This window comes from Pecten maximus, chromosome 11 (assembly GCF_902652985.1).
Source record: "Pecten maximus chromosome 11, xPecMax1.1, whole genome shotgun sequence".
Lineage (NCBI taxonomy): Eukaryota > Metazoa > Mollusca > Bivalvia > Pectinida > Pectinidae > Pecten > Pecten maximus.
In genome coordinates this window covers 1,896,756-1,968,844 of record NC_047025.1, presented here as the reverse complement: position 1 = coordinate 1,968,844, position 72,089 = coordinate 1,896,756, and the positions used below count along the sequence as shown (strand labels likewise).

The 72,089-nt window shown below is 37.1% G+C and overlaps 1 protein-coding gene across 1 annotated transcript; it reads right to left on the bottom strand.

Annotated features, from left to right (window-relative positions):
• Window positions 1-22,774: 22,774 nt before the first annotated feature.
• LOC117338387 (aquaporin-4-like) lies at window positions 22,775-53,201 on the bottom strand. The gene is made up of 3 exons (XM_033899728.1): window positions 51,491-53,201; window positions 26,428-26,508; window positions 22,775-23,941 (listed from the first exon to the last, which is right to left on the bottom strand). Exons 1-3 carry the CDS (start codon window positions 52,076-52,078, stop codon window positions 23,729-23,731), a joined length of 882 nt encoding a protein of 293 aa, XP_033755619.1. The 5' UTR covers window positions 52,079-53,201; the 3' UTR covers window positions 22,775-23,728.
• Between the last annotated feature and the right edge of the window lie 18,888 nt (window positions 53,202-72,089).

Here is a 72,089-nt window from a genome sequence, read left to right as displayed (position 1 = left end):
AAGAGTCGGTTCTTACAAACCAGGAAATATATAAGCATGGAGGAAATGGATCATACACGTGGCGCAAATGGAACCCTGGACGATTTTGGACAAACTGATTAAATTGTATGTTGATAACCTTGTAATATTTGGGCAAAAGTGTTGAATGACATCGGCAAACTCCTTGATTGTTGTACTTTGTTCTCATATTTGGCTTTAGGAAAAAACAGACCTTTATGAAGAAAAAAAACCCCAAAAACACCCAACTTTTTGGACTTTGACTTTTTATGCCAAATCAATTATTTTCTTGAGTCAAATATGTTTCATAATAATGATAATTTCAATGCTTACTATAATTAAAAAACGTAATCGGATATCCCTAGGAAGACATATGGTAACCAGCGATCGCTAGGAAATCACCTGGTTACCAGATATCTCTAGGGAGGTACGTGGTAACCAGATGTCCCTAGGGATAACAAGAGATCGCTAGGCAAGAACGTGGTAACCATATATCACTAAGGAGACACGTGGTAACCAGTTATCACTAAAGAGACACGTAGTAACCAGTTATTACTAAAGAGACACGTGGTAACCAGTTATCACTAAGGAGACACGTAGTAACCAGTTATCACTAAAGAGACACGTAGTAACCAGTTATCACTAAGGAGACACGTAGTAACCAGTTATCACTAAGGAGACACGTAGTAACCAGTTATCACTAAAGAGACACGTAGTAACCAGTTATCACTAAGGAGACACGCAGTAACCAGCTATCACTAAGGAGACACGTAGTAACCAGAAATCAATAAAGAGACACGTGGTAACCAGTTATCACTAAGGAGACACGTGGTAGCTAGTTATCACTAAAGAGACAGGTGGTAACCAGTTGTCACTAAGGAGATTCCTTTGGAGACGCATAATAACCAGAGATCGCTAGGAAAGCATGTGGTAACTAGAGATTCCTAGAGAGACGCGTGGTAACCATATATACATAAGGAGACGCATGATAATAATACATATCTATGTAGACACGTACTTATTAGAGATACATGGAAAATACGTGGTAACCAGAGTTACGAAGGAAGACACGCGCGAAAATAAGATACATAGGAAGATACATGATAACCACATATACCTAGGGAGACACATGGTAACCAAAATATCTAGGGAGATACTTGTTAACCATAGATACCTTGGGAAACACATGGTAACCACATATACTTAGGGAGACACATGGTAACCACATATACTTAGGGAGACACATGGTAACCACATATACTTAGGGAGATACATGGTAACCACAAAAACCTTGGGAGAAACGTGGTAACCATAAATGTCTTGGGAAACAGATGGTAACCATAGAAACCTAGGGAGACACATGGTAACCACATATACCTAGGGTGACACGTGATTACTACAGATACTAAGGGAGACACATGGTAACCACAAATATCTAGGGAGATACTTGGTAACTATAGATACCTTGGGAGACACATGGTTAGCAGAGTACCATATACTCAGGGAGCTCGTGGTTACCACATATACCTAGGGAGTCACATGGTAACCACATATACCTAGGGAGATACATGGTACCCACAAATATCTAGGGAGATACTTGGTAACCATAGATACCTTAGAAGACACATGGTTACCAGAGTACCATACTCAGGGAGCTCGTGGTTACCACATATACCTAGGGAGACATGATAACCACATATACATGTACCTTGGGGGACACATGGTTACCATAAACACCTTTGGGGACACATGGTTACCACATATACCTTGGGGACACGGGGTTACCACAAATATCTAGGGAGACATTTGGTAACCATATATACTAAGTGAGACACAGGGTTACCACATATACATAGGGAGACACGTGGTTATCAAAGATACCCAAGGATACACATGGTTACCACATATACCTAGGGAGACACATGATAATAACAAATATTTAGGGAGACACTTTGTAACCATAGCTACCTTTGAAGACACATGTACCTAGAGAGACACGTGGTAACCATAGATACCTAGGGAGACACGTGTTAACCACATATACCTAGGGAGACACATGGTTACCATATATACCTATGGAGACACGTGGTAACCACATATACCTAGGGACATCCATGGTAACCATAGATACCTTTTGAGACACATGGTTACCACATATACCTAAGGAGACACATGGCTACCACATATACCTAGGGAGACACATGTTTACCACATATACTTAGGGAGACATGTGGTTACCAGAGGTACCTTCAACCCTAAAAAAGTGCGGTGAGTAAAGAACGAAAAGAAACTTTCCCTAAACGTTGCAACGGAATAAACATTTGTTCTATTATAAACAATTGATTTTATGAAAATGACCAACTTTTGATGTTACATGACCCGTTTGGTGTATCAGGCGTCATTCAATCGATAACACCGTTTATTATTGTCTAAAGATTCCACAAAGGAGACTTTCTGAAAGATAACTCGGTATTTACGAGCTATTTGGCGCTGGGCGATTTATCGAGCTCACGCTCTCTAAGCATACACACTCTAATACCCTGTGAACATTTGGTCTGTAGTACACTGTTTATCGTGTTAAAGCTTAAGTTAACACATTGATTTTATATCCAACTGCATTGAGCTTAATGCATAACATAAATATTCGTTTGGGTAGATGGATTCATTTAGAGATTTGTTCTTTCGGTTTCCTGTTTCTTGCTTTGTGCAGATTTTGAAACCTTATGTAATGATGAGAGCAAAAAAAAAGGGTGGGTTACCATAAATCATTTTTGTAAGACTTTTCTGCACAAACGTTTTCTGTATGAGATACGTCTCAGATTTATGGTTTTGGAAACATAGACAAAAAACGAAAATAAAGATGATTAAAAATCTCAATACTTAACTAGTCATATATCTACCTGTTGTCACCGAGGAACTAAGAAAGTACGTCCTTAATGAAAATGAACAATGAATATTTTCACATTTACTGCATATTATGATAACTGAAGCTTACAGTTCACTTTCTCTGTGTAAGGGGCCGCAGTTGCCAGGTACTGACCGTAGGCCAGTGGTTTTTCTCCGGGTACTCCGGCTTTCCAGGTACTGACCGTAGGCCGGTGGTTTTTCTCCGGGTACTCCGGCTTTCCAGGTACTGACCGTAGGCCGGTGGTTTTTCTCCGGGTACTCCGGCTTTCCTCCACCTCAGAAACTTAGAACATTTAAGGCACGTCCTTAAATGACCCTGGCTGTTAATAGGACGTAAAACAAAAACAAACAAGTTCTCTGAGAATGCTTAATTTCCCTGATTAAATATAGCTGGCTCCATGTATATCGCCTCAGCACGCGACGACTCTTGTATACCTGGTGACACGTGCTTTAATGATAGTTTCATTGTGCGTCCACGCGCGGAAATTCCACAGTCCTGGTGGCTGATGTGTTGGAGGAATCAAAGGTGATGTCCCTACTAAGAGGAAAACATTACATCACCGAGACAAATTTAATTTCTGTAAAAGGTATTTTTGATGGTATACAGTCAGGACTGTTTGAAGTAACTCGTATATAAGTCTATATATCTTTTTTATTTTGAAATATCTGTTATTTCAGATTTTATTCTTTTTTCCGAAAATTGCGAGCCATGTGATAAAAACAAGCTTTATACAGCAATTCAATTCATGAAAAACACTCTATTGATGTATTTAAGAATTTTGAAACAATATGTATGTACTTATGTACTTTTTTGAAACGGAACATAAGTTGTTTTTTTTTTTTTTTTTTTTTTGCTTTCAAGGTATCTATTGTTTCAGATTTAATTCTTTTCCTTGGAATTGCGAGTCATATGATAAAAACGACCTTTGCAGTATTTTGAAAGAAGAACGATTCCATTCAAGTAAAACTATCTATTGATCTATTTAATTGTTTATTCATAAATTCAACAGTCATTTTAAAGTCCGATTTATCTGTTGCGTTGACATCTCAAAGGCTAATAATTGAGGATGAATAATTCATCATTTTGAGAGAGTTAAATGGTTTCACACGAAACAATAAATACGGCGAGGAAACACATATTTATCCGCTAGTCGTGTGCCTTACGTGACGGCTTACAGCCATACAATTACGTACTGGATAAAACAACTACCAATGTCATTGAATTGAAGGCACATTCCGTGTTAAAGTGCTGTCACACTGCCATAGCCTGGACAAGAAAACTCGACAATCTACCCGGTAAAATCATTCTAAAAACAAGTTTTTTTGTTTTTTTTTTCACTTTTGACATTTTTATTCCAATTTTCCACATAAAATAATCACGTGATAACTTATATAACGGGAGATATTTGATAACTATGACAAAAATTATAATAAGGCTTTAGGAAAGACAATAGTTCAAAAGTAGACATTTCTAAAATGTTGCAACCGACACAAAATATATCTTTTTTTCAGCTGTGTCCATAGGTTGGGGGCACAAAAAGAAAACTAAATTTTACTTTGGTTCCATCATAGGTTACCCTTTATCCAAATGTAATAGTAAACGGTATGTCGTCCCCTGATCTGCAGAAGTGTTTTTATTAGGTAGCTGTTGATATGTCCTAGTATCTGTGAACAAAGTCACCATAACTTAAGACCTTGGCAATCGTGAGGTACACCGTCAACACAAAAGTTTTGGTCGCACGGGAGGCCGTCCTTAAATGACCTTAGCTGTTGATAGGATGTAAAACAATTAAAACCAAACAAAACTAAAGCCGCATGCGCCGAAACGAATATGTAGGGGAGAAAAGCAATGACAACAAGAAAAAATCTTTAAAAAAGATAAACGGCATAGCTTTGAAGCTGGTGGGTATAATGTAAAACTGCTGGTGAAATGCATTAACGAACTAATGCGTTTCAGCACGGATAACAAAATTATATCGGTTTTAATCATTTTTGGTGATAATAAGACTGCACTTGAATCCGGAATATAGTTTTATTGATGTGTCATTTGAAAAGATACAACTACTTATTTAGCTTGCATTCAATATTAACTTTGTCTGAACTGTTTCGTTTTTAACTGCATATCTGCATTTTGCATTTTCCGCTACATTGACCAATCAAATACTTAATCTTGACAAGTAACGCCACCTGGCGCGTCATATTCGGGGCCAAAAGAATATTATACGGCTATGCCGAACAAATATGTACCGAACTTTGAAGAAGCGAACATTTTTTTTATTTTTAAATAAACCTCATACACAAGAGAAGACAGTTCAGTTCTAATTCTACTGCATGCGCATCACGGCTATCGCAGCTGGTCACTGGAATTGTCTAGTCTTGGTCTTAAGCATTGGCAAAATCAATTGGTTTGTATGGAAAACAAGGTTTTAGCTTCTTAAAATTCTCACGAAAGGTTCGAATTTCCTCACTTTCAGGAAAACAGGCGAGATTCTTGGTCTGTGTAATTTACAGATAAAACCGTCATGCAGACACTCTAGAATCGCCGGCTCTCAAAAACTGCCAATTTGTCTGCGGATGAGATGTTACTGGACCACAGGTGTTACAGGTCGACAAACAATTCCCCGCGACAACGAGACCTTTTGGGATCAATACTGAAGTAACAGTGACTTTCCGTATTTATTTACGTCCGGATCAGTCAATTACATCTTACCAAGTAAGTCTTGTGACGTCAGCAGGTTTTATGTCGCTACCAATCAGAGGCGACGATTAGACTTGTGTTGATTGGACACCAGATGTGAGGATTCAATTGTTATTGCGCGAGATTCGCTGTCTATATTCTAGCGATAATGATACTTAAATTTTTACAGCATACTCATTGCTGGCGTCTGTTTAATTAAAAGTTGTAAAATTGTACAGTAAAGCATTATTATGTGTTGGAAGCATGTATAAAATCTCGAGTTACCATCTCATTCGGAGCACAGGGGCTTGGCACGATTTTCCAAATGATGGTCCATATATATGGACCATCATTTGGAAAATCGTGCCAAGCCCCTGTGACTCGGAGAATTCACTGTGAGCCGTATTCACATTTACGGCTTATTCAACCCGCCTTCTAAGTTAGATTTTGTGCCAAAATCTGTATTTTTTTTTTTTTTCATTTGGCAATCTCGAGCTCGTTATTTTTGCTTTGTTGTTTAAATAGATGTTACACAACTTTAGGGTATTTCTTTCACTCTCGTTAGTTATTTTTCTAAACAAAATCACTCATTTTTGTGTAACCTGTTTCTACCGCGATAGAGAGGCTATTCTGGGGATGAATTGACCTGCTTTGTTTCAGCGTGTGTTATTTCCACAATAGCAGGGGGTGTAATGATATAAACTGACGATAATTAATATGCAAAGCTGATTTCGGAAAATAAGTGCGGACATTACAATTAAGGATTGATTGTCAATTTTGTTGCTTGCATGAACTGATGAAGGGAAGTGAACCTCGTGCAAATGGTACATGAACTGCGACAGTTCAGTTCATGTACCATTTGCACGAGGTTCACTTCCCTTCATCAGTCCATGCAAGCAACAAAATTGACAATCAATCCTTATATAAATTTACTTTAACCAAATTTAAAACTTCGCCACCAGATTGCAAAATGCGGTCGCAACATTGTGACGTAAGTGCGTCACTTTGTAACATTGTTATACTTATCGTACATGTGTGCACAGTAGTGGAACAGCACACAGTCAGCTATTCTTGTCGCCAAGGCAACACAAAATATAGTGCCATACACGTTTTGATTATTACGATGTTGATACACATAGATACGATATTTTCAAGGTAAAATATTCATTTATAACAAATATTTATGATATTGTATAATAAAAACTTAGCAATACCCATATAAATACGAATTTAAAGTGCAGTGTTGACAGAATAGTACGTGTGTGATTTGGTCACTCGAGACACAGGGACTCGGTTAAAAAAATGATGTAATGAAGTCTAATAGCCGGGATATTCAGAGCTCGAGAAAAAGTGTAACAATGTGGATTTTAGTCGCAGGTTAGCTGGTGATATACATGGTGTTCTTGAAATATTGGATTTCATTGTCGCACTGGCGTTTTGGGATGTAAATTCTGATAATAGTAAGTAAAGAAACATTGATTTGAAAATTGGCGGTATGTCCTCCATATGTCCTCCATATGTTTAGATTGAGTCAAATTACGACAATAATGTGTCCCTGTTCTCGATATAGCATACTTCTGCTACCGGTCTGTTTTGTGTTGTTAAATAGTGTTTAAATTGAGGTTTATTTTCTGTGACCACTGAAATGGTATTAAGCATGGCATTCGAGATACAGCTAACGTTAGACCTACTGCGCTACGTAGGTCATGAGCTCGGTGCTATCGAGAGTGTCAGTGTTCTTTCAGATCCTGTTTTCTAAACTGTCTGCATTATACTGGCTTTTTTATTAGCACATAAAGCGGCTATTCCACTTGTGTTCATATACGTTTATAACAATGTTACACAATTCACAAAGTAAAAGTGCATTCAAGTCTGAGGCGGTACAGAACTCGATCGCCATTGTAAACTCAGTGAATGTATTCACACGCTGGCAAGAAAGTGATTCGTCTCTCAGAACAGAAGCACGCGACCCAAAATCTTCAACGGGAAATGAAGTGATCTGAGTTTACTATGTTCATTGAGGCGGAGCGAAGTGAAAATGTAAATATTTTATTGTGAATGATGATAAATAATTAGCAAGTTTATCATTTTTCAAAGCAATTGCTCGATAGAAATCTATATAAAAATGAATTATCACAAAAACAATTGCGAACTACATTTTGCGTGTCATCATTTCCGCGACCACGTGAATCGGCACTCAAGTGTTAGCCAATACTAACATAGAAATATTATTTTGAAACCTATGCAGAAGTTATCGAGAGGAAAACATTTCGAAAAAAATAAATATGAATGTGATATTGTCAGCACATCAGGAAGGGGAAAGCACCGCTAGAATCCAGTGAACGTTTATGTATGGGTATGTGTGTGCGCGTGCGTGCGTGCGTATGTATGCATGCACGGCGATAAACGATTATATTTACCTATACATATTATATATGTAACTGGTGACTATAGTTTTAAGAGAAACGGTACGATACGCGTTGAGTTCCGGAAGTGGGGAATCCGGACAAGAAATATCCTGAGATCCGGAAGGGAAATTTCGGACAAAAGTGAAATAAGCGTGATGTCAATTTGAGACATCAGACATTATTAAGTCTGTTTATATCCGTATAGGCCGAGAGCTTTCCCCCTACCCGCGTTCGTTAATACCCAAGCACCATACACAAACCGCAAGGTTCGCTAGCCTCGCGTCGCTGGCATAGTTCTGTAGGAATCGAAAATGTGATTACAGATTCGCTCCGTGACATGTCTATCGAGCTTTTCTCTTGTCTAAATTTGCTCGCTGCGGCTTTAATTACGTCATTAAACAGAAGAAAAGCCAGCTTTAATACTTTACTAAAATCCAAATCTTGGAGGGAAAGATCGACACGACTTCATTTGATAGAGAACCGAGGAGTTCTGGACGAGAAGAATCCCCAAAGGCGAGTCAGAATCCCAAAAGTCTGTCTGCGGAAGCCAAGCAAAATCAGATTTATGACTGTTTCGAATGCGAGCAACATTGGGTAGTCTTGTTCGTGTATTTGGCTATCGCTGAACGTCGATGTGTTTAGAAGATAATACTTTGAAAGATGTTCATCTTGTAGCCAAATAAGTCAATTCAAATAACAAAAGTGCGTTTTCGTTCAGTGCCAAAAAGCGGATCGATAACGTAGTGAAATGCAATTGTAACGATTCTGCCGAACTCTTACCTACGAAAATGTCTATATTAAATTCAGTTACAGTTTCAAGGTTATGAACAATGAGATCAAGATCAATTCTGACCTAACAACGGTTTAGAGTCATATCCAGAGTGTCAATGTTACGACTAGGGTAATGTCAATGTTACGACTTGGGTAATGTAAATATTACGGCTAAAGATAATGTCAATGTTACGACTAAAGATAATGTCAATGTTACGACTAGGGTAATGTCAATGTTACGACTAAAGATAATGTCAATGTTACGACTAAAGATAATGTCAATGTTACGACTAAAGATAATGTCAATGTTACGACTTAAGATAGTGTCAATGTTACGACTAATGATAATGTCAGTGTTACGACTAAAGATAATGTCAATGTTACGACTAAGGATAATGTCAATGTTAGGACTAAGGATGATGTCAATGTTACGACTAAAGATAATGTCAATGTTACGAATAAGGATAATGTCAATGTTACGATTTGGGTAATGTCAATGTTACGACTAAAGATAATGTCAATGTTACGACTAAAGATAATGTCAGTGTTACGACTAAGGATAATGTCAATGTTACGACTTAAGATAATGTCAATTTTACGACTAAGGATAATGTCAATGTTACGACTAAAGATAATGTCTATGTTACGACTTAAGATAATGTCAATGTTACGACTAAGGATAATGTCAATGTTACGACTTAAGATAATGTCAATGTTACGACTAAGGATAATGTCAATGTTAGGACTAAGGATGATGTCAATGTTACGACTAAAGATAATGTCAATGTTACGACTAAGGATAATGTCAATGTTACGACTAAAGATAATGTCAATGTTACGACTAAAGATAATGTCAATGCTACGACTAAAGATAATGTCAATGTTACGACTAAAGATAATGTCAATGTTACGACTGAAGATAATGTCAGTGTTACGACTGAAGATAATGTCAGTGTTACGACTGAAGATAATGTCAATGTTACGACTTAAGATAATGTCAATGTTACGACTAAAGATAACGTCAATGTTAGGACTAATGATAATGTCAATGTTACGACTAAAGATAATGTCAATGTTACGACTGAAGATAATGTCAATGTTACGACTTGGGTAATGTCAATGTTACGACTAAAGATAATGTCAGTGTTACGACTAAAGATAATGTCAATGTTACGACTTGGGTAATGTCAATGTTACGACTAAAGATAATGTAAATATTACGACTTAAGATAATGTCAATGTTAGACTTAAGATAATGTTAATGTTACGACTAAAGATAATGTCAATGTTACGACTAAAGATAATGTCAATGTTACGACTGAAGATAATGTCAATGTTACGACTAAAGATAATGTCAATGTTACGACTGAGGATAATGTCAGTGTTACGACTTGGGTAATGTCAATGTTACGACTTAAGATAATGTCAATGTTACGACTAAATATAATGTCAATGTTACGACTGAGGATAATGTCAGTGTTACGACTTGGGTAATGTCAATGTTACGACTTAAGATAATGTCAATGTTACGACTTAAGATAATGTCAATGTTACGACTAAGGATAATGTCAATGTTACGACTAAGGATGATGTCAATGTTACGACTAAAGATAATGTCAATGTTACGACTTAAGATAATGTCAATGTTACGACTAAAGATAATGTCAGTGTTACGACTGAAGATAATGTCAGTGTTACGACTTAAGATAATGTCAATGTTACGACTAATGATGATGTCAATGTTACGACTAAAGATAATGTCAATGTTACGACTTGGGTAATGTCAATGTTACGACTTAAGATAATGTCAATGTTACGACTAAAGATAATGTCAATGTTACGACTTGGGTAATGTCAATGTTACGACTGAGGATAATGTCAGTGTTACGACTTGGGTAATGTCAATGTTACGACTAAAGATAATGTCAATGTTACGACTTAAGATAATGTCAATGTTACGACTTAAGATAATGTCAATGTTACGACTTAATATAATGTCAGTATTACGACTTGGGTAATGTCAATGTTACGACTAAAGATAATGTCAATGTTACGACTTAAGATAATGTCAATGTTACGACTAAAGATAATGTCAATGTTACGACTGAAGATAATGTCAATGTTACGACTTGGGTAATGTCAATGTTACGACTGAGGATAATGTCAGTGTTACGACTTGGGTAATGTCAATGTTACGACTAAAGATAATGTCAATGTTACGACTAATGATAATGTCAATGTTACGACTGAAGATAATGTCAATGTTACGACTGAAGATAATGTCAATGTTACGACTTAAGATAATGTCAATGTTACGACTAAGGATAATGTTAATGTTACGACTAAAGATAATGTCAATGTTACGACTAAAGATAATGTCAATGTTACGACTAAGGATAATGTTAATGTTACGACTTAAGATAATGTTAATGTTACGACTTAAGATAATGTCAATGTTACGACTAAAGATAATGTCAATGTTACCACTGAAGATAATGTCAATGTTACGACTGAAGATAATGTCAATGTTACGACTAAAGATAATGTCAATGTTACGACTAAGGATAATGTTAATGTTACGACTAAAGATAATGTCAATGTTACGACTAAAGATAATGTCAATGTTACGACTAATGATAATGTTAATGTTACGACTAAAGATAATGTCAATGTTACGACTGAAGATAATGTCAATGTTACGACTAAGGATAATGTCAATGTTACGACTGAAGATAATGTCAATGTTACGACTAAGGATAATGTCAATGTTACGACTTAAGATAATGTCAATGTTACGACTAAGGATAATGTCAATGTTACCACTGAAGATAATGTCAATGTTACGACTGAAGATAATGTCAATGTTACGACTGAAGATAATGTCAATGTTACGACTAAAGATAATGTCAATGTTACGACTGAAGATAATGTCAATGTTACGACCAAAGATAATGTCAATGTTACGACTAAGGATAATGTCAATGTTACGACTGAAGATAATGTCAATGTTACGACTTAAGATAATGTCAGTGTTACGACTAAGGATAATGTCAATGTTACGACTAAAGATAATGTCAATGTTACGACTTAAGATAATGTCAATGTTACGACTAAAGATAATGTCAATGTTACGACTTAAGATAATGTCAATGTTACGACTGAGGATAATGTCAATGTTACGACTAAAGATAATGTCAATGTTACGACTTAAGATAATGTCAATGTTAGACTTAAGATAATGTCAATGTTACGACTAAAGAGAATGTCAGTGTTACGACTTAAGATAATGTCAATGTTACGACTTAAGATAATGTCAGTATTACGACTTGGGCAATGTCAGTATCACAACTAAAGATAATGTCAGTGTTACGACTAAAGATAATGTTTATACCGAAAACGATATTGATGTATGATGTGATTTGTTATTAAATACATACTTTATATTGTATATTACGTAATTCCTATTCTCTTAACATCATTTTCACAGAAAAGCGCGTATTATGTTTCTATTTTCCCGATTATCCAATGTACGTTTGAAAGTTTGAAAAAATCCTCATTCGTGGATTCTCTTTTAGATACGTTCCGAACGGAAAAGTTGGACGAGGTTTTGATTACATCAACTTTAAGTGTGGTACAGTGTTCCAAAGGTTGCTTTTCTAGATGGCAGGCCTCGAAATAACGTGAATAATTCATCGTTAAGTGGGATGGTGTGATATCGGAGTTTAACAGTTCTGTGTTGATGTAGAGGGGTGAGGTGTTTACGTCCTTGAGGAGGAAACTTATCGATTTCCATATTGATTTCTTTCTTTTACAGTATTATAGCAACCTGTTTGAATTATTGGAGTACTCTGAAACCTCTTATGGGTGACTCTTTATTCTTAGTTTCATTAGGTAAACAGGGGCACGAGGACCGGTCACGTGCATGGGTAAATATTTTGATTTGTTGTGATAGGTAGGAAATATCATTAAAATTTAACGCGTTAGGTTAAAACTTGAATGGCAAGTTACAGGTAAGAATATACCTAGAAATGGAGATACTGATAGCTTGATAAGTACTCCCTTTATAGAGTTAAACGTTAATCCATACATCATGTTTGAAAGTTCTGCCTTGAGGTCATTAAATGGTCTAAAGCCAATTATGAAAATCATTAAGAGCCTTCTATGTAGGAAAATAATGTTGAATTTTGAAAAATAAAAAACTTCAAATTAACACGGAACTGGTCATGTGATATACCAAAATGTTTGTCTGAACATGGAGTTTCTCAAATCATCAATAATTTGTTGTAGATGCTAACAGTTTTTTTTCTGTAGCGTTACGTTGTGGTAAGATGCAACAGTCAACAATTATATGCCACACAGTCCTTGACGTGTCTATAGAATACAATAGGGACATTGTTTTACCGAATTTGACTTTAAATGTGTATTGACAATGATTTTGTTTTGACCTTGAAATGCATATGGCGGTTTTGATTGCTATCACACAAATATGGCATAAAGGGAAGCATTTCAATTGATAAAATTACTCCTGTTGGATACTTTTGAGACATCTTATCAGAGTGAGTAGGATGTTTTCAGGGCAAATAAACTGTGAAGTTTGTTGTTGTTGTTTTTTGTTTGTTTGTTTGGGTTTTTTTTCAGAAATCAGCATCTTTTATCTCAAGGTCAATGATTGAACAAAACTTCCTAAAAACAGTCTTCTTGCAATTTCTAGATTGAGTTCTTGATAGTGTCAAAACAATTTATTTTTGAATTTTAAAATGACTCCCTATGTGCCATATTTGCGTGATATCATTCACAACCGTCATTTGTATTCCAAGGTAAAAACAAAGATGTTAAACGTATATAAGGTCAAACCCGGTCAAACAAAAGCTCTTATTGTGTGCTATATAGACACCTCTGGGCATAACGGCATAGTTATTTGGTGCAATATATATAATACAAAGGTGCTAATTGTCCTCCCCTGAGTCTGAAACCTACGTGGGGCAGTTGCCAGGTACTGACCGTAGGCCGGTGGTTTTTCTCCAGGTACTCCGGCTTTCCTCCACCTCCAAAACCTGGCACGTCCTTAAATGTGGCCCTGGCTGTTAATAGGACGTTAAAAAAAAACAAACCAAACCAAATCCCATGAAGATGCATTTTTCGCATGTTTTGTCGAAATTTACCAACAGTTTAACAAATAACATGTACATGTCAACAGCAATGCCCATGGTTAGCCATGATGCCTCTAAGAATTGATCACATTACGTTATTTAAATTGTACCATAATGGTGATTTAAAGCCGTGTGAAATATCACTAGATTTGCTATCTAGATGACCCTTAAATTTGAACAATAAATTCCCTACTTGACGCTTAGCAAAGAAACGCCATGTCGTTGATCGATAGATACATCGTGACTCTGTGCTTGCGACATGGAAAGAGCATTATAAAATGGCTCTAATGTTGACATTATTCCGGAAGGCAGCGTCCATAAATGACCTTATTTGGTTAAGTGACTTTTCAGTATTATTAGCCATCCCTGAAAATCAAGATATCCCAAACCTACTTTGTACCTGCTTCTCTTGCCCCTGTGCCTAAGTCGCAGATCCTATCTTCTAATGGAAGTCGTATATGTCCCAGTCTGATGTTTAATGCACTAGAAAAAGCATAGCAGATTAATTAATTATTCAAGTTAACACACCGCTAAACTGTTATTTATTTTCTAAATTTCCTTTGATGAATCCAATATTAGGCTTCTTTGACGCGGAGCACGGCAGGCGCACTGCGGCCCAATAAGAGATTATTCCGCCCCAGCGCCATAGAATATCTGCAGTATACTTCATATTGCCATAAATCATTCAAAGTATTATTATTATATCCTAGCAGGAACTCACCCTTTTTATCATTTACAATCCTTAAAGACATGATAATGTATTCTCTGCTTCTAAATTGAAGAGTTCCGAAAATGGCTTTGTTATGACAGATCATGTATCGCAGAGTGCACGTTGACCTATATATGATATTACCCTAGATTTTTATTTCATTAAGAGAATGCCAAATTTCCGAAAGAAGAAAAAAACGGTTTGAGGAAATTTGGTTAAGGGCATCGACTCTGACTTTTATTATTCCTTTATCGATTTTTGCCGATGGAATGCATTTTGTTTATGACTTAAAAATAAAATGTCGAAATACATTTTGGAAAAATATGGACACCCTAATCCGCTCCTTATTAAAACCACATGAAAATTACATTAAGAATTTTAACTCAGAAAAAATTACTTTTTCCGGATCATTATGTATTTGTTTTTAAATTAACCACATCGCAATCCCCTTTGATAATGTACATCCCGTAGTTATTCCGGGCACGTCTGGAAACTTCCGATGTAATTATTCCAGAGCCTCTCAGATTAAACCTGTCGAGTAAATTCCATTAGAAAGCATTTTTTTGCCTCCTCTGAGCAAAATACACAGAAACTTCACCTTTATTACGGAAAGAAGTCGGCCAAATTACACACAGCGCAATACGTCAACTGAAGGCCAGTGACACAATCTTTGAAGACGCCTAACTACACAAACAACAACTCTATAAATATGCCTCAAAACAAAACTCTACCAATTACCCTCAAAACATTACAAATTTGTTTGTTATTTTTCATTACTTTTTCGAAAAAAAATTGGCAATTATCGAGCCTGTCCTTGTTGAAACCTTGACTTTCTGGGAGTTGATGCATATGAGGATGGGTCTCGATAGGATGGCGTGGGAATATCTGGAGTTTACCGCCAGGCTGTCGTGGGCTATTGTGACCTTGGTAGCCCCAGTGAGGGTGTCGTGGGCTATTGTGACACTGGTGGCCCCAGTCAGGCTGTCGTGGGCTATTGTGACCCTGGTGGCCCCAGTCAGGCTGTCGTGGGCTATGATGACCCTGGTAGCCCCAGTCAGGGTGTCGTGGGCTATTGTGACCCTGGTGGCCCCAGTCAGGCTGTCGCGGGCTAATGTGGCCCTGGTGGCCCCAGTCAGGCTGTCGTGGACTATTGTGACACTGGTGGCCCAAGTCAGACTGTCGTGGACTATGGTGACAGTTGGCCCCAGTCAGGCTGTCGTGGGGTATGATGACTCTGGTGGCCCCAGTCAGACTGTCGCGGGCTAATGTGACCCTGGTGGCCCCAGTCAGACTGTCGTGGGCTAATGTGACCCTGGTGGCCCCAGTCAGGCTGTTGTGGACTAATGTGACTCTGGTGGCCCCAGTCAGACTGTCGTGGGCTATGATGACTCTGGTGGCCCCAGTCAGGCTGTCGTGGACTAATGTGACACTGGTGGCCCCAGTCAGGCTGTCGTGGACTATTGTGACTCTGGTAGCCCCAGTCAGGCTGTCGTGGGCTATGATGACTCTGGTGGCCCCAGTCAGACTGTCGTGGGCTATGATGACTCTGGAGGTCCCAGTCAGACTGTCGTGGGCTATTGTGACTCTGGTGGCCCCAGTCAGGCTGTCGTGGGCTATTGTGACTCTGGTGGCCCCAGTCAGGCTGTCGTGGGCTATGATGACCCTAGTGGCCCTAGTCATGCTGTCGTGGGCTAATGTGACTCTGGTGGCCCCAGTCAGACTGTCGTGGGCTATGATGACTCTGGTGGCCCCAGTCAGGCTATCGTGGGCTATGGTGACCCTGGTGGCCCTAGTCATGCTGTCGTGGGCTAATGTGACTCTGGTGGCCCCAGTCAGACTGTCGTGGGCTATGATGACTCTGGTGGCCCTAGTCATGCTGTCGTGGGCTAATGTGACTCTGGTGGCCCCAGTCAGACTGTCGTGGGCTATGATGACTCTGGTGGCCCTAGTCATGCTGTCGTGGGCTAATGTGACTCTGGTGGCCCCAGTCAGACTGTCGTGGGCTAATGTGACTCTGGTGGCCCTAGTCATGCTGTCGTGGGCTATGATGACCCTGGAGGTCCCAGTCAGACTGTCGTGGGCTATTGTGACTCTGGTGGCCCCAGTCAGGCTGTCGTGGGCTATTGTGACTCTGGTGGCCCCAGTCAGGCTGTCGTGGGCTATGATGACCCTAGTGGCCCTAGTCATGCTGTCGTGGGCTAATGTGACTCTGGTGGCCCCAGTCAGACTGTCGTGGGCTATGATGACTCTGGTGGCCCCAGTCAGGCTATCGTGGGCTATGGTGACCCTGGTGGCCCTAGTCATGCTGTCGTGGGCTAATGTGACTCTGGTGGCCCCAGTCAGACTGTCGTGGGCTATGATGACTCTGGTGGCCCCAGTCAGACTGTCGTGGGCTAATGTGACGCTGGTGGCCCCAGTCAGACTGTCGTGGGCTATGATGACTCTGGTGGCCCTAGTCATGCTGTCGTGGGCTAATGTGACTCTGGTGGCCCCAGTCAGACTGTCGTGGGCTAATGTGACTCTGGTGGCCCTAGTCATGCTGTCGTGGGCTATGATGACCCTGGTGGCCCCTGTCATGCTGTCGTGGGCTATGACGACTCTGGAGGTCCCAGTCAGACTGTCGTGGGCTAATGTGACACTGGTGGCCCTAGTCATGCTGTCGTGGGCTATGATGACCCTGGTGGCCCCTGTCAGACTGTCGTGGGCTATTTTGACCATGTTGGTCCCAGTCAAATTGTAAAGACATGGAACATCCTGTACTTCCTGGTATGATGGTCGGTAGTGTCGGAACGTCTCTGATCATGTTAATTGATACACGTATTATATTATAATCCTGGTACTGAATCCCTTAGATTTTTTGTACAATACATCCAGTGGTTCTCGTAGGAATACTATCGGCTGTGATGTCATTTCTGCTGTGCCTGATAGGGACTTTTAATGAAGGATAATGAAGGTTTAGACATTTGCTTCGGCCATAAAATGGTTTACAAATACCAGGGGTTTGATTTCGAATACGAAAACATATCAACATACAAATAAATACAATTGAGAATAAAAGTCTCTGACGATATTCCTAAGCAATTTTGCATGCAGTGTGTTCTCGGTACGATGCCGTTGGCGGGAATTAGAGATGGCCATGATTTGGTGTCTGAGGCCGACAAACCTCGATGATATAGCGATGTATAATGTGATGTCTAGACGTCTAATGATACTCCTCAGGAAATGTAGTTTACAGTCACAAGGGACTGGACAAGCGATCCGCATTTTTACCACACTTCACTATTTTTACACCATATATAAATCTCACTACCTCCGACTGGCGCCGCAATGGCGTCTCCACTGCCTCGTAACGCAAGATAACGCGAGATTTTGTCACATGAGACTTGAGAAACGACATGTCGAATTTAACGACTAAAACAAGTGTCCATGATAATGAATAAGAGAGGTGTACGTTGAGTCCATAAAATCAGATTCGTTTCGTTACTTTTAATACAATCTGTAATTTGTATCTACATTGTGTCACTCAAACCAACACAGACATCTGAATCAGTGCCATTTCCGTGAAAACCCATAACGAGCGTAAAAGGAATATGATCAGTCTGAACTATAAGCCCTAGACATGATTTATCGCTGTAAATTGATGCTTTATACTAATAGGTTTTACTGGACAACTTTGTATAGAGGTCTAAGATTAACTGTAAAAAGTGAGAACATCAACATTTACGGCTTCTCAATTAGAAACGTCGGTGAGACGGACGTCTAGACGCTTATTTTGATTGGAAAATGGCGATTCGCGAAGTGGTCTTAAACTGATTAACATTGCTCCCCAGACAGCTAGTTTGGTAGATTTTTGATATTAGAATGGAATATTATATGCATGATGCCATATATAGTGATGTATAAAACACACACGAAATTAGCATTTCTTAACTATCAGTTAAATGAAATAAACATACATATCGTAATCGATATAGAACTGCGCCGTATACAGCTGTTTCGTCCTTCTAGGACTCGTCAGTGACGTCATGGACATCATACAGATGTTTCGTTCTTCTAGGACTCGTCAGTGATTCTAGGGACATCATACAAATGTTTCGTCTTTCTAGGAATTGCCAGTGATGTCAGGGACATCATACAGCTGTTTCGTCCTTCTAGGACTCGTCAGTGATGTCAGGGACATCATACAGATGTGTCGTTCTTCTAGGACTCGTCAGTGATGTCAGGGACATCATACAGATGTGTCGTTCTTCTAGGACTCGTCAGTGATGTTAGGGACATCATACAGCTGTTTCGTTCTTCTAGGGCTCGTCAGTGATTACAGGGACATCATACATATGTTTCGGCCTTCTAGGACTCGTCAGTGATGATAGGGACATCATACAGCTGTTTTGTCTATCTAGGACTCGTCAGTGATGTCAGGGACATCATACAGCTGATCTGTCCTTCTAGGACTCGTCAGTGATGACACGGACATCATGCAGCTGTTTTGTCTTTCTAGGACTCGTCAGTGATGTCAGTGACATCATATAGCTGTTTTGTCTTTCTAGGAATCGTCAGTGATGTCAGGGACATCATACAGATGTTTCGTCCTTCTCAGACTCGTCAGTAATGACAGGGACATCATACAGTTGTTTCGTCCTTCTACTACGACCCGTCAGTAATGTCAGGGACATCATACAGATGTTTCGTTCTTCTAGGACTCGTCAGTGATGAGAGTGACATCATACAGCTGTATCGTCCTTCTAGGACTCGCCAGTGATGTTAGGGACATCATACAGCTGTTTCGTCCTTCTAGGACTCGTTAGTGATGAAAGTGACATCATACAGCTGTTTTGTCTCTCTAGGACTCGTCAAGGGGGCAACTATGAAGGTAGTAAAGAGTAAATGATTGGGAAGGGGAACTCCCATGGTTCGAGTTCCCATGGATGAGGGAGTATATAAAACGTGGAAATATGGACGTGGAACTCTTCTGGATTGGGAGGGGAAAACATCTCCTGGATAGGTAAGAGAGGAACTCCTCTGGATAGAGAAGGGAGAACTCTCCTGGGTGGAGAAGATGAGAGAGGGAATGTAACAAAGAACTGTCAACAAAACATGCACGAGTGGTGTGGTGTTACACTACCACCTGCAATCTCAAGGGATTATACAAAAGACACAGGAATTAAGCAACTTTAAAAACAAGTTGATATTTATATAGAGTAGAGCATAAATGAATTAATCTGCATAAATGACAATAGTAGATTAAGCAAGTGTACAGAGGTTCAAGGCCACAATGCCATTCGGTTAAAGACGTAATTCAAGAGGAGGCAAACATTGAAGGAAATAGATGCCAAAGGTGGCGGACATTTTGAAATTTTAAAAATAAAAAAAAATAGTTCTTACTTCCGTTTTCTGTGTCGAATACACAGAAGAGGAAAAAAGACAAGGAAGCAGTCTTGGTGATCGATTTCCTGGGCACATCTGTTACTAGGTGCGTGGAAAAAATGAAATTATCAGTTTCCCTAAAAATACCTTATAACATTTTTATTTATTTCATAAACATGATACATCGAGGGCATTCAGTGTAGATAACAATGAAATACATATATTCAAAATGAATTATCTCGAGGGACGCTGACAAGCATTGCTGGATGCAGTCAGGAAAATGGTGATGGATTTATGAAGTCCTTTTCTATAGATATACCGTCTGCACATTACCCATTAACCATGCTTACGATAGCAATTTGTCTTAATTAACCATATTTTGTGTGGTTCCCAAAATCATGTTCCAAATACGAAGGCTTTGTTATCGACACTCCCAAGGATTATGCTTAAGGGTTTACCAGAGTGAACAATTAATTCTCGAATTGAAAAGAACGCTAATGATATCGGCAGAAAAAGGAGTTCCAAGCCTAGAAGGGATATTTTCTATCGCTTCTTTCTGGGGCAATCAGCATAACAAATCGATCGTCAGTTCATACCGTAAAATAGATTTGTTTCTTTAGGAGGTGTAATTCTAGAGAAATCTCACAGTCGCGTCATAAGTGGTTCCGAAATAGCAGGATATGTTTTACTGTTTCTCGGCATTGATCCATACTGTATTATGTAGTCACTATTGGTACCGAGAGGTTTGTTATCTGAGGTAACGGTAGGTTGGCACTCGATATGGTATTGACTTCATGTTATTGGAAATGTGATTGACATAACATCGTGTATGTTATTCCTGTAAAACGACTTGTAATTGTATGAGATATAAGGACTTAGTCTGAAATAAAAACCACGGAAAAAAAAAAACAAAAACAAAAACAAAAACGAAAAAAACAAAAAAAAAAAAAAAAAAAAAACAACAACAAAAAACAATAAAAAAAACAATAAAAAAACAATAAAAAAAAACCAACAACAAATAAACAAACTAAAAAGGAAAGAGGGAATCACGAATGGGAGAAAAAAGTTGTCAATAACAATAAATAAAACAAGAACATGGTATAACTATAAAAATGTATTTGCGGTTTATCTGTTTTGTTAATGACATCTTATCCTCTGTCTCAAATACATGTAACTACCGACATCATGAACTCACCCTTTCTCGTACACAACGTTAAATAAAAATGCTAATTCAAAAATAATTTTCAGTTTTCAATTTCGAAGCTTTTGCGTTTTGAAATAAAGAAGCCAGATGATTAGAATGGAGGCGTGTCACATTATCAAACGATGTATGAATTGCCGAGGTCGATTTACTATGGCATTTGGCATAGTTCTATTGAAATACAGAAGGGAGGGGATGGGGGGTCCACTCTACAAATATCACAAATACTGTTATGGGGGCAGTAGATAAACAAACTGTGGTTCCGTCGATGGGTCCTGTTAAGTCGAGGTCACTTTAAGGCGCCTTCTTCGATCAACATACACTGTAACACTGCAGGTCTTATTCCTAATAGATTTTCCAGTCTACAATCAACAACATTTGTCGCAGAAACTAAAAACAGATTTTTGCCCGATATGACACGGAACGAGAGAGATACCTCTGGGGTCAGAGAATGTTGTTTATTTTTCATCCGATATACATATCTTACAGTTTAAATATAAACACACTGTACATACCGGTAGCGTAACTGAAATATATACATTTTTATGAATGGAATTGATTTGTAGACAATCATATCATAAACGTCAATTAAAGAGACTATTTCTCTAAATGGTGCGATCAGAAGAACACGGACTTGGTCCTGATTTCTATTGCAATCTATAATAAGGCCTCACGATCTGTATCTTACGTCATCAATCGCTGTCTTTACTCCATTGACTGCCCTGCAAGTAGGGCCTAAGAATTGTACCTGCTGCCCCCATTGCATGATCGTAAGAGGCAACTAAACTTGGGATCTTATCTTTTCTCTTCTTTCTGAACAACTTTCTTCTTCCTAATGTCTCCCTTGATAATGCCTCACTTTTAGCCTTCAGTTGAGCGTTCGCCGCTGTGAGGAAGGCTTTGGGCTCTGTCCCCTAGCCGAGACATACCAGAGTCTTTAAAAATAGTAGTTGCTAAAAATGGTAGTTGCTGCTCCTGCTTAGCGCTCAGCATATTAGGAGTGGAACGACTGGTTCGCCCGTTGTCAGTATAATGTGACCGGGTGGGGTGTGCTGATGGGTGTCTTCGGCAGTATGCTTCAGTGAGGTAGCACTATAAATCGGCAAAAGTTCCGGCCTATCGCAGTCTCCAAAATCACACATACGCACTCGCCACACGCACGCATGTCGCACGCACGGTAGACCGTCCTTAAATGACCTTAGCTGCTAATAGGACGTTAAACAAAATAAACCAAACCAAACCAAACCAAATACTCCATGGATTTCGATAACCATTTTTCATCGTGCCGAAAGGCCAAGTCCTTGTCTTTCTGTGTATTATGTGGAAAAATTGGCTAAATTTGTATGCGAGTTCGATAACGGCGATGTCAGTAAGTCTTGAAAACGAATTGAAGTACATCATCTTTGTCCTGATTATTTGCAATCATCTACTGAAACAAATTCCGCATTACATTTCATTATTTGAAATCACAATCAACCAGCAGTGCTGTTTTGGGACACTACATTTGAAATTTCAAACAAGATGATTTCACATATGATTTCTCATTATGCTGCACTGAAACCTGTTTTTAGGTATTATACTCAAGCAGGCCAGAGAACAGACATTTTTATTCACAAAAACCGTTTCCATGGTAACGTTTGAATACAGGTTTTCATATAAAATCGCATGATACAATATCAAATCATTGTCACATTGCGTGATGTTGCTAGCAGTATTTGTCACGTGATCGGTAACCGGTAGCCTAGTTCGGTCCATTTTCCACCAGAGGTCGTCTGCTCAATGCCGTTCGGTATATTTTTAACATGTCAGATCGAGAAGAAACTGTCGACTGATAACATACCCATTCAATAAAGCGGTGCAATTTAATCATCACATTATATTTTAAATGTAGTCATCAGTTATCAATCACATACTTTTTAACCCAATCCTCTGAGAAGCACTGCTGTATCATTATATTTTCAATGAAAGAAACAATTTTGATTGAACAGCCAGCAAGCCATGTATTTCTGTTCAATGATGGAACTTTTGCTAATCATTCTGTTCGTTAAAGCAGACAGTCAAACGTCACGATGCCGAATATCAAAAAAGTTTCGATGTCATACACACAAATGCGCCATTCAAGTTCATATGGAAGGTCAAATAACTGCGATAAAGAAGGCATGTCACTACAAATTATTGTCGAGTGGGCCAAACAACGCTTAGATGTTGTAGTACCAAAATTATAATCTAAAATGACATTATTTTGTATGGCTTTTTATTTTCAGTGATTTTAACACTTCTAAACAAAACTGGGCATTGAAGTTGACGTCATTAAGTGCAATGAATATGAATTGAAGGGGATTATTGCTAGTCGATGAAGTATGGAGTCAATTGTTGATCTTCAGACTTGCTTGTAAGTAATCCAATTCGTTGTATCCTACAATTTAAGTAGTGAATTCAAAGTTCACAATGTTACTTGACCATAACTTATGCGAACAATATCCAGTGCTTTCATTAGGGTTATTAACCAATGAAAGTCGTCAAATGATTGTTGCGGAAGTGACGTCATATTTGCAGTTCTTCCGTTGCTATGTCATGATCACATGCCAGTTCCGTTGCTATGGAGTTTGTGCTGGCACACTCCTCTTTTCGCTGTAAGCTGTAAACCTTCTGTCGCAGTGAAAACTTAAAGTTCTGGAATTGTTTGGACGAATCTTTGGTATATTCGAAAGTGAATCCACCGAGCATTCCTCCAAGTATCGGGCCCACCCAGTAAACCTGTAACGAAACAAATGTTCATCGTAAATTAACATCAGTGTCATGTTTGTATTGTTTAACGTCCTATCAACAAAAGAAAAAACAAACAAAAAGAGAGGGGGCATGGAATATGCAATTTTTGATATCAGTAATTAATAACTCAGAAAATGAATATGTCAAACTGTTAGGAATTGGTATTTATCGTTTTGCTCTCACCTCAAAGTCTACAGTATGGTGTTCCGTTAGGGCCAAATTTCTAACATCGCTCCTTCGGTCTTTCGACCTAAACGCGAAGAAGCGAAACACGATGACGAAGGAGCGACGGCACTTCGCTCCTTCGCCATCGTGTTTTCGCTCCTTCGCGTTTAGGTCGATGGAGCGAAATTGGAAATTAGTCCCCAAAGGAACACCATACTACAGACACTATTGTGATAAATATATACACACAGTGTATATAAATCATATATCCAATTTACTTATGTGGTATACCTACTGTTTTTCATGCCCTGAATATTTGTTATGTTGCCGATACGATTACATCATCCATTTATGACTAAAAGAAAACAACATGCTCCCATATAATTCTGTTGGTTTACTTAAACTGAAAATTCTGACCTTGAAAATAAAGTGAAGTTACGTCAAAATATAATGCAATAGTAATACAAACTGTCGAGTTAAAAAAGCTTCACAAAATCACGTTTTGTCAAATAACGTTGATGGATCTAAAGGGAAAAGCAAATAAATATCAATGACGATTTATCGAAGTCTCGCGAGACTTTAACCCGATATTTCAGATTACTACTGTAAAGAAGGATAATCAATCTGTGTATCAACCTGAACCGGGGTTAGTAATTGTGATGTATTAATATCATCAGCAGTATTTCAGAAAATCAACAAGTGCGGTCTGCCTTGGGAATATGAGAATAAAACAGATTGTTATGGATGAGTGATTTAGCATAACACGGGCCTGATCTACAGACAACATTGACGTGGTAATAACTGGTATTCATACCGTAGGGAAGATATAAAGATGGTTTTTTAAACAAACAACAAGGAAATAAAATAAATCTCATAGCTAAAGCTACAGGTATTTATTATTGGAAAGTAACAAAACATGAAAAACAAACACGAAGAGATTATTTGGAATTGTGAATTGGCAGAGAGTCAGAAACCTGTAACTGGTTCATAGCCTATAGAAAAACTGGGAGAATGGGATCGGAGTTATTTGCATAAAAACAAAGACATAAAATTATTATTGATTATGTAAATTTCCTCTCGCATACGTGAATATTTTTGTATTTACTACAACAAATGGAAAAGCCTCTACGTATACGTACGGTATCCTATATACGATTATGGCATGGTCATAGTGTCCACGTCATGAAAGATGTTTATGTTTGGTTGTTAGCTCCAGTGTAAGGGCATGAGACTAGAATCAGTATTTAAAATGATAATTCTACCATGTTTGCTATGCAACGCCAGTTTTGATTGGTTTAAAACCATGTATTATTTTCCAATAATACACGCTCGTGCCAATAATACACGGTCGGGAGTCACGGCTGTAACAATTTTATATATATAATATTCACCCGTTTTAACAATGGTTACTATAGCCGAGTGGGCTAATGGGTTAGTCTTTCGTTCATTTTTATCACGACGCGAGTTCGAATCCTCCGGAGGCCCACCTTTTTTTTCTTTTTTTTCTATCCTTTTTTTTTAATTTTCAAAATCAATGCCATATGAAAGATGCTCTTGATCGTAGTACTGTATTGCCTGTATATTTCATCAACAAATAATGCAATACTCAAGAAATAAATTACAAGGTTTTCTCGGGGTTTCTTTGCTGTTTTTCTTTTAGAAAGAGGTCGATCTAAGAACTAAACAGTACATGGTAGAATAGAAATAATCAACTTTGACTCGTGTATTGTTGCAGGATATACAACTCGGACTCGGATATTTTGCAATTTTAATTAATAACTCAGGCCTGCGGCCTTCGTTATTAATTCAATTGCAAAATATCCTCGTCCTCGTTGTATATCCTGCAATAATACACGAATCATCGTTAATTATTTCTTAAACAAGGAGGGAGTGAAAAATGGTAAGCTGTAACACTGATCGTCATCCTAAGCAATATATATGTCACGTGGATAAAGGCGAATTCAGATTGACGTCCTTAAGGAATTTCCAAAAATAATTCTACCTAACCAAGTCTGATGTTTGAAATAGCTCATGGCTTTACAAAAGATAACAAAAAATTAAAATAAATAAGTAAGAATATAATTTAAAGAATTTATGATGTTGACCAAGCTTTTCATAATGTGTCCTATTTCGAAATTATGCAATACATCATTTAAAGCCTTGTCGACGTTCAACTTTAATGAAAGTGAATACAGGAATACAAGAATATAGTCATTGTGTATATATGTACTACGTCACAAAAGATGTGTAGTGACGTAATACCTATTCACTGGTCACGTGATGCATACCCGTGGTCACGTGATACCTACCCAATGATCCGTCCATATATTCATGATGAGTGCGGGACCCAAGGACCGGGCAGGATTGATGCTCGCCCCAGTATATCTTATCTGTGAAAATACAAGGAAGTCAAGAAATCAAGCTGTTTATAAAACAGAAAAATGGTAAGCGGAACTCTACGACAACAATATTTACACGAAATGAGAACGGTGATTACGACAACGTTAATAAAATACTAAAATGACCCCGTGTGAAAGTGATTATATCATATCATTTTAATTCGTCTGGCCTATTTTTTCTATTTCAACTAAAACAGTGTATATTTTTTTCGGTTCACATACCTTTAATACATTTCATATACAGTCAAACTTCGATGTTCAAATCCAATTCAAATCAAAATGAATATTCTATATGAATACTTGTACCTCTATCGAGCTGTTGTTTTTAATATGATTATAAATCGTTTATATACTACATAATAATGTAAGTACTCATTTTTTTAACCTTTCTGCCAAATAAACATTATCGCGAGTCCTGATTGTGACGTCAGATTATATTTATAAATTTTAATTCTTATTAGCCTCTGATGTAGATACATATGTGTGACAGAATTTTGATAGTTAGATTCTTGATTAAAAAATCTTAAATCAGAGGAATGCATCCGATAACTTAAAATCTAAGTTCGAATTTCTTATTTCTGACTTGGAGTTACCCGCCCTTCTACTAAACAAATACAGTAATATGCTTCCCATAATGCATCTTCCAAGCACGTGACCAATGTGCTGGGGAGAGGCATTTTACTATATAATTGATAATTATGTACGTAAGACACAGTGCCTGTATGTATATGCGTGAGTTAAATTTATGTAAGTGTTTATTTTTGTTGACGGAGAAAAAAAACCACTATAGAACCTGGAAAAAATGAATGAATAAGAAAATTCCCTGCGTTATCGGAAATAATTGATCAAATCCCTACTGAAACATCAGATCTACAGATACCTCGATATAAGGGGAAAACTGTTCTGTGTGAAGTATAAGAGTGGCGATGATTTCTTCTTCAAACACGAGTTTAATCAATAATGCCTTTTTTCCAGTTGTCGTCGATGTCACTTGTATACGCAGTTCTAGCTGATAATCTAGTGTTTTCCGAGTCTTTATGAATTCATTCGTTTCAATGACTTTCAATTATAGATTTTTTGGAATGAAAATGAATACATGATTGACTTAAAAAGATAAGAGACACTCGTTCAGGTTTTACTTCGAAGTGAATGTCTATCCGCGTTCGTGTATAAGGTCTGCGCTCTTAAAGTGCCAAAAACCTTACACCATATAGACTTCGCTCGCCTGACGGTGTTAGGGGCGGTAATCGAATTGTGGTATGCTACCTAAAAGACGTTCCATAATTACACTGCACAACACGTCTATTTCAAAGCCAGAAACTTCTTTTCGGGAAATAAGAAAACGTGTACAATAATGTTCAAGAGTAGTACACGCATTAGGCATTGCAAAAGTTCAAAGCACTGTTACAACCGAAATTTAATTGAAAAGTACTGCTCTGCTGATTCCAAGATACATTTCCAATACCATGCACCTACTAAAACAGGTTTCTGAAAACACCACAGTGTCTGACATTTTCGCAATTCAGGGATGAAGATCAATATAGTTTTTAAATCTAATAACGTTGAAACTCCAAGGAAAAAATATTCGTTTAGTAAATATCGAAAGCAATTGTGCTGTCTCGAACATAACTGGAAATACGGAACCTCTATGGAGCAAGGGTTGAAACAAAGAAACTCCGTCAGAAAATGCAGGAAAAAATCAAATTCTCTCACCGAGATATGCAATCTCTATATATATATATTCTTCTTTATCGAAAATAATTAAATCCTTAAGCGTTCGATCATACCATGCCAATAATAGCGCATGTGTTCCATACACATTCTATATCAAAAACAAACAAACTCAAGCTTCGGGCTTTTCTCGCAAAACAATTTAATTAGTTGCACTTTTATCCACATGACAAAAGATAACTTAAATATTTATTTCGCAATGTTCTTGAAGTTTTCCGGAGTAAATTAGCTTTCTGTGTATCTTGTAATTGAATGATATTGATCTGTTTCAGCTAGGACTGCGAGACCTACAGCTTCTCCCATACAAGTTCACGTACCATGTACTTGGCAATATTTCTGTACAAATGCAGATATAATGTCGAAAATAAGTCTATTGATTGTGGTTAGAATTAATGAATAGTTCTTAGCTTCAAATGCATTTTGTTTTTCATGCATGGTAAATGTATTGAACATTTAACATTGGATTAACTCCAAAATTAGTAACGCGGTAGATTTTAATGAAATTAATGAAAACCGGAAAACAGAACCGTAATTCTTATATTTGAAGAGGCGAGATGACATTATGTATATAAGAATTTGTACAGCATGCCCTGGGATAACAAGAATGATAATGCCAGGCGTTTCAAAAGAGTAAGCGTTCTCCGATTCGTCGACAACACCCGTTATGAAAATCTGGGTCAAATTCAAGAAAATATATTTATACGTTATTGCAACATGTGCTTCATCCTCTGTCAGTAAATAAGTAGAAGCTTTGACCCGTGATAGTTAGAAATACCATTGTGAACACTAATTCGGAACATTTACAAAACGTTCAAACGAAGAACATAAGACAACTGACATTCCAAAACAACCAACCAAGTCGTTGTACCCCAAAGAATGATCGATTGAAAACGTTTCGTGGTAGATTTGTTATCGGGTCATTTAATGTCTTCAACTTTGGTCATTGGTTTTTAGCTCACCGGTTCTGCAACCCTGAAGTAATGCTATACTCCCGGCGTCGGCGTCGGCGTCGGCGTCCCACTCCATTTTAAAGTTTTTGGGGAAAGTTTTTGGAAAGATTCTTAGTCCAAAAGTATACACCTCACACCCTTCTAATTTGGTATATACATTTATTAGAGGTCTAGGAGTGATGATATTGCAAAATCATGCAGAAAAGAATTGTGCTTTTTTTTGGCATTTTAACAATTAATGGACTTAATTTCTTTAAAGATTTTGGGGGTAAGTTTTGGAAAGCTTGTAAGTCCACACCCTTTTTATTTGGTTTATACATCCGTTAGAGGTCTAAGAGCAATATCATGTGGCGCACAATTTCAAAATGAAATGCTTAAACATACATAAAAAATGAATGCATAGTGTGATTGCTACCGCTGGTCAGTTTTCGCAATCATTGATTGCACTTGTTGCTATTCTACAGACGGAACAATACTAGTAGATAAAACACATGTTTTAACATAGTAAGTAAAGTACAATTACAAGATACCATCATCGTTTTTCGGTATATCTTACAGACGTAAGTTCACCAAGATGATTGATACAATATTTGCAGTGTGACATTTTACTTGTTTAAGCTTTGATAATAACGTCTCAATTATAATTTCAAAATAAGAATTGGTCCCTATTTATCGTTTCGTTTCTGAGAGAAACGACCTACTAACATAACAATGTGACCGATATCATAAACATTGTATACTGTACGTTGTATCCGGTTTTTGTCAGCCGAGCTACATTGTACAATATACGTTGTACCCGGATGTTGTCAGCCGAGCTACATTGTACGATGTACGTTGTACCCGGATGTTGTCAGCCGAGCGCTAACCCTCGTGTCATAACCAGCAATATCCCATGTTTATTAGACAGCGATGATGTCATGAACCTTTTTGTCCTACAGTCTGCGATATCTGTAATCGGTTTCCACGAAACTTTGAGATACAGATGATTTGATAACACAGCCTTGTTTGTCTATGTTAGAGATAACTTTTTATATATGGATTAAAAGAACGTGCTGTGACGTCAAGCAAACTCTCGCTGCGGGCGTTACCGGAAGTCAATAACGAGGGAATGGCTATTACGACGTTCAAATGCTGACGACGTCGATTGCTTTTATCAGACAAATGTTTAGACAACAGCTCACCCGACACTCGTAAGGCATTTATCATAGGGGTTTGTTGATAAGACATCGGTCGATATGTCTATGCATGTGTCCGAAATAGTGATCATTAAGTGGGTAATTTTATTTGACAAACGACATGTAGCTTTAAACGACCTGGCAATTGTTGTTACTCTGGTGAAAACATCTTTACACTCTAGACAATCGTTGGCATTTCCGGCAAGCGCAGAAAAATCTGATATTGCCAACCGAACATGTTTGGATATTTCCGACAAGCAGCGATAAATAAATAAATGGAGGAAGCAAAATGGCCGCGCCGTCAGCTATTGTGTTTACTGCTATGGCGTTTATGAATTGTTGAAAATCGTAATTCAATTTTTAAAGGCAAATTAAAAAAATATATATAGGCAGCAAAAGATAATGGGTCTTTGCTTTAAAATAATATCAATAATTCACATATCACATACGCTAGGGTATATAAAACTAGGGAAATGAGGAGTGAAAATCTGGTGAAATGCAGTTTGGATACCATCTCTAGTTATCGCTTTACATAATTAAACAAATCAGAAATAACCCGAAGATATATTTTACACAGCGGTAAAAATAAGGATAATATTTGTTTAGATATATTTTCCGCTATAAAGTGTGTGTAAATACGGGATGTCGTCCGCCTGATCTCGTGTCTCTATCAACTGGCATGTGATATCCATGAAGATCTTCCCCTTCAAAATGTCCAAAAGCGTTGAATATGTTAACTATTTCAATAAAAAGTGTAAAGTAATATATATCGTTATGACTAAATACCAATACCACCCCTTAGACATCGCGACGATCGAGCAAAACAAATGTCTGGGCGTAAAAGAGGAATTACACATGGATATAGGATTCGAGACAACATCTGCTTCAAGCATCATGTGGTTGATTCTATAGACAGAACAGTCTGTAAATACTGAATACCGATATGTTTTATATATTTTCCCCACCATTTCCATATTTTATGAGAAACTATTGCTAGTAAATCCACTGTTTTGTCAGTGACATTCACATTTGATACCAAACACTTGTTGACCGTAACTCACGACTTATTGCGTCCGTTGTCCTTTCGAGTCTACAACGCCAACGTCTTGATTTCCCATGGCGTTTGATATTTGTGAAGCGGAGTAGACACTGATAAATTTGTGAGGTTTTTTTTCCCCACTTGGGACAATAGACTTACACAATTAAATGACAGCGAAGAAATGAAACGTACGTCTTTTAAATGCTACCTATCAACAAGGTCATACAGTATTGTTTCGGAATCCCGCACAAGATTCCTTTGAAATAAAATTAAAGCGATTTTTTTTCCACATCACCTGGAAGTATACTTAACTACAGTTGAGAGAATCGATAAACTGTTTCATTCAAACACAAGTCATTGAACGAAAACTGAAAATGAATTGCACGAAGTGAATTGTACTATCGATATTTCTTTAAACACCTATGTTTAATAACAATAAGATGATATGACTTTAATAAAAACATTCGCACTTCGGCCCAGATAATAGCTAGGATGCCATATTACATGATTCGCAAAAGATAAATCGTTAACTTAGAATAAAAGTACCTGTTGACGTGCAATGCAACAGTGTCCAAATGTGACGTTTCATTATGACGTCATTGCAAACACGATAGTAAGACAAAGTCTTCATATGAACCTATTGCCTCAATGGTAAACTTCTTAATCCACACAAAAACCCAAAAACAATAAAACAATAAATAACAAAAACAAAAACAAAACAAAAGAAAAAACAAACAAACAAACAAACAAAAAGCATGTTGCCCGGTATAAGATTACATTGGCAATGGTAACGAACTATAATATAAAATATTGGTTGTATACATTTCTGGATGGCATAAACTACCCTTCAGATCAATTTTTATTATCTATTTATTTTTCATTTTTATTTTTCATTTTTGTTGTTTATCATTAGCAGTTAGTCTTGATAATGTGTATTACATATTTTAGAACTTGGTTATAGACGCCTACATAACCGGAACGGGAAGTAATTAAAAGGTAATCTAAAAAATCTCCGGCTACAGATATCGACCTCAGAAAACGAGTAAATCGGTGGCGAGGTAAAAAAAAATAGGCCAATGTCTCGGTGGAATTGGGGGTGTAAAATTAGGTATAGTCACGCATGATGGGGTGGCTAAAATAGACTAGGCACGCAGATAGCTGTGAATATAATGAAAGTTTCTCTTGGGCGCGTCCACATGTACTTTTTGCATAGGAGTTTGGAGAATCCATAAAATTATTCTCATTCTTACCATTAATCGATTTTGAGGGGAGTACAGGATTATCCAAACACACAAGTAATGACAACCCCACTCAGATACGATTTCACTAATTGGTACAGTACATCGGTAATAACAAAAACATTGTATAAGCTATATCACGAAGCGAAGATGTTTCGTTCTCTTCGAAGCCCGTCAAGAGGTTTCATGGGCATAAAAATTGACAAGAAAGAAGCAATTGGCATTATCAAAGATGTTTTGACAGTCTACGCAGTTAGCACAATATATTGTGAAGCACTACAATGCCACACTGTCATGTATGTATGCTTCACCATCCCGGAGGACCAAGTCAACCTTGCCTGCCTTGGTCCTGAGGCTTGCGTGGTTCAATGGAACTTGGGCGTTGCTGGCCAGTGCTCTGTGAGCTCTTATTCGGTCCAACTATGCCAGAAAGGTCCAAGCTGAGGAACCGAACAAAAAGTACTTAATTCAGAGGCTCTATTTGGCGCAAAACCGTTTGGCGTGGTTTGCGTCCAATAAATCCGGAAAAGATGGTCCTGGTAGTTGAGTGGTATGGCTGTTGCTTACAAATCATGCCAGTCTGCAACACACAACTTTGGCTTCAGACATGGACTAGGAAAGTGGTAATAAGATCCCTGTATTATCAATCGGCTGGTCACGTCTTCAGACGACATTGGCTTAGAGGCAATCGCAGGAGAACCAAACGGTTGCCTTCTCTTTTATACAATTTTTTGTAACATTGACACTGGAATTCCGTGCCAACAAAAGTGTCCCCTAGTCGGGCAACGTGGATCATTGGGACATAAATAGTGAATAACAATAACACACATGTGGGTTTAGAAAAGGACTATGATGCGGATCAGCTAGACGAGTCAGAACACATGCCACAATCTACAAAGACACCAAACCAAAACCGAAAATCAAACACACCGTCAGCTACACCTAACACAAAACCTACATAACTTGGAACTTGACCTCCCCCGTTGTTCTCTTATTACCTTACCATGACCTCCAGAGATTCCGGTAAGAAAACTTCCGGGATGTCAACGATCCTGAGAATCCACGAAATAGCGGGTGAGGTTATTTCCGTCAAACCAATGAGTTATATTCATCGGGGTTTTGAACCTTAAAGGTATTTCTAGTTTAGCCGGCCTAAAGTGAAGCCACATGTTTCACTTAGTTCTTTCAAGGGGTAATCAGATGCCCAACTTTGAGGATTGCATGTCGAGAACGTCCATGTCTCAAGAGGTCAGACGGATCAAGTCAATGCGCAGCGGTCAAATAGTTAGCACAAACACATCCTTCCTAACGTTCGGAGTGCCGCAGCTACCTCAGACAGTAAGTATAGGTTACCAGAGGTACAGTGTCTCTGCCTACATCCACAAACCTCTACGATGCTGTAACTATCAAACGTAATGACATCACGATAACAGATTTCGACGGAACACCGCCTAAGAACACTGCGGGAGGACAGTCTCGAGGATGCAACGTTTACTAACAATGAAGCGACATTGTTGGTAAATGTTGCATCCTCGAAATTGTCTTGCCTGGAAGAAGAAAAGGGAAATACTCTGGGTGAAATGTACCCAGAACGCTTCCTTTCCGGAAGCCAGGGGGCAGTTGATGGTAAGTACACCGCAAACCCCACGTATGCCACGCATTCAAGTATGAAGCAGTCGACAGCAGGTACCATTTCGGTGAAGGACGCCTCCATCCATGCATTTGAGGACCAGTTTTCCTGGAGCTAAGATGCTCCCGAGATTGCAAACCAACCCAAACACATTGGAAGAGCCTCCCGCTGGAGTGCTACTCCCCAACCTCCAGAACCTTCAAAACAACCTACTAAACACAAAACACCACCACAATTGAAAGCAAAAACATGACATACCAACAAAAACCCAAGGGAAATGCCGACCGTTACGGACGGACTCTATCATAGCCGTCGGTCGACACCTCCAGTATTACCGTAAATGCAACCAAGTGACATGCAACAATGCCAGCTCAGGACTAAAGAACACCAAAGTCTACGGCACGGATCAATACTGCCCTGAATAACAAACCGGCCAAGGGTTCAGCTGACCCTATTACTTGTTGCAACAGATATAGCGTTCTTATGGACGACAGTGTACAGCATAAACCAATGTTACTGTTACCAAACAGCCTAGCCCAGGAAGTCCCAACAAAAAAAGAACAATACAATCATCCAATGGATCATACGCGGACTTAAGGAGAATATAAAAGAGTTTCATAATCTATCAAAAGAATTACGACTTTAGATATTTCTCACTCTACACTACCATTCCAACTGTAGGAAGCATAGCAGCAGGTGGTTCAGCTGTAGCTGTCCATAAAATATTCCTCACAGAATAATTAAGTTAAACACTAATTGAAAGTACATGTATGTTGCTGTCTGTGCAAAATTACATAGACAAGTAACTGTCTGTTCAATTTACCGTCCTCCAATTACTGCTTTTATTTGTTATTAGCACAATAACAACGTTTCCAAACTCTGAAAACCATTCATAATCCTTCAAGATTTTAATGGGCATAGCAGGCTGTGACGGTTCTCCAAACATAGACGAGAGAGGAAGACGTATTGGGGAATTCATATATTAAACAACTTCTGCCGTTTAAACAATACTTCCCCTACCTATTTACACCCTGCTACAGACTCTATTACCCACATCGACATATCATTATGCCATCCCGCCATTTTACTCGATTATGACTTGAAGGTAAATAATGGTATATGTGGAGTGACCACTTCCGTATTTTTCTAAAGAATATTAGAACTCCTCTTGATGATCATTTACCTCGATGGAATGTGCACAAAGCAGATTGGGTTCAATTTCTACATATCTGCAACAAGGAGCCTATCATGGACAGAATTACTAACCACCACGACCCAATCAAAACTTTTACTGAAACGCTCACTTCTATCGTCCAAAAGACAATTAAAAAAATCGCGCCAAAAACCTAAAATGTTTGTTTTATCAGAAGAACACGAAACAATCGGGCAGCTTCTCTAAGACGCTACTTGAATTGCCTAACAGCTTCAAACCACATTAATTTTAAGATTTCTCGGGCAAATGCTCGGCGATCAATTAAAGCTAGGTCAGACAACAGAAGGATCGTTATTCGTGGATGACTTCGTGACCTGTTATAGATCTAAGGACCTGCACGCGATAGAACGATGATTTCAACAGTGTTTAAACAAACAACAAACTTGGACAGACGAAAACGGCTTCAAATTCTCCAAATCCAAATCTGTGTACATGAATTTCTACCAAAAACGAAAAGCACACAATGACCAAAATCTGATGATCAAAGATCTGACACCTGATGGTCGTACAGACCAAATTTCTTGCCTCCTTTTGATTCGAAACTCTCTTTCATTCCACACATAAAGTATCCGAAGGATACGTGTTCCAAGGTGTTGGACATTAAACACATTCTGATTAGGGACCGTGAAATGCTTTTGCACATTTACAGATCACTTATTCGAACAAAACTGGATTACGGTTTTATGGTGTACGGTTCAGCGCGCAGCTCTTATCTGCAGATGACAGACCTAATCCATTACAAGTGGTTTTCTCTATAACTTTGAGCTTTTCGAGCAACACATGTACTGCCCTGCAGGTGGGGCGTAAGAATTGTACATGTACCTGCTGCCCCCATTGCATGATCGTAAGAGGCGACTAAATTTGGGATCCTATCTTTTCTCTTTTTTTTTTTATGAACAACTTTCTTCTTTCTAATATCTCCCTTGACAATGTCTCACTTTTGGCCTTTAGTTGAGCGTTCGCCCCTGTGAGGAAAGTTTCGGGTTCTGTCCCCTTGCAGAGACATACCAGAGTCCTTAAAATGGTAGTTGCTACTTCTGCTTAGCACTCAGCATTTTGGAAGTGGGACGAATGGTTTGCCTGTTGTCAGTATAATGTGACCGGATGGGGTGTACTGCCGGGTGTCTTCGGCAGTATGTTCAGTGAGGTAGCACTATAAATCGCCAAAAGTTCAAAACTATCGTAAGGAGACTTTACACGAACATACTGCAGCCTCCCAAACACACATACGCACTCACCACACGCATGCATGTCGCACGCACGGGAGGATGACCTTAGCTGTTGATAGGACGTTTAACAAAAAACTGAACAGAAAAAAACCTTGCATTACAGTTTGCAGCTCAACTAAAATCCTGCATTCGACCAAGTATACACCCAAAATACAAAAACAATACAAAAAAAACCAAAACGTATGCCAACATTTGGTATCAGAATTTCAAATCCTAAAAATAATCAAATCCAATTGACTGACACTGAATCTAACATATCTGATGGTCCCCATGCTACAAACAACATCTGATTTTTACTTTACGTTACCGGAGAGAGGTAAATTCATGTATAATACTCGAAGGACACAAATCCTCCTTTTGGGAATGGATTTTCGAATAATCCTTCTCACACGCAACTTTATACCGATGGTCCCAAATAAGGTGAGACAATTCTTGCACTTCAGTTCTACTGCCAGACGAGAAGATCTACCATCATTTCATGCATGTGACACCCCATTTATAGTGCAACATTTTGATAGAATGTTCCGATTTTCAGCACATTCGTGATAACCACTTCCAAGTCCCGGATATTAAACTCTTATCAATTCCCTGGATTCGAAGACTCTATTAAACTATCTGAAAGATATCGATCTATTCTATAGACTTTGATGTCCTTTTACCTTTAATTTACTCCCTTTGACGTTATACACATCACATTTTCTCTTTTATTATCTTCACTCCATTGTTATTTTAATTATCTCAATATATAATGTCAATTTTTTTTTTAAATCAATATTTTTGTCTGACTTTGTCTTTGTCACCCACATATTTGTTCATATGAAGGTAGCAAATGAATCACCATGGCCCTACATTACCACAGACGTCGATGGGCCGTTAAACTCAAACCTAAGCAAACAACATTGTGGTTTACATGTATTGCCCTTGTAGGGAGATATGACATGAAAACAGTTTAAAATAATAAATAACATTTTACAGTGGCAATTTTATCACTTTTGGCAAATTAAAAAGAAATCTTTAGTCAATAATCGGTGTTTTGGGTTTGGTGATCTCTTATTCACAATTGCTTTTAATGTCGTTCTGCAGCAGGTTAAAATCGCCGTCTGCTTTCTGGCTGATCTGCCATTTTTGTTGATGTTTACGTTCAGGAGAGTTCCGTATCACGAACGATAACACTGTGTGAAACCTACGAAGATCTCCGCATTGGAGAAACTTGATGCCTGCCTGGGAGACTCAAAGTTAAGACTCCCTCACATATGACACCTCCTCTGACATTGGTTCATTATTTACGTTATAATGCTATTTAATATCTAACATCACAGGTATTAACATGTGGCTTACATTCCGAAATAAGGCGCATTTGAAGAAAGAGAGTGACAGGTTGTACTATTTGTTTGTTTGTTTGTTGGGTTTATCCCCCCGTAAACAGCCAGTGTTATTTTGAAGCGGGGCCTCCTTGTAGTAGTTGGTGACTACCTCACTAAAAAACACACGGAAGGAATGTAACATGCCAAGCAGCTTCCCGAAGAACAAAACCCGACAAGGATAGGGAGCGTAGAGCCACACACCTTAGATCACCACCTGAGGTTACGTGCCAGCGTCCTTAGCGACAAAGCTGTCGCGGCAAGGGGCTAAAGGTACTGTCATACGTGTTAAATGTTTTGATTAAAGATGGTAAGAAAATATTCAAAAGTGACTGACTGAAATTTGGTATTTAATTGATTGTAAGACATATGGATTGTTTTTTGCTACATTAAAGGATAATATATTTCATAGACAATTTAGGGTCAGATGATTGTTCATTTAATTTAATCATTATGGATTCCTTCGTTGTTTTGTTAGAATCAGACCTTTCGCCACTTAATAATTGAAGTATCGTTCTACTCCTAAACGAGATCATTTCACTACCCTACAGGCTGTATGAAGACTTTCCTGTAATTATTTGACATATTTGCCTTTTGCCTGGCCGAAGAATATAATTATTATGTACTTAACCTCTCATGTAGATTGAAGTAAAATTAAATAAATATCGTGGAATATTTTCATACAGTGTCACCTTTCAAAGTGTGTCTGAGTACTCATGAATTTATTACCAAACTATTTTATTCACGTTATTTGAAAAATTTCAGCAATATCGTTTATTTAGATCAATAAGAGAGGTCGGGAAATTGAGCCTTGGGGAACTCCGCCACTTATACAATTAACATTGGATCATGATTTATTTATAACTTTCTTGTCTGTTACATGGATATTTCATCCCAGACGATCGCCTAGAATGATTTAAAAATATGACTCAATGATTAATGGCTTAATGCTTAACAAATACGTCTTTGTGTAAAACTTTGTCCGACTCGTTAGGGATATGATATTAACAAAAAAATATTTTTTATAAAATACTCTTGCAATATAATGTGATTTGTTAATTAATACAATTAATTCACAAACTCTCGATTCATTTGAGGACACCCTAGTGATGGTTAGTACCACTAAGAAGGTTGCAGACAAATCTTTCTGTAAATGGTTAAATTAAAACATCAAAACAAGAAATACGATTATTGTGTAGGAGTTTCAAATTACAAGCTTGTATTTTAATACTGTTTGAACTATGTGCTGTATTAACGAGTTTCATGAATTCCCTATAAAATTGACTTGGGTTTGAGATTATATTTATCAGATGTTCTATGTTTACGTATCTTACGGTATTTATGACATGGTCGTATGACATGATAGATATATGTTATTACATATTTATGGTATTTATGACATGGTCGTATGACATTGTCATGGTCGTATGACATTGTCCTCTGACATGATAGACATATGTTATAACATACTTATGATATTTATGACATAGCGGTATCACATGACAGATATATGGTATAACGTACTTATGATATTTATGACATAGCGGTATCACATGACAGATATATGGTATAACGTACTTATGATATTTATGACATAGCGGTATCACATGACAGATATATGTTAGACAGGACATAAATATGGAGATAGAGATATAAGTAGGGTATATTATGAGAAATCAATGCTCCCTGGCGTCAGCGAGACGTTTGTTTATCGGCGGTTGTTTATTGTGGAATTGCGTGAATACACAGACAAAAGAACCCTAAATCATACCTCCCGACATCACCAGACAGTATGTAGAGACCCAGATATTATATATGTATATCGCTATAAGCAGACAGTTCAAAAGCCACAAGTACAGAGGATTTAGTACGAGAATATACGATTTCATGTTTTTATAGGAACAACTTCCGACAATTTTGGGATCTTTAAACTAAAATAATAGATAAAAGCAAAAGATATGTCATAAAGATTATTACCGGTATGGTGGGCATATAATGATGTTTAGATACCATGTGGTGCTGTTTGGGTATAGTGTTGCTTAGGTCTAATGAAGTATGTGGTGTTGTTTGGGTACAATGAAGTATGTGGTGTTGTTTGGGTACAATGAAGTATGCGGTGTTGTTTGGGTACAATGAAGTATGTGTTGTTGCTTGGGCACAATGAAGTATGTGTTGTTGCTTGGGAATACTGAAGTATGTGTTGTTGTTTGGGTATAGTGTTGTTTCGGTATGATGAAGTATGTGGTGTTGTTTGGGCACAATGAAGTATGTAGTGTTGTTTGGGCACAATGAAGTATGTGTTGTTGCTTGGGCACAATGAAGTATGTGTTGTTGCTTGGGAATACTGAAGTATGTGGTGTTGTTTGGGTATAGTGTTTCGGTATGATGAAGTATGTGGTGTTGTTTGGGTACAATGAAGTATGTGGTGTTGTTTCGGTATGATGAAGTATGTGGTGTTGTTTGGGTACAATGAAGTATGTGGTGTTGTTTGGGCACAATGAAGTATGTAGTGTTGTTTGGGCACAATGAAGTATGTGGTGTTGTTTCGGTATGATGAAGTATGTGGTGTTGTTTGGGTACAATGAAGTATGTGGTGTGGTTTCGGTATGATGAAGTATGCGGTGTTGTTTGGGCACAATGAAGTATGTTGTGTTGTTTTGGTACAATGAAGTATGTAGTGTTGTTTGGGAATACTGAAGTATGTGGTGTTGTTTAGGTTCAATGACGTAGGTGGTGTTGTTTGGGTTATAATAAGTATGTGGTGTTGTTTTGGTATATTGAAGTATGCGGTACATTGAAGTGTGTTGTACATTGAATGTGCAGTACGATGAAATATTTGGTGTTGTTTTGTAAACAATGAAGTATTTGGTGTTGCTTGAGTGCAGTAAAGGTTATTTAAGTAAAACAAAGTATGTTTTGTAATAGAACAAGATGGATTTCGTGTCTTGCTACTTCAATGAAACAAATCAATTTGCCGCGCAATGACAAATATAAAAATTGAAATTTATTGAGCAATGGTAACAACCTACAATGTTTGATTTTTATACTTCGTGACTTCTGAAACTGAACAGAATTTAACAGATAGGACACAGCGTGCGCTTTGAGACGCGAAATCGATCAATTCTACCGTTAAATTTCAAAAGTGATCATGGTGAATAAAAATATATGCAGATTTCAGACATCAAATAAATCATTTCCTAAAACTAAACATTTCACGAGTTTCCCTGGGGCAGGCATAACGCTATCGATAAATGCCTCGTCATGAAGAGAATGCAATAAAAAACAATGTTATCTTCTCGTTTAGCGACTTGGGTTGAGGTAATCATCCATGTTTCATTTTTATCACAATTTATCACACGGTCGTCACCGTTTCACAACACTGCTAAATAATACAATAAATATCCTACAGTGACCGAGACATACAATATAATAAATAAATATCCTAATGTGACCGAGACATACAATGTAATACAATAAATATCCTACAGTGACCGAGACATACAATATAATACAATATCCTACAGTGACCGAGACATACAATATAATACAATAAATATCCTACAGTGACCGAGACATACAATATAATACAATAAATATCCTACTGACCCAGACATACAATATAATACAATAAATATCCTACAGTGACCGAGACATACAATATAATACAATATCCTACAGTGACCGAGACATACAATATAATACAATAAATATCCTACTGACCGAGACATACAATATAATACAATAAATATCCTACAGTGACCGAGACATACACTATAATACAATAAATATCCTACAGTGACCGAGACATACAATATAATACAATATCCTACAGTGACCGAGACATACAATATAATACAATAAATATCCTTCAGTGACCGAGACATACAATACAATACAATAAATATCCTACAGTGACCGAGACATACAATATAATACAATAAATATCCTACTGACCGAGACATACAATATAATACAATAAATATCCTACAGTGACCGAGACATACAATATAATACAATAAATATCCTACAGTGACCGAGACATACAATATAATACAATAAATATCCTACAGTGACCGAGACATACAATATAATACAATAAATATCCTACAGTGACCGAGACATACAATATAATACAATAAATATCCTACAGTGACCGAGACATACAATATAATACAATAAATATCCTACAGTGACCGAGACATACAATATAATACAATAAATATCCTACTGACCGAGACATACAATATAATACAATAAATATCTAAATGTGACCGAGACATGCAATATAATAAAATAAATATCCTACAGTGACCGAGACATACAATATAATACAATAAATATCCTACAGTGACCGAGACATACAATATAATACAATAAATATCGTACAGTGACCGAGACATACAATATAATACAATAAATATCCTACAGTGACCGAGACATACAATATAATACAATAAATATCGTACAGTGACCGAGACATACAATATAATACAATAAATATCTAAATGTGACCGAGACATGCAATATAATAAAATAAATATCCTACAGTGACCGAGACATACAATATAATACAATAAATATCCTACAGTGACCGAGACATACAATATAATACAATAAATATCCTAATGACCGAGACATACAATATAATACAATAAATATCCTACAGTGACCGAGACATACAATATAATACAATAAATATCCTACAGTGACCGAGACATACACTATAATACAATAAATATCCTACAGTGACCGAGACATACAATACAATACAATAAATATCCTACAGTGACCGAGAAATACAATATAATACAATAAATACCCTACAGTGACCGAGACATACAATATAATACAATAAATATCCTACAGTGACCGAGGCATACAATATAATACACTAATATATCCTACTGACCGAGACATACAATATAATACAATAAATATCCTACAGTGACCGAGACATACAATATAATACAATAAATATCCTACTGACCGAGACATACAATATGATACAATAAATATCCTACAGTGACCGAGACATACAATATAATACAATAAATATCCTACAGTGACCGAGACATACAATATAATACAATAAATACCCTACAGTGACCGAGAGATACAATATAATACAATAAATATCCTACAGTGACCGAGACATACAATATAATACAATAAATATCCTACTGACCGAGACATACAATATAATACAATAAATATCCTACAGTGACCGAGACATACAATATAATACAATAAATATCCTACAGTGACCGAGACATACAATATAATACAATAAATATCCTACTGACCGAGATATACAATATAATACAATAAATATCCTACAGTGACCGAGACATACAATATAATACAATAAATATCCTACAGTGACCGAGACATACAATATAATACAATAAATATCCTACAGTGACCGAGACATACAATATAATACAATAAATATCCCAAAGTGACCGAGACATACAATATAATACAATAAATATCCTACTGACCGAGACATACAATATAATACAATAAATATCCTACAGTGACCGAGACATACAATATAATACAATAAATACCCTACAGTGACCGAGAGATACAATATAATACAATAAATACCCTACAGTGACCGAGACATACAATATAATACAATAAATATCCTACAGTGACCGAGACATACAATATAATACAATATCCTACAGTGACCGAGACATACAATATAATACAATAAATATCCTACTGACCGAGACATACAATATAATACAATAAATATCCTACTGACCGAGACATACAATATAATACAATAAATATCCTACAGTGACCGAGACATACAATATAATACAATAAATACCCTACAGTGACCGAGAGATACAATATAATACAATAAATATCCTACAGTGACCGAGACATACAATATAATACAATAAATATCCTACAGTGACCGAGACATACAATATAATACAATAAATATCCTACAGTGACCGAGACATACAATATAATACAATAAATATCCTACAGTGACCGAGACATACAATATAATACAATAAATATCCTACAGTGACCGAGACATACAATATAATACAATAAATATCCTACAGTGACCGAGACATACAATATAATACAATAAATATCCTACAGTGACCGAGACATACAATACAATAAATATCCTACTGACCGAGACATACATTATAGTACAATAAATATCCTACAGTGACCGAGACATATAATATAATACAATAAATATCCTACAGTGACCGAGACATACAATATAATACAATAAATATCCTACAGTGACCGAGACATACAATATAATACAATAAATATCCTACAGTGACCGAGACATACAATATAATACAATAAATATCCTACAGTGACCGAGACATACAATATAATACAATAAATATCCTACAGTGACCGAGACATACAATATAATACAATAAATATCCTACAGTGACCGAGACATACAATATAATACAATATCCTACAGTGACCGAGACATACAATATAATACAATAAATATCCTACAGTGACCGAGACATACAATATAATACAATAAATATCCTACAGTGACCGAGACATACAATATAATACAATAAATATCCTACAGTGACCGAGACATACAATATAATACAATAAATATCCTACAGTGACCGAGACATATAATATAATACAATAAATATCCTACAGTGACCGAGACATACAATATAATACAATAAATATCCTACAGTGACCGAGACATACAATACAATAAATATCCTACTGACCGAGACATACAATATAATACAATAAATATCCTACTGACCGAGACATACAATATAATACAATACATATCCTACTGACCGAGACATACAATATAATACAATAAATATCCTACAGTGACCGAGACATACAATACAATAAATATCCTACTGACCGAGACATACAATATAATACAATAAATATCCTACTGACCGAGACATACAATATAATACAATACATATCCTACTGACCGAGACATACAATATAATACAATAAATATCCTACAGTGACCGAGACATACAATACAATAAATATCCTACTGACCGAGACATACAATATAGTACAATAAATATCCTACAGTGACCGAGACATATAATATAATACAATAAATATCCTACAGTGACCGAGACATACAATATAATACAATAAATATCCTACAGTGACCGAGACATACAATATAATACAATAAATATCCTACAGTGACCGAGACATACAATATAATACAATAAATATCCTACAGTGACCGAGACATACAATATAATACAATAAATATCCTACAGTGACCGAGACATACAATATAATACAATAAATATCCTACAGTGACCGAGACATACAATATAATACAATAAATATCCTACAGTGACCGAGACATACAATATAATACAATAAATATCCTACAGTGACCGAGACATACAATATTATACAATAAATATCCTACATTGACCGAGACATACAATATAATACAATAAATATCCTAATGACCGAGACATACAATATAATACAATAAATATCCTAATGACCGAGACATACAATACAATACAATAAATATCCTACAGTGACCGAGACATACAATACAATACAATAAATATCCTACAGTGACCGAGACAGTGACCGAGACATACAATATAATACAATAAATATTCTACAGTGACCGAGACATACAATATAATACAATAAATATCCTAATGTGACCAAGACATACAATATAATACAATAAATATCCTAATGTGACCGAGACATACAATATAATACAATAAATATCCTAATGTGACCGAGACATACAATATAATACAATAAATATCCTAATGTGACCGAGACATACAATATAATACAATAAATATCCTACAGTGACCGAGACATACAATATAATACAATAAATACCCTACAGTGACCGAGACATACAATATAATACAATAAATATCCTAAAGTGACCGAGACATACAATATAATACAATAAATACCCTACAGTGACCGAGGTATACAATATAATACAATAAATATCCTACAGTGACCGAGACATACAATATAATACAATAAATATCCTACAGTGACCGAGACATACAATATAATACAATAAATATCCTACAGTGACCGAGACATACAATATAATACAATAAATATCCTACAGTGACCGAGACATACAATATAATACAATAAATATCCTACAGTGACCGAGACATACCATTGTGATCATCGGTCTCCTTACGACAACACAACGCGATATTGGGCTACGATATCCCGTCAGAGGGATGAAAACATGATCGTTTTAATTGAAAAGACAGAATTAAAAAAGACTGAAAGCCGAAACAGATGTGTGATGATTTTTTACATAAACAGTTGATACTTATCTAACTTTTAATTTGTGCTTAAAGATATTATCGATTTTCTACCCTCCCCTAAGCTTATGTAGCAGTGGTAAGCTCTGCTGGTGGAAGTCTGTGGAAGCTTGGCGTTTCCCAGCACACCAGGTGTAAATTCTTATGAAAAGTGGCACCGTTTTCAAATGAACACCTATCTCTTATGAAAAGTGGCACCTTGTTAAAATGAACACCTATTTCTTGTTCTTCTGCTATATTTAGAACAGGTATAGATCTATACATTTACCTAGTTTTTTTCTACTGCATTCTCACACCCTTGGCCCCGAACGTTGCGTACGTCGCCAAGAGGAAAAACCCAGCTAAATGGAACAAATATATATTGATTCAGCATACGTGGTGCATTTTACAAGGTGAACATTCAAGGTGATATTTGCTTGTGTCTCTTCACGCACAACAGCTCGTTAACCGTGACTCCAAAATCAAGACAGAATACCGATATACTGACGAACCGTAAAACGAAACTGTAATTCGAATAAACGCGGGCAAAATAAAAACAAAATATACATTTCCATGGATACCCTTGGTTAAAATTACAAGGATACCAGGTGTTTCGGAAGAGTAAGCCACTTCCGTTTCATAGACGACACCCGTCATAGAAATCTAGGTCAATTCTGGGTTGTTTCACACCCTAAAAACTAGGGTAGTGACAACGGTATAGTTATCAGAAAGTATCAACCATGTCTAATTTCATATCTGGTTTTATTTTTATTTAGCTTAACGTCCTATTAACAACCAGGGTCATTTAAGGACGTGCCAGGTTTTGGAGGTGGAGGAAAGCCGGAGTACCCGGAGAAAAAACACCAACCTACGGTCAGTTCCAGGAAACCGCCCCATAATGATAATGAAAACAAGTTATTTGATATCGACATGTAAACAACGTAGGTAGGGGAAGCACGGATGCTGCTGTCCAGAAATGGAAAATGAGCAATTGGGAATTTGAATTTAGCACGTTTATCATACAGCTTAGTTTAAAAGCTGTTCCAGCTGGTTAAGTTGTGAGTAAATATCGAGTAAAGTGGAGGATGCTGAAGTGTCTGTTGTGTTCTTGATTTCAAGTTCTACAGAGAGTTTATCCGATCGACATGATAAATGTTGTTGTTTTATTATTTAAAGATAACATACCGTCACTGTATCTATCCTAGCCCGAGTTTCCTCTTGCCCTGACACCATCGATATGGGACTAAAAGGGTGTTTTGGTGAAATAGATATATCATTTATCCAAAGTTGTAAGGTAGGTGTTACGTCACGCTCGATTTTATTTCATCTGCATCACAATCTTAGCGACACCAAACGATGTCGGAGAATTCCATGTTTTCATATACTATTAGCAGTGCACTTTGGCACAGTGTCAGGGTCAGAGGAAGCTCGGGCTATATATATCCATGAAGGACTTTACAAGATCTATGTTTTGATAATCGCTTTTGTATAAACAGCTTCAGTATGAAAAATAAATTAATTAATTAAATTGAATTAAAAAAGGGGAAAAAAAGGGGGGGGGGGGGGGGGGGGGGAAACAAACAAACAAAAACAGAGGGACATGGAATGTTCCCATTGGTATGCTAATAGTCTGTTGGATCTTTTCACTTCCCCATACTCCAAAAAGATGTCGACCAGAAAATGATCATTCCCACGATTCCACCCTAGGTATATCCAAAGGGTAAAAATCACACTAAGATGAAAGCCTTTTTCCCAACGCCAGTTAAAATGGAGGTATTAAAACTGAATACAGGGTATCAAGATCGCTGCTAATTTACAGACAGTCAGAACAAAGGGTTAGCAAACTACACCGGCCGACAATCCGAGAGAGCACAGCTTCCGTGCCATGTTGGTACTGTACCAAGACAGCGGCGAGGCTTTGTTGAGGTCATTTATGGTTGGCGCAGAAGATCTAGATTATCGTTTAGTCCTTTTAACGGGATCGTCCAACTATTGTTGATTTTATATTCAAAAACAAGTACCTAATTAAGATTTAATTGAGTTTTCGTCAGAAGAAATGATAACGTTCAACTTATACTGTACTGCCATTTGTGTTATGCTTAAAGGGACTAAAAGGTTAGATTTTCATTTTATATGAGTCCATTTTCGTCGGATGAAAGCGAGGTTACTGAATTTACGTGACCAGTCGGCTCTCTCCGATAAAATTTGGGAGTTGATAAACATTGACAATACTTCACAAGAAGTGCAATGATTTTGACAAATCTAATTTAATGAATCACGCTTTCCGAAAATCAAATTTACGAAGAAATTAATGAAATATAACCATTTAGTCCCTTAAGGAAGGAGGCGGTATGGAATACATGGTATTCTTTTCTTTAATTTTATAAAAATTTCAGGAATATTTTTAAGAAAGGTACTTAACATTTAATTACAGATATTCTAAATTTAAGCATTTTTTGAATTTTTTGGTTTTTGTTTTTGAAATTCAGATCGTTATTGATTTGTCGATTAGATAGCATAAACTCTAGTGAGTTTACCCAAATTATTTGCCATTGTTTTAAAACAATTGAAATAATGAATCATTATGGGTGAATTATTGTTGTCCAATGCCTTAAGTACATATCCGTAAACAAAGTTAGGTATACAACAGCATTTAGATGTAAACTTTATTTATTTTACAACAATTGTGGAACAAGTTATATCAACTTATATCAATCACGCTTGTTGGCCCGGATGGAAGCGCGCGAGGGGTCTTACTGTGGGAGGAAACCGGAGTACCCGGGGAAAACCCACGTAATCGGGCAGGTGACCCCATACCTTTGCACGTCCGATCGAGGAATCGAACCCAGGCCGCCTAGGTGAAAGGCAAGTGATACAACAGCATTTAAAACTTAGATGTAAGAAAAGTCGTGAGAATTACTGCATTTCTAAAGCTGTATTCTAGAATCAGACAGTATACTGATTAATTTCATTGTCATACATTCATAATAGAACTTAAATTACCGCCTAATCCAGACAATGTATATACGATTACAATATATTCACATGTTATCTTATAACTGTATACGTATGTTGACACTGAATTTAAATGTTCAAGGTTTTACACTTTGTGTTCTTGTTTAGTTTGAACTGTTTCAAAAGTCGAACATGAATAACATTAATGAAATATCTTTAGTTAAATTATTATCTGGTATTTCAGATCTGTCTATTTAAAACAATAATGATATTATCCGAAATGTACAAAAGTTTATATAAAGACCAGCGCTATGGTAAGCCCGCAAGATTTCTATATTGCATTTTACGATTGGTTACATGTCGTTTTAATGTTATAATAAAGTTACTTGATACACAGTTATGTCACGTTTTGGGTACATTAAATTTTTCTTTAAGATAATGGATGGGGCGATGACCTTGTTCAAATTTTTAACTGTGTCATCAATGTCAATTTCTTACCCCATCTTTGCTGTTATATTACAAATGTTGATTTTTCCAATCTTAATTTTTTTAGTATAATTTACCATTGTGATGTAATTGATATTTAAGTTTTAAATTTGAAAAGTCATTAATAAATGATATTTACAACACATACCGGTTTTCATTATCATTCTTGTGTAACCAAACATAGCTGTTGTCTCTTGGCTCATCTTCTTGACAGAGATGATACAAAATATTATTTAGAAACAATAGATGATAATCTTATCTTACTTTTTGATTGGCTTAAAACTTATGTTTAACGTTAAAAATGATGTCGTCATTTATAAGCGGCGTAATTTGTGCCCAATCCGCCTGCCACTTCTTGACAAATAGATTAATGTGTTAAATAAAACTTCTATTTCCTAAGCCATATTAACTTTATACCAATTTACTCTCCCATTAGAACATCGAGATACGCATATATTTGAATCTAATAATCTCTTTTTTGTTGTCTATTTTCAATTCTAATCAGTCTTAGGTTTTAGTAATTATCAAATAGAATTCTCTGATACTGTAACAAGTCAACTGAAAGACCGAAAGGACGTAAAAGAAAAAAAAAAGACTTTCAAATTAAATTCAAAATTATGGAGCAAATCAGGGTTCGCTACATAATTTCGGCGAAAACTGCATCCACTTTGCTTCATAGCATTTAATTTAACCTTGGAAATAATCCCGTTTTCAGTTAAAAATTCATCAGATCTAAGTTTGTGCTACTATAGACTCTTTGGCGAGTCGTGGAAGGACGAAACAGCAGTTTGGTTCTACTATATCTAACTCTAAATGGGTTTTGAAATATTGAAAGGTGTTGATATCTTGAATGTCTTTTGAACAATTATTTAAGATTACAGGCGGGGGACACTGCTGGAAGACTTTTCATTCTCTATCGCAACCTAATTGTCACGTTTTAATTCATTTGAATAGTGAAAATTCAGAATATGCACGTGTTTTTGAAAACCAAAATTGCAAATTACGAAAAATATTTAAATTATGGGTATTTTACAACTCCCCATCCGGATTCTGAAATTTCTTTTGACCAACATATTATATATGTACATCGGGTTTTTTAGTCGCCGCCTAAGATCACTTTTGCCATTAGCATAACTGACAAGTCTTAAAAGGACGAAATAACTTGATGCTACAGTTTTTGTTCATTTGGCTTTACCATATCTAACTCTTAATTCGTGTTTAATGGTGCTATTACATTTTGTGTCTTTTTTACAATTATGTAAATACTTATCACATGTTTAAATAATCATTACTTATGTAATGATGTTCGATAAAATCATGTTAAGGTGAATGTTTTGTACGAATTCAACTTGGACATATTTTAGTATATTACACGTGGCAGTCAAGGTTAGACTTAAATCCATATCTTGATATTGACCGATGGATATCCTGATTTCTTTTAAATTTTTACATATTTGCAATATATATCCTGCTTTTTGACCAAAAACCTGAAATACCAAGCAAAAAATAGCACGATATCGGGTTTTAAACCTTCGTTTAACTGAATGGATATATCAATATGTTACACTCGCAGATACTAACATAAATAAAACGGGTCCAAAAATAAAGATAGAAAATGAAACACACAAATGTTTATACCTACTGCAAATATTTGTGAGAGACATACTGCCAATCCGCACGTGAAGGCCTTCGGCACGAGCACATCCTTTTTAAGTTCCAGTGTAGAGAAATAACAAAACACAACGACAAATGTGCCGAGAAATTCGAACCCAAAGGCCTGGCCCTTATCGACATCTCTGTGAGGCACCGTGACCCCGAGGTTTCCTTGGTACTTGGACGGGGTCAAGCCGTATAGAATCCCGGCCCCTGCAGAGGCACCCACAACCTGCACCAACAGGTAGGTCAAGGCCTTCACAATGGTAATATAGCGCGCGCACAACATGGCGATCGTGATCGAAGGGTTGAAGTGACCACCGCTCCCGTGGCCAAAGGACTGGACAAGGACAGATTCGGACAGCCCGAATGACACGGCGGTCTTGGTTTCGTAAGAGTAATAGTAGTCGGCTTCGATAGGGTGATTTCTAAGAATGGCCGCCCCACACCCGAACACTACGTACAGGAGAGTTCCTAGAAACTCGCACCGTACGCCTTTCCAGAAACCCTTCGTCTGCACTTCGGCTTTTGTTTTTTCCCATTGTTCTTTAATGCCCATATTACACCACTGTTTCATGCATGCACGTCACTTGTGTTGGGTTACTCTGAAATGCACATGCGTCACAATGACCGGAAATACACGGTAAAATTAACTTCCTAAAAGGACGGCAACTTAATGTCAAGAATATGCGTCCACGACTTCCGATATTGCACATGTGCTCGGACACACTCTAGGGACGCTATACATCCACTTGTCACAAGCGTTTTACTGACAGCGAAAATTGAATAAATTCCATTGAAGAGTTTTATGTACGTATATGTATGTCCATTAAAAGGTTCATTTATCTAATTATAGCTTCGGGATGGCGTCGTGAGTTCACCAAATCGTCTATACGAAATGTTATTAGCCAATGTATCTTGTGTATCGCCGGGATTGACGTACAAGGTCGTGTATTTGTCGTTACTGTGGCACCACGGGAAAGAGGCTAATTCCGGAAGTCCTGTGAGAATAACGACAGCAGACATTTGTGATCCAGTTAATTCATCAAGGCATTGTCGTTATGTAATAAAAACCTGGATGTTTCTCCATTGTTAGGCATAACAATAAGTATTCCTTTTCAGTGAAAAATCGATCGGAGATACGAAAGTAGCTAGCTTTCTTATTGTCTTTCAAACTGTTCCATTGATCAAGAAAATGTCTTATAAGATGTTCAAACAAGCTGACAAGCTGTTATCTGACCCAAGATTGACCCGACCGGCTCGACTTACATCAGATATTACCCCGGATATCGGTAATTTACAGCTGATTGGTGAGGTTGCGAACTACAGAGAACACTTTATCAGAAGTCGAAAGGTCTAATAACGGCATCCGTCAATCGATGTAAATGTCCCTCATACAAGCCAAGTTTATACGTAACAAGTTCGTGAACAGTTCAAGTAATGCTCTCTTTTCTGCACCTTTCTCCATTCATAGAACGTGTTCCGTTACATCCCGTTTGGTTCTCAAAAAAATGTATACCTTTTAGCCGATATTCCCGAACGTTCTCACTGGTGACTGTTAAAGTCCAAACCGTACCTGTGTTGGAATTCCGGAATGACAAACTTGTTGCTATAAAAGTCGGAACCATACCGCTTTTGGTATTCCGGAATGATACATCTCGTGGTACCTTTTAAAGTCGATCCACCAAACTTTGGTGGGGCTTTTCCTCGCGTATCACTGCTAGAACTCCGCGAATCAATAGCCAACACCGCTATATATCTCGTCTGTATCATCACCAGCACGCCAAGCAGGTCCTTAATATCCACGGCATTGGCCGGCCTATAGCCGGCTCTCGTTTCATCCTGAGTCTACTTGTTATTGGAAAAAGTGATTTATATATGGCCGGATTTAACTTAAAAACTAGCAAGCTTACCTACCTACGATTTAAAAAAAACCCAGACATATTGGTTTCCTGTTAAAGTATAACGCACTGCGGTGATGTGTTCTATACGGCGCCAAATCTATCAAGGTGTAGTAACGTATACATTAAACTGTACACAGACGTAATAGACTAATAACTACCATTGAGAGTGGATTTAATTGGTGATAACGTGTATTACTTGAAGCACTGTCGGCAATATATGATTATTTGTCCTTTTTTTTCGAATTTCATTCAAATCATATTTAACTTTGCCTTATATTGATTTGCGGTTTTAAAAAAGTGTTTTATAAATTTGCTAACTACTTAAGATGTGTTTTTCCAGGTTTTTTTCTGGAGGTAATATTACTTTAATATTCGTGAAAATGTATGGGGTCACCTGTTACTCTCAGACTACTACAATTATTGCCATTCGGATTATCGGGCCTTCGGACTATTTGCCCTCCGGAGTAACGGACCTTCGGAATACTGGGCGGACTCAACCTGCACAACCACGTAGGCTTCCTCCGGGTTCATCCCGGGCAGTTAGACCCTCACTCGCGCCCATCTGGGTCAGAAGGCTGATTAATATAAGATGACGGTATTTATTTCGCAATTGTTGTAAAATAAGTAAAGTTTACACTAACAGGTAGTCCATTTCAATACCAGAAACCAGAATGCTCGGATGTTCCAAACTACACCAAAACTATGTGGGTTTACGAATGATGACGTCACCGCATAGACTGGGGGAAATCAACTAACCCCCTTCCACGGAAACTTTAACACGTAAATTAGGTTAATCCTGGCTAAGCGGTGTAATTACAGATGTACCAGGATTCTATTTCAAGATCGTTTAATCAGTTTTAGTCTGTTCATCATCGAAGACTTTGTATAATCACACGTTTGTAAAGCAAAGGAAGGTATTTACGCTATTAAACAAATCAATCTTTGGAGGGTGTTGTAGACTCGAGTACTTTAAATAAGAAATGTGTTAATTTCTTCTTAAAGTGTGGGAATCTCGCTGGTACGGGAAGGATTAATTGGTATCAGAAGTGCATACATTCGGTAGGGGTGTATAATCCCGCGCGAGAAATTTGTTGCTTAATTTCATGAATATTTATTAACCTCAACTGTCATTAAAATGATTGTTGTCTGAATTCGTTTGTTCGATGATAATTCCAAGGTTGTCAGAGTAATTTGAATGTCAGATTAAAAACTTGAAGTGATTCATCTGACGAAAACGCAAACATTTTAACCGTACTTTGGCAAAATGAAATATATGTGATTGTAAAGGTGCCGACCTTTCGGAGATATTTTGTACAACAGAACTGCGTAGAAGTATATATATATCTATATTGAAACTGATCCCCACATCACGTTTATTTAATATCCTAAGTTCAAATAGACAGTCCTCTTCGAAAAATTCATTACTCGTTACAAGCCGGAAAAATCAATAAACTGAAAAAAATCGATTGCTCTATAGCATATCATGATTCTTTTCCGTCAACGTGTAACATGAGAAATAGGTTTGTGAATATGTAAATATAATATCATTTTATATCGATTCTGAGAGACTTTCCAACTGAGTATATATGCATTACATATGTATGTAGATGTCCATGATATATATACGGGTTGTTAATTATTAAATATTCTATTTCAAAAGCAGAGGATTCGTGTATCTATTGAATTCGTGAATCTCTCTCGCTTTTGCTGTCTTTCCATAGAATACCACACGTTTTGTTGTCTTTCATTAAATAAACTTTATAAGCCGAAATCACCCAGAGAATATTCTTAATATTTTATCCGGATTTATTTCAAAGCTCTTGTTCATATGGAAGTTATAGCGATATAGGCATGGAAGAGGAGGCTAGAGTGGTAGACACTGCTGGCAGACTTAAGTCTCCAAGGTTTACCGTGACCATTATGCCACCAGGTGGTAGACACTGCTGGCAGACTTTAGTCCCCGAGGTTTGCCGTGACCATTATGCCACCTGGTGGTAGACACTGCTGGCAGTCTTTAATCCAAGAGTTTGGCCGTGACCGTTATGCTGCCAGCTCAGTTTGATGACAGCACTGGTAAACTTTACTCTTCGAGGTCATGACCTTCACGTTATGTTTTTAATTCATACATCACTTCTGAAATCCAATACAAGAATTCGAATAATGAATTATTGGGATATTGAACCTTCCCATGTAGATTTTTACACTACTTTCTTCCTCTTTTGAGCTACGTATGCCGCCTCCTAGGTATTTTAGGCCCTTGGTTGTATTCTGCATTTCAATTCAGTTTTAGCTTTTCTGTATTTACTGACAACTATCAATTTGTACTGAAAGGTGTTAAAACTCTGTGTGTGTTTTGTACAATATCTTGAAAATGTTCTCACCAATGCCTTACATACATAACATTTGAATATGTACAGTAATTAAATCTAACTGGTGCAAATGTTTTAAAACCCCTTCTCAACTATCATAATCTTTTCTTTTTAAATCCTTTGTTGAATATTATGAATTGTATTGACTTATGGGAGCGATGGAACTTCGCTACGTAGATTTTTATATTTCTTCCCAATTTTTTTGAGTTTTTGTAGTCGTCTCCATGGTAACTGTATCTACAATGACTTTTACGACTTTTGAGAATATTCGCTAAAGACCCCATATCGATACCAGCAACGTCACATACGAGACATGTTCTTGTAAGTGCTGGTATTGAGATAGTCCTGAACTTATCATCCACGAAAAATATTACGGATATTTCTGTGTAGCAGTTATTTTCTGTGACATTTGATGGTACTTACTGGTTACCCACATGTGGGTACTTACGGCCAGTTATCGGCCCCAAGTATTCATCCCGAGATTTGACGTTTCTTGGTAATTGACCATCAAAGTTAACAAGCTTATTTAGTCATCTTTACGACTTCTTACTTCCAAATAAAAACACCTAGCAACTGATCAATATTCCCGCCAAAATTGGTTGTATGTTGCAGCGGCTGAAGCCACGTCCTCCTCGGTGTGGAGAGAGTTAAGTCAGGCTCGTTATTACCTCGCCTTAACTGACCGTTTACTCAACCAATCTCAGGATCACGCCTTCTCGCTTCCGAGTCTATATCCTTAAAACTCATCAATCCACCATATTAGAGTCTTTCCATCCCGACAGCGCATTCGAATCTAAAATTAGCTGGACAATAACCATCATAAACTACTGGACAGCAATCTTTCGGAGGAATTTATTGCCAGCAGGATGTCACTGGCGCGGAATTGGGAAGAGTATTAGATGGATTCTGTATTCGATCAGTTTCTGTCATGTGTAGAATAGTTATTAGGAACGAAAAGCGGAATGGATGTCGTGAAAATTTGATTATAGGTTTTGATAAATACTTGAGTGAATCATTTCGCTTTCCTGCTTCCGTAGATGTTACACTAAAAAAGAGCTAATTTGATCCTAGGCGTCTGTTCCTACAGATAGATGTTGTGGTATAAAACAATCGGATGAGACCTCGGGACAATGACAGATTTCTCCGGACGCGAAGTCGGGAGAGTAATTACCAGACAAAGTCTTCCCTGAAGAACGATCTGGTCAACTTACAGCAGCCAAATCAATATCATATTAATGAACATCAACTCACCACATTTCTTTCTCTTTCCTAACAACAAAGTCTGACCACTGTTTCTTTGTTTCTTTGTTTCTTTTGTTTTGTTTTGATTGCCATCTTTCTGAATTCCATCCTTGTCAACTTCATCGCGGATTTAATACTTTTCTATTAAGCTGGTCAATGTTCCCTTATTTGGTGTTAAATAGGTCAATGTTACCTTATTTGGTATTAAATAGGTCAATGTTCCCGTACTTGTTATCAAATGGGTCAATGTTCCGTTGTTTTAAAAACTACATGTATTAAATAGATAAATGATCCCTTGTTTTCTATTAAAGAGGTCAATGTTGCCTTCTTTACTATTAAATGGGCAAATTCCCCCCCCCCCCCCCCCCCCTTTTTTTTTACTATTTTTGAAACTAGATCAATCTTCCCATACCTACTATTTGATAGGTCTTCGTTCACTTCCATTTTTCTTTATTTTGTCTCCCTTTTTTCTTTTTCACATAAGATATATAGAAACTAATATATTTCAACATGTATAAATAGATAGTATGATAAGACTACGGTATTTTGCAATAGCCCTCACATCACACGTGTAATATGACCTTCCTGTATTGAGATTGGTTGATTTCGCGTGAATTGTATTCCTACGCGTGAGAATAACCTACTGGAAATCGCAGGGCCATCGCTACTTACTGAGTGTCAACAATTACGACACCCAACACCAAAAACATCTTCGGGATCCGAACACTAATATGACACCATATTTGTACCTTCCATGTCAACATTAAAGCCCCAGTATACGGAACTTTCACTGTACAATCGAGGAGAGAAATAATCATTTTCTATAGATATAGTTACAATTAACGAATCTGAGGTACAAATGTATATTCATTATATTCGTAGGGTGGTCGGGTGGCACAGTGGTAACACATTTGCCTTTCACCTATGTGGCCGGGGTTTGATTCCAATCGGACGTGAAAAGGTATGGGGACATCTGCCCGACCACGTGGTTTCCCCCCGGGTACTTCGGTTTTCCCCCACACTAAGACCCTTCACGCGCTTCTTTCTAGGCCAACAAGAGCGATTACTGTAATTTATTGTCGCTTGTTCGCAATTGTCGTAAAATAAAAAAAAAGTTTATTAGTTTTAATAAGACTAGAGAGTTTACAAATCTCATATCGTTATATGACCGTATTACCAATACGAATTGGTCTTGATCTTAAATTACTTAAATGATAGTTTTATCATACAGAAAGTACACCTGATATTTAACGACGCAGTGCTCAGATGTACACAAGACGTGGCATGCAGTTTTTGGCAAAGTCGTATTGATTTGAATGTTTTTACTAAAAGTCGTAACACATATGCAGCCTTTTGACCTGTTATAATTTTACAAAGGCAATATTTCAATTTGAACGCGACCAAACAGACCTGTAAACATATTTCAGCTTTGCAGGTGTTTACAACGCATCCATGTTCATTACCCTTTGTTGGCACGACTCCCTATCAAAGATTTGATGTGTGTCAAAGGTCACGTGCAATATATAAGGGATGTCGTGTGCGCTAATTACTAGTCAATTCATCAGAAAAGCAATGAGTCCAAAACCCAAGTATCTGCATGACAAGTACGAGTCCATTTGTATGTTACCTAGAACTGTTTTATTCATTTCAAACACGTCATGCAGTTACGAAACAGCTACGCCATTGGGGTTTATGGCTCCATTTATTAGTTAACGCCCTGCTGACTAATTACCTTACAATGACCCAGCTCCCAATTGACCTACTCATCTCGTCGCAAGAGTACATTATTTGTCGTCCAATTATCCACAATGAAAGTAAACAAAGCAATTTTCAAAGAATGACCACTTAAGCTCTTACAACATGAAAAATAAAATATAGTATTAAAGGAGCGAAGAATACAAAGAAAGAACAAATTTGATTTCATGATTCAAAATTGGTAATGACCTAAATTTGATATGACGTGGCAGTGCAAAGAGCGGTGACAAATCGATATCAGTTTTCGAGTTGCTACCTGAGTGATTGCATTGTAAATATACCTAGTCAATTGATAGTCCGACGATTGCAGTCATAGTGATACACACTAATGTAAACATCGCCTTCCTGATGCTTTTATCAGTAAAACTGTTGACAAGTTGATGTGTCCTTTGAGAAATTTTATTGTGATATACGACACATTATTATTGCATTGTATTATATTGTATTGTGTTGTATTGTATTGTGTAACCAATGCCTAGTTTACATATAACTTAAATTTCACACTTCATTTACATTTAAGAATATTTTAAGGTTCCCCTGGGATAACTACAGCTGTGGATGCAATGTTATTTACACTATAGCCATACTCGTAACATAACGGTTATGTTAGACCCCATGATGAATAACCAATATGCGCTTTTCAAATACAAAACATTTGTTTCGATAGTTTCAACCCAACTCGTCAAGTAACAAATATATTTTATGAGAATATTTTCTTATGGAATTGAAACACGAGAAATTTAGTTTAAGATGGGCACATTACATTTTGAAATACGATTTAGGAGAATGAGCGCAACCTAAAATATTTGTCGAATTAAAAAAAAACAAACAAACAAACAAAAAAAACCAGAAAAAAATGATTGTTTACAAGTTTTAACACAATACATGACGCATAAAATGTTTTTACGAGTTAAAAAAAAAAGAAAAAACATTTGAATAACATTTTATTTACAGATACATAACCGATAACTCTAGTTCCAGCTTCTGTAGCATAAAGTGCTTTGTAGATACTATATATAGAATCAACAGAGTGGTTTTAGTTTCGCACGAGACTTGTGACCTCTCTTTACGATTTCCGTGTTTAAAACAAATCCTAGCGTTTGATGGAATCGTCCTAATACCATTACTGTTTGTTTGTAAAACGTTTTTGCCCGACTGCAAAATCAATACTTGTTGGTCAAAGTGTGGCGGCGGGAGTCTCTTTAGAGATAGCGGGCTTCGTGATGGTTTCCCATCTACATTCGAGTGAAATAGGAGATTATTGGACTTCACATAAAGAACAAGATCCACAACAATCGCTATTGTGTTTGAGGATTACTTTGAATTCAATTGTTCTACTGATTTAGGGATAAAAAATATGTTAAATATTTCCGTGAAATCCAGTGATGTCTGTGCCATCAAAGGTTGAACGATGATACGTTCGGACGGACGCCGACCAGATCGGCGCTGTAACCGATGACGAACTCATAGACGGCCTTTGTTTAAAATATACATGATTTTATCGTTTTAAACATTATATTTTTTTGTTTACGTCTAAATTGCTTTTATAATTATATTTTTTTCTTGAATTAAAGAAATCAGCGCCATGTCAGAAGAAATTAATATAATTCCACTGTCGACGGGCCCTACACGAAGCTTGGCATGCAATGAAACTTAAAACGACCTCGGGAACTGTTGAGAATGTTCACGAATGTAAATAGAATAACTGTGTATGTCGTGTTGTTTGTATTTTTGTATTATTGAGTTTTATTACATATAAAAAAAATATTTACCATAACTTTACCTTGTTTTTTTCGGATTTTACTGGTAAGCATCATTCCCTCAACTCTATAAATGTTTAATTTAATTTGGGAAAACATTTATTTGGAAGTCCTCATCTTATCTTAACACAATCTTCAGCAAATTTTCATTAAACCCATCTACATGTTCCGATCAGTTAAAGTCATTGTAGAAATGCGCATCTTGGCATTGCAATGATGCTCCATATGTAAACGCGTTATTGGGAGAAGCCGTAGATAATAACTTGTTCCCCATCCCTTGTACATTGTTGGTTGACATTAAATGACAAAAACACCGCAGTATGCCCGTACTTTTGTAAACCAATGACACGTTTATTGTCATTAATGTAAGAAATGGAACTAGGATCCGAAAGACGAGAAATCGTTAACTCTGATAAATTGAAATGAATTTGCATTTATACAATTACCAAATCGAAACAAAAGTTAATCTTGAAACATGTGTATGCTTGATTAATGGTTCAAACCAAAGTTTTCTGTATCATTATCATCATGCTGTCTCTGGCGAACTTCTCTGGTAAACCAAAACGTGCAAGGAAAGAGGACAGCTTCCGGAAGTTCCTCGAAATCCTATCCGTACCATATTTCATCAAAGACATTCAAATTTCTTCAGTCATCCAGTCTACTGACGATGGAGTTGACTGTTTTGTCGAAGCTTATAAATCTGGTATTGACGTTTTGATCGAGAAACATGTACCTCTTCAGGAGGGGCCGCGGTGGCCGAGTGATTAAGGTGTCCCGACACTTTCACACTAGCCCTCCACCTCTGGGTTGCGAGTTCGAAACCTACGTGGTGCAGTTGCCAGGTACTGGCCGTAGGCCGGTGGTTTTTCTCCGGGTACTCCGGCTTTCCTCCACCTCCAAAACCTGACACGTCCTTAAATGACCCTGGCTGTTAATAAGACGTTAAACAAAAACAAACCAAACCTCTTCAGGCAAAAGGGTGTTTATTGTGACGGTTTGATCGAGAAACATGTACCTCTTGAGACAAAGGTGATTACTGTGAGACCAAACGTTCCTTTGTACAATAAACAACTTCGAAATGCAAAACAGATACGAAGAAAGGCGGAGAAAAAATGGCGGAAGACTGAATTACTTGTTAGTCAGTTCGATTCTCATTCATTGTACGGAGGGTATTATTCTGGTAAAATCGCAGAATGTGGTTCGGATCAAAAGCAGCTTACCAGAATCAACAGGAACCCAATTGGCCATAATGATGAAAAAACGTTTCACCAAGCTGTTCTTCTGAGAACACGTTCAGCGATTTTTTTCCCATGATAAAACCAATATAATCAGACAAAATATCGATTCTGTAAAGTAAACTCCTACCACCAATATCTCTGTCATGGCTGATGACATCCAAATCGATGGCGAACCATTGACACAACAGTTCACACTCACAACTGAAGATGAGTTGTACGGGATCACTACAAACTCGCAATCGAAATCCTGTTAACTGGATCCGCTTGCCGGTTTTATTGAAGCCCTGTCTTGAAGCACTGACTTGAATCAATGTCTTGAAGCATTATATTGAAGCACTGTCTTGAAGCAATGTCTTAAAGCAATGTCTTGAAGCACCGTCTTGAAGCACTGTCCCCCTTGATGACCTCATTCATGAACAAACCATTTGCTAGGTCAAGGGTTCCATTGTGTTTCAGAAAGGCTTATGTCAGACCACTTTTGAAGAAGCCTGGAATGATCAAGGGAGAATAAAAGAAAAGTTTGCTTTGTGTTTATTCAATATTTTGGAGAATATTGTGTCTCAGCGTTTGAGGCTCATATCCATGTAAATAGTCTTCATGACTACTTTTACCACATTCGGGAATGAGGTTAAAAATCGCTTGTGTATGTCTGCTTTTTAGAATCACCTGCAGACGTTCTGTGCATATAATCATCTTACTGCTCGAGTAGACATAGTTATATGTGTTATGTGCAATGCGTAGCACTTGAAATAAAATAAATTATTATATTATGTAATGTGAAGCACATTAGAGTATTTTACAGATAAGGTAGGGCGCTATATAAATGTTGTATATTAATATTATTATTATCATTACAGATGTTTAACTGATGCAGTTTTTTCTGTTTGTAATACATTTTTATCTATTTATGTCAGCTGTCATTTCCACCCATTTATGATGTAAGAGTTTTATATAGTCCGATAACGTGTCTGGTGATGATCACTGTGACACCTTCAGCACATAAGCTGCTGGCAGGCCGAATATAGGAAGGATTAGCAATCATGTCACTCTATGAGAGAAAAGGTCGAAGAGAGACAACTTGTACATGGAATACACTCGCTCAACATCATTGTGGGATGCATTCACGAATTCATTGCGTCAAAATACATGTATCTTAATTTTAAAGTAATTTTCCTTTTACCCATAATTCAACATTAAATCTCACTGCGCATGTGCTTTTGTAGCAACGGAATGAACGGAAATAAAACCGATTTTGAAATTCTGATCGACTTGCTGCGTGTACCCTACAACACGTCATCCCACTAGTCGCCTTGACCGTCCGTCCGTCTGTCTGTCCGTCCAATCACTTTTCCGCACTATTCACAGCCATGCTTCAATGCATATCGGTGAAAGTTGGTATGTAACTTCAGTATGAGTAGCTACAGATCAAGTTCGAGTTTCAGCATGTTTATTTAGATATTTTATTATCTAATACATTTTAATCAATTATTTCTTCAGAAACATTTACTTCTTTCAAACAGGAAAATCGTTCTGTTTTTCAATATGTTAAGGGCGATTTAGCTAGATAAGACTTCTTGGTTTTTATCTGTTTTCTACAAGAATACGTGCCCTATAAATTGTGTAAACAGTTAATGTCGAATTACTTACCAAAGTATGTTAAGACATTGTTTATCCCATTTACGTTCCGTTATAAGCTAAGAAGCACTGCAGCGAAAGGCGCAAATTAAATTTAGGGTCGATGGTGTCGAAGACGATTCCCTGGTTCCGGATAAATCCTTGTTAAATACAAACCTTGACTTCGTTTTTTTTTCCCAGATAAACTGTTTAGTCTAGGGCATCGATTAGTAAAACAACCCAACAACTGGCCTGAGGTCATTTATCAGACTAAATATCGTTCATCCTTTTCAGCCTCTGGCAACGTAAAAGACATCCAGGCGAGATTCGAAAATCCTATGGAGAGAGTTAATATATTTATGAGGAAGAGAATTAGAAGGGGAAAAAATGGCCTAATAAGAAATGCTATTCTGCTTTGAGTCTCCCTCATACTACATTTTAATTCCGCTTTACACCATAGACAATATAATCTATAAATATGTTTATGATAATGATCGTGATCAATTTAATAAAAAATAAAATATATATTATATATAATAAAAACAAGTAGAAAAAAATGATTTTAAAATGCTCTGTACTTCCTGCCTTTTGACAAATCGGAGAGCAAGGTTACAAAGATGTTATAAAAATATTGAATTGGTGACCTTTAGTCTTTATCTTGTCAAATATTGTAATTTTGTATTTGTTTTGGGAAAGGGCGTTGATAAGATGCAAAAACTTGTGCCCAATCCCTTTGTCCTTTTTGACAATGAAATATGTTTGAATCAGTTCAATTTAATTGAGTGTAACTTAATTTCAGCTAGAATGTAAATAAAATCTGTATTTCTGCAAAACTCCGTAAACATATCTGACAAACCAATCGATACAAGAAATATCTTTAAAAAAGATAAACGGCATAGTTTAAATGCTGGTGTTTATAATATAAAACTGCTGGTGAAATAAATGAACGAACTAATGTGTTTCAGCACAGATAACAAAATTATATCAGTTGGAATCATTTTGGTGATAATACCATGCGCGTAGCCAAGTTATTTTGTATGTGTATGCAGAGAAATGAAATGAGGAGTGAATGAGTACCGTATTATGATATACAGTTAAGTGTTTGGACAATTTAAGTCCGTCATTTAACGATGTCCGAATAGTTACGTTGTCCTGTTTTCTTGAAACGACGAGCCTTGTACAGCATTTAGAATGATAATTTGTGTTGACTTTACCTTATTTTGCACGCTTGGAACACGTTTACATAATGTCCGAATATGTGTTCAATAACCAAACGTACATAACCATAGTCCATTGGACAAAGCAATACCTTTCCTATGGGAAGGGCTGTAAAAGAAAGAAATCAAGACCTAAAACCTGAGATCAACCTTGTATTTAAGTCGCGTTAGTACCGTAACACGACGTTTTGGGATGATCATTGCGACAATGGGTGATGTTTTCATGACGGCATGTGTAGGTAAAATACATTTATATATAAAAATACAGTTGTAGATATAAAAGTTCCAGTAACGTCGAATTGAATTTAATATAAATGAATCTTTCAACTGTATCGGTGGTCATAACATAGCACGACATGTGTTCTAGAGTTAAGTTAAAAGTTCGAATTATAACGATTATCACTATACTCAGATAGGGGTTGATTGACGAGGATGAATGTCCTTGTTCCGGTTATAGCCGGGCCTAGACACTCTCTCAGATAGGGGTCAGAGTTCAGAAGCTTAACTACAAGGGAACTGTGTTCATGTGACAACCCAGGCAAGCCAGGAAAATCACACTTGGTCTCGTTTGGAGACGTTAATCCCACTATTTAGCAGCCTTGATATATAAGGCAAAACATTCGTGACATCGTTGGTGTGCAAACCTAATGATTTAAAAATACATTAATTTACTAATTTCATTGAAGATCAGACAAAGGGTACATATATAATATCAAAATCTGTACATTTGAAAATTAGATTTCTGTGTCTATCTGCGTTCAGAAAGCTGTGTTTAATTATATTCAATAACATTCCTAAGCATACGAATAGTAACGTTCACCTAACGTTTGAAAGCAAACGATTTCCTTAAAAGTATTGATTCATTTCTGCATCTTACCATCTGTCATGTGCTGAGGAAAATTCCAATAGTGAATTTTGTACTCTATGCGCATGTATAACTCCGGACCTGTTCTTTTGGTTAATGTTTTATAATTCATTTTAAGATTAACAATAACAAATATGTAAATCAGACTTCACCCTGGTTTCCGGTTGTAAGTAGTCCTTTATAGTAATGGCACCAAAGGGAGGATGGTGGGCTAGATCAAACCCCAGAAAAAAATTAAATGTTACTATGCCCAAATTTTAAATCATATTTAAATGAGCAATTTAAATATGTAAATGAGATATTATCTCCAATTTTCACTATTCGCTCATTCACTACATGTACGTTTATAAATAGATGATATAGGCGCTTATTTTACTTTTCTTAATTGAGAAAGTATCAGATTAATTTTTCTACAAGTTTCATGCAATTTGTGCCGAAATACACACACACATATTTGAAAAAAAAGTTTTTCTCGTTGTGTATAATTGTTATAATGGAATGAGTTAAATTATAATTCTATGTTGTATTGTGTTTCGGCATAGATAATACATTTCAAGGGATAGGAGATCTAACAACGCTATATAATTTACATTCAGCACGTATCTGAATATAGATGTTAGATTGTCTGACATGTGTAAAAGAGCTTTCAGATACCCCTTTTCTTCGTAGAATCAATTGACATCTACTTTTACCTGAAATGGTTTTACATGAACGTCTAACTGCAAAAAAGCAAATACGTGTACTTGAGACATATTTGAAAATATAATCTGTTAAGTATAAAAAAAAGATTATCTGAATTGTATAAAAAAAAATATGTATTGTAAAAGGGAATGGTAGGAGAGATAAACAGAAGAAAATTAGGAGAATTTAGAAAATAATCTGATCTATTTTGAAGGTACAATACCAAATAGACTGATTGATCAAGACAAGAGAGGTGGAGGACGCCAAACCGGAATCAAGTTAATAAGCATTTAGTAGAGTAAAGTTACAAAAAAAGTATTGAATTATTCTATTTTTTAGGACTTAACGTTTTTGTATCAAAGCTCAGTTTACACTTATCGAAGCGCTTTTAAGTCTATATTAGTATATATATCTGGCATCTTTTTTATATGACAACTAATTTTGAAATTATTTGGATTTATTTTCATTTTTTTCCATATTTTGTGTAAACCGTTGGATATCAAAACTAAGTTTTGTGTGCTATTTAGAATTTGCTTCAAACTCTCATATATACATATATCTTGCAAATTTTGTATAAAAAAATGCATAAATTTGGCATTGATCTTCTATGTCCTGAATGCTTTAAAATGTTAGCGTCAGCATTTTGCAATTCTGACAACCACCAGGGAGCTTTGTTACATCAGGTGTACCATTTTGACTTGTTTCTGATGGTGATGGTTCCTGCGGGGCGAGCTGAAATTTCTTCGAAAGAAACAGGTCTTCAGATTTTCTTTGTCCCACTTTAACCGACCGATTGATTGCGTTCCCTACCACGTAATGACTAGTTATATCAATTAGTGGGTTTGACTAGAACCATCACCTAGGGACAGCATTCATAGTTTGTGTATAGATAAGCTCATATAAATAACAGAGTTTTTTCTTTCTTTGTTTTGTTTATTTGTTTGTTTGTTTTAGGTTTTTTTTGTGTGTGTGTGTGTTTTGTTTCTTGTTTTTGTTGAAAACTGATGTGTACGCAACTTCGTATTTGTGTATAGGCAGCTACGCGCCTGAATACGACTGTATATCAATCAGGAATATAATTTTATTAATGTGTCATTTGAAAAGATTGATCCACTTATTCAGCTTGCATTCAATCTTAACGTTGTTTCGTTTTTAACTGCATCTCTGCATTCTGCATTTACCGCTACATTGAACAATCGCATACTTCATCTTGACCAGTAACGCCACCTGTCGCGTCATATCCGGGGATAAACTAATATTATACGGCTATGCCGAAAAAGGAAACCTCCGTGGTATAAGTTGTCATAGCAAACCAATCATATCAATGTCATAAATACATACCACACCACTAATTAGGCAATACTTCGTAGTTCGTTATATGGTATTAAATATACATTGTACACAGCAAAATGTCCTTTCATCTACTTTTGTTTCACGTTGGACCTATTCCATACATCGTCGCCGGAGACCCACGGTGGATGATAAATGTAGCGTAGCGGAATGCAACCAACCGTGGGTCTTTATATATCAACGAAGAGGAAGCTAGTTATGATTTAAAAGTGAAAATTTGAGAGAAAGTAGGCAGTTAACATGCTTTCATGTACATTTAAAAAAAAAATGGCATGGTCGCATTCACTACAAAAATGCCCTGATGTTTGGTTTACCTACTTTTTTCCTTTCCGTGGCAATAGTCTCATTTCACAAGGTGGGCGGTGCCGTGGAGGAATCCCTTGTCCGTGAAGGAAATCGGGTAAAGGCGGTACCGCGAGGATCGCTTGCCCGTGGGGTTGGGGGATCGCTTGAACGTGGGGGAAACTATCATTACGTAGGGAAATCGCTATAGACAGGATTTGTTCGGTCTGTGATGATGAATTTTGGTGTATTTTTTTTTATTTGCCTTGTTATATAACATTGTGGGTAATAATAGGTTTTATTGGGATTCCTCTGGTTCCCCATAATTACAAGCACTATCTAATAGGAATCAGGATGTGAAACTTTGTAAGTTGCCGCCAAAAGTTGAAAATTTGCTTTTTTTCCCAGAATACTGGCTATTTCCATTTTCTCACACTGCCGTAGAAGTGGGATGCAAGAATTATGGGTAACATTTCCCACAAAATGGTGATAAATATTCTCCACAAGCGGGCGATACGGACCTATAGTGATAATTATTCTTAGTATCAGATTTCTAGAAACTTTATTCACAAATTACAAAAATAATCTCCGAATTTTCTCTTTTCCTTCAGCCCCTCATGAAGAAAAGGAGGAGGCGTGGGCCCAGTTGTTCAAAAGTGATAAGCCTAATCACAATTTAACAACAATTTCAAAATCCCGATAAATTGATTTCTGTTAAAACTATCCTGACAAAATTTCATAAAACTATATCACTCGTCAATTTCTTCTTATCTGCTTATTTCAAGAGAAACACACACTCATGTTTTGAAGTAAAGAAGAAATGAGATGTTTCACTAATGAAACGATTAAGCTTGGATGCAGACCAAAGAATGACACGGAGGGTGCAAGGGAAGTAACTCTTACTTAATAATGGTATGTCGGTTTACAAAATGGGTTCATATTCGACTCAGAAACCTAATATAACAAGCATTCTGTGAGTATTGCTAAACCAATACACGTCCCCTACCGATGTCCTCAAAAGTTAAAGCTTTAGCTAAATTTGAGTAAAAAAGTTTAGCCAAAACTGAAACATGATTATTTTATAAAGATAAGTTCATTCCAAACAATGTGTAAATTCAACTCTATTGGGGTGAATAAACAATGTTTCCTGCCCCTAAAAGATATTCATGTATTCTTTTGGTATGTCTTCTGTATAGAGTATAAGAATCTAAAATGAATTTAAAGTGAAAATTGTAACAACAGCCTTGGATTGAAATATAAACATGATTCTGCATAGCACAGCATAGTAGTAATATCATTATTAAGTGAATGGAGAGCCATTACAAAACTTTAACGAAACCTTTAACTTGAAGAATACAGAGAAAAAAGGTTAAGTTCATAATATGCCAAACATTTTTTTCAGTTTTAAAACCGTACAAAAGTAATGCCACACACCCAAAGAACCTCTGCAAAGAATCAGCATCCTAATGCCATTATTAAGTGAATAGCGTGCCATTATAAAACATTACCCAAAACTTTAACCGGACGGACGGACGGACGGACAAAGGCTATAGCCTCCCCCCCCCCCCCCCCCCCCCCCCCCCCCCCCCCAAAAATGGCATGGTCGCATTCACTACAAAAATGCCCTGATGTTTGGTTTACCTACTTTTTTCCTTTCCGTGGCAATAGTCTCATTTCACAAGGTGGGCGGTGCCGTGGAGGAATCCCTTGTCCGTGAAGGAAATCGGGTAAAGGCGGTACCGCGAGGATCGCTTGCCCGTGGGGTTGGGGGATCGCTTGAACGTGGGGGAAACTATCATTACGTAGGGAAATCGCTATAGACAGGATTTGTTCGGTCTGTGATGATGAATTTTGGTGTATTTTTTTTTATTTGCCTTGTTATATAACATTGTGGGTAATAATAGGTTTTATTGGGATTCCTCTGGTTCCCCATAATTACAAGCACTATCTAATAGGAATCAGGATGTGAAACTTTGTAAGTTGCCGCCAAAAGTTGAAAATTTGCTTTTTTTCCCAGAATACTGGCTAATTCCATTTTCTCACACTGCCGTAGATGTGGGATGCAAGAATAATGGGTAACATTTCCAACAAAATAGTGATAAATATTCTCCACAAGAGCGCTATACGAACCTATAGTGATAATTATTCTTAGTATCAGATTTCTAGAAACTTTATTCACAAATTACGAAAATAATCTCCGAATTTTCTCTTTTCCTTCAGCCCCTCGTGAAGAACAGGAGGAGGCGTGGGCCCAGTTGTTCAAAAGTGATAAGCCTAATCACAATTTAACAACAATTTCAAAATCCCGATAAAATCATTTCTGTTAAAACTAACTTGACAAGATTTCATGAAACTATAACACTCGTCAGTTTCTTCCTTTCTGCTTATTTTAAGAAAAACACATACTCATGTTTGGAAGTAAAGAAGAAATGAGATTTTTCACTAATGAAACGATTAAGCTTGGATGCAGACCACAGAATATGACACGGAGGATGCAATGGAAGTTACTCTTATTGAATTATGATACATGTATGTAGGTTTACAAAATGGGTTCATATTCGACTCAGAAACCTAATATAACAAGCATTCTGTGAGTATTGCTAAACCAATACATGTCCCCGACCGGTGCCCTCAAGTTAAAACTTTAGCTAAATTTGAGTAAAAAAGTTTAGCCAAAACTGAAACATGATTATTTTATAAAGATAAGTTCATTCCAAACAATGTGTAAATTCAACTCTATTGGGGTGAATAAACAATGTTTCCTGCCCCTAAAAGATATTCATGTATTCTTTTGGTATGTCTTCTGTATAGAGTATAAGAATCTAAAATGAATTTAAAGTGAAAATTGTAACAACAGCCTTGGATTGAAATATAAACATGATTCTGCATAGCACAGCATAGTAGTAATATCATTATTAAGTGAATGGAGAGCCATTACAAAACTTTAACGAAACCTTTAACTTGAAGAATACAGAGAAAAAAGGTTAAGTTCATAATATGCCAAACATTTTTTTCAGTTTTAACCGTACAAAAGTAATGCCACACACCCAAAGAACCTCTGCAAAGAATCAGCATCCTAATGCCATTATTAAGTGAATGGCGTGCCATTATAAAACATTACCCAAAACTTTAACCGGACGGACGGACGGACGGACAAAGGCTATAGCCTCCCCCCCCCCCCCCCCCCCCCCCCCCCCCCTGGTTTCACCGGAAGTGGACTAATAACAGTCCCATATATACCAAAGTAGAAAAAAGTCACCATCTATGGATATATGAATATCCATAATTTAACTCGACTGGTACCTAATAGATTATATTGAGAGGAGATCCTCTGAGGCGGATAGCTTAAGCTTAAATATATTGTTTTGCCATATGTAAAGCAAAAGAGACAGACAGACAGAGACACAGAGACAGCGACACACAGAGACACAAAGACAGAGAGAAACAGACAGAGACACAGAGAAAGAGAGAAACAGACAGAGACACAGAGAAAGAGAGAAACAGACAGAGACACAGAGACAGATACACAGAGACAGAGACACGGAGACAGACAGACAGACACACAGACACACAGAGACAGAGACACTCAGAGAGAGAAACAGAGAGACAGAGACAGACAGACACACAGAGACAGAGACACTCAGAGAGAGAAACAGAGAGACAGAGACAGACAGACACACAGAGACAGAGACACTCAGAGAGAGAAACAGAGAGACAGAGACAGACAGACACACAGAGACAGAGACACTCAGAGAGAGAAACAGAGAGACAGAGACAGACAGACAGACAGACACACAGAGACACTCAGAGAGAGAAACAGAGATACAGAGACAGACAGACAGACAGACAGACACACAGAGACACTCAGAGAGAGAAACAGAGAGACAGAGACAGACAGACACACAGAGACAGAGACACTCAGAGAGAGAAACAGAGAGACAGAGACAGACAGACACACAGAGACACTCAGAGAGAGAAACAGAGAGACAGAGACAGACAGACACACAGAGACAGAGACAGACAGACACACAGAGACAGAGACAGACAGAGACAGAGACAGACAGACACACAGAGACAGAGACACTCAGAGAGAGAAACAGAGAGACATACAGAGAATAAACCCGACAGATGAACTTACATGAACCGTTGATTTTTTTCATTATCATAATTTTCTGACTGACATAATTCAGAGAGGAAATTCGAGTCTCGTATTTTAGTTTACTAACATTTCTCAGGTTCGTAAATCTCATTACGTTTGCCAAAGATGAACTGCTATAATTATGATACCACGAAATTCATTATAAGGCATAC

Excerpts from the sequence above, each read along its gene's own strand:
- LOC117338387 (XM_033899728.1), bottom strand. The coding sequence starts at position 52,078 with ATGAAACAGTGGTGTAATATGGGCATTAAAGAACAATGGGAAAAAACA. Across the intron at positions 26,509-51,490 it reads GTCTCTCACAAATATTTGCA|ATAAGATATACTGGGGCGAG; the intron begins GTAGGTATAAAC and ends GTATTTTCACAG. Across the intron at positions 23,942-26,427 it reads ATATATGGACGGATCATTGG|GTTTACTGGGTGGGCCCGAT; the intron begins GTAGGTATCACG and ends GTTTCGTTACAG.